General features: G+C 38.2%; 1 protein-coding gene across 1 annotated transcript; it reads left to right on the top strand.

The window, feature by feature from the left end:
• Positions 1-16,384: 16,384 nt before the first annotated feature.
• LOC105477592 (uncharacterized) lies at positions 16,385-30,457 on the top strand. The gene is made up of 4 exons (XM_071089010.1): positions 16,385-16,450; positions 17,035-17,247; positions 22,226-22,732; positions 27,618-30,457. The coding sequence occupies exons 1-4, from the start codon at positions 16,385-16,387 to the stop codon at positions 27,690-27,692; spliced, it is 861 nt and encodes a 286-aa protein (XP_070945111.1). The 3' UTR covers positions 27,693-30,457.
• Positions 30,458-72,089: the final 41,632 nt, after the last annotated feature.

The following is a 72,089-nucleotide window of genomic DNA, read 5'->3' as shown; positions in this document are numbered from 1 at the left end:
AAAAAAAATACGTACTGAAAAACTGTGTTCCCTGATGCACATCCAAATTTAGAGACCTCAAAGTGGTGAAAAACAAGACAGCATACACAACGATATTATTCAAAGGCTTTTCCGGGCACTCTAGTGCACATGCAAGCTCAGCAAAGCACAAGAATACAGCGCCCTTTGGGAGCCTGTGCCCTCCTCAAATACCAACTGCAATGACATAGGAAGCTGAGCAGGGTCAAAATAAGGGATGCTGCTGTTGAGCCAGGCCCTCATTCAATTCCACAATCCAGGTCAGAAACAAAACAGACTTCGCATTCTGACACATGGCCATCATTTCCAAACCGATAACTTAGTCATCACAGGGTGTTTCTACCTAGGAAAATTAGGAATGAGAAAGGGCAAGAGAAAGGGTGGACGGTAGGGAGCAAAAGGAGCTGCCATTGTTGAACACCGTGCCTGGGCTATGCACCAGACAAAGGCTGTTTTACTGAGTGCTCACAACAAATCCACGAGGTAGATATAATTAGCTCCATTTTAGAGAAAAGGAAACATTTGCCTAGATTTATCTCCTTTGTCTCATCAAGATGGGACATTTGTATCGGTAATCACAAACAGTAATTACTGATCTGTAAACATGTTTTATTATTTTATGTTTCCCTGTTAGTTTGTTCATGCTACTAGAATCTCCTTTCTATATCTATACTCAACTAAATTATACTTGGCTTTCAGACTCAGCTTAAGCACTGCTTTCCCCCAACATGCCTTCCCTAACACTCTCCCCCATTCTCAGTTCACACCTGCCTTGGTTTTAAGTTCCACAGGACTCTACCCTGCTACACAATTCCATGGTAACACCACTTTAACTGCTAACTTGCTTGCCAGTCTCCCCCAATAGACTAAAATCTCCGTGGAAGTTCAGAGATTATTTTTAGTGACGTCTCTTCTCAGAGCCTAATACTATGTCTGCCACAAAGTAAGGACTCAATAACATCTGCTGAATGAATGAATGCATGAAGAAACTGCATTGCCCAATGTCTAATTAGCATGTAAGTTGTAGAAGCAGGATCTGAACCTAGTCACTCTTTCCATTATACCATAACGTGAGTATGAAGAAAATAAATTATTGGCCAGGTGTGGTGGCTCACGCCTGTTAATTCCAGCACTTTGGGAGGCTGAGATGGGCGGATCACAAGGTCAGGAGATCAAGACCATCCTGGCTAACACAGTGAAACCTCGTCTCTACTAAAAACATTACAAAAAATTAGTCGGGTGTGGTGGCACGCTCCTGTAGTCCCAGCTACTCGGGAGGCTGAGACAGGAGAATCGCTTGAATCCAGGAGGTGGAGGTTGCAGTGAGCCGAGATCGCACCATGGCACTCCAGCCTGAGCAACAGAGACAGACTCCATCTCACTAAATAAATACATAAGTAAATAAATAAATAATTTACTATTTTAGCTTTAGGATATTAAAAGACAGCCCATCAATGACTTGATTGTTCCAAATTGCTTTGGGAATCCTTTAGGAAGTACCATAAACTATCCTATAAGAGACAAAAGAACAAAAGAACATTTAGAAAGTAATTTTTAGGATGGACGTTATTAAAATGTCTGAAATTCAAGGAAAATTAATATTCTGTTGTGCAGAGGAGCTGAATTTTTATCAGAATTAAACTCCTAATGAAATGGGAAGTGGCAGTACAGTGCTCAAAAATAAAATCTTCAAAGTCAAGTAAGTTTATCCTTGTTGTGCAGTTTCTTTAACTTCATAGCAGGCCAAAGTATTTCTGTTACTGCATTTTTAACAAACTCTCAGGAAGGTAGAGATCATATCAAATTGCCTCTGAGATTTCCCTAGAGTAGTTCACAATCCTGGAGTATCCAGGAATCTACACATACCCGCATCTGACTGGGAAGCAAGATGAGCTCACAACGAATGCTAAGTTGTAATTCCTACATCTCTGGAGATTTTTCAGATGGTGTGAGATGTGAAGGGTCCTGGAGGTCTGCCAGAGTGAATCTCCATCCTGCAGGGGCTGAGGCACCCAGCTGCTACCAGTACTACCACCATGGTGAGTTCTGTGTCCCAAACACAAGTTTGGGAACTGGCTCTAGGCAACAAGAAACTATTGCAAGGCTACAAACAAAACAGTGATTAGATTGGTATTTGAAATAGTCTCGCTAGAGTATTACTGTTGTTATCATTTCTTATTATTATCACCTCTACAATAACGCATTCTCATGCACATCTCCATATGCTTCCAGAATGGAAGGCAGAAAGTGCAGCTACAGTTGGTATACATAAAATGAAGCATAAACTTGAGTTGGCAAGCAGAAATGTATTAGAAGGTTGAAGTTACATCTACTACGTGTGTCATAAAGAGAAAATGATTGACAGCTGTTGCTTTAGAGTACTATATTCTGTTGAACTGACAAAATAAAAACAAAGTATCTGTTATATGTCCACTGTATGCGAAGCAATGTGCCAGATAATGATGGATCTATCTATATAGAAACATTAAGAAAAATCTTACTAGCTTCTCAGGCAAGAACTCTGGGGGAAATATTTTAGATGTGTCACTGCCGTCTAAGTCAGGTAGGTCTTCAGCTTTTCTGCTTCCATTTTATAAACAAAGTTAACCAACTCATAAATAATTAAAACACAAAGACTCATCTTTTATTGTTGTGTAGAATATACATTTCCTAGTGACTGAAATATTAATATCTACTCTCTATGGTATTGGATGTTAAGTATCAAGGTATTTGAATAATTCAATTATTAATCAGAAGGTTGTTTGGAAAGCACATATCCAGAAAAAATTGAATTGGCTAATTTTAAAGAACACTGTATGAAACTGAAACATGCCTACTGTTTCAGATTTTCGATAGAAAATCGCCTATAGACCAAATATACTCATGCCTTTAATACACAGGATCTCTTTTCCATGACTACAGACATCAACCGCTTACATTCAAGCATCCTTTGTTAAATGTTACCATAAATACCATTACATCATGAAAGGTAAGTTGCAGTACAAATTTGTAAAATATAGTTTTCATTTACATTGTCATTTTGCCTTCTTGAGGATATACTTTATTTGACTTTACTGGACTTACATATTACTCAACTCTGTAACAGCAACACATTTAGAAAGTAATTTTTAGGATGGACAATAGTCACAGATACATTCATTCATTTAATAAGCATTTATTGAGCATCTGTACAGGCAGGCTATTGTTCTAGGTACCAGGAACCCAAGCAAAGATGTTTTGGAAACACACAGCTTACAGATAACTATGGTCAGTGTGGTCAGTGCTATGACAGAAAGAAAAGCCTCAGGAGTGCGCCTAATCAAACATGAACAGTTGTGAAGCTTTCCTCATCTTGAAGAAACAGTATGAAGTAACCAGTTGAAAAATCATGCTAAGCTTATCCACAGTGGGCTAATTTTAAAACACATTTCCACTCAATGGACAGCTGTTTTCTGGCTTGACCACTGATGGGTAGCTCCCATGCAGGATTCAGTAAAGCCCTTATTCACTTACAGGCCTACAATCTAATTAATGCAATAAACATACATCTTAAATGATGCTTTGGTGGCAAAAACTTCAGATCAAGACCTAGATCTGTTACTTAACAGTTGTGTCATTTTGGACAAGTCAGCATCTCAAAGCCTCAAATTCATCATCTGTATAATGGATAATGATAGTATATACTTCATATAAAATGCTATAAAAATAATGCACTTTTCAAAAATGTTAGCTATTGCAAAAACATCATTATCATGATTAGTCTTACAATAAATGCACACATATTCAAAAGAGCAAGCAATCATTTAAAATCCTTTTTTAAAAAAAGAGTTAGCAGAGATGCTGATATTTAAGCTAAAACTTGAAGACAGCATCCAAATGTTTATACATGATGGAACAAACAGCAGTGAGAAAATCCAAGAAAATGATAATTTATTCAGAGGGGTAATGAGAAGACAATGTTGGATTGGGCAGGGTTTCTACATGAAATGAGAGAAGTGGGGCCTGAGTGGTAAGCTGCTGCCAGATCCCAAGAGGCCTATGTGCCAGGCAAATGAGCTTGGGCTTTGTCCTGTACATGATGGGGAGCCACTGAAAATTTTTGTTCAGTAATATAAAATGATAAAAGCAGCATTTTATAAGAAAAATCAGAAGGGTGGAGACCAGTTAGAATGTGACTGCTGGAGTCTTGCTGCCTAGCAATGAGGATATACAATGAAGCCATGAGAGAATAGAAAAAAAACGGAGACAGGAAACACTATGAAGGACAAACAAACAGGACATATTTGCTGAATCCCAGTATTGGTCATGATCTTAATCTCAAAAATGTTGCCAAGTCATATTTTCCTGATGAATATTTAAGTCTGAATTCAAGTTATGAAATTCCAGAGATTCACTGACTCTTCCAGGCATTTTAATGGCTAAGAAAGGTGCTTTGCTCACATGAGCATTAAATCAGTGTTGGTGTTCAGAATAATGGGGATCAGTATGTATATCGATGTTCATAGCAGCATTATTCACAACCAAATGCCTACCAATGGATGAGTGGTTCAACAAAACATTATATAGATATATATATAATATCGCTATTATTTATATAGATATACATAATATAGATATTATTTATATAGATATATATAATATAGATATTATATAGAGAGAATATTATTACAACACAACAGATTATTATTCAGTCTTAAAAGGGAATGGAATTCTGACACCTCATACGACTTGGATGGACCTTGAAAATACTATGCTAAGGAAATAAGCCAGACACAAAAGGGCAAATACTGTATGATTCCACCTATATGAAGTACCTAGAATAGCCAAATTCACAGAGACAGAAAGTAGAATAGTGGTTAGCAGGCAATGGGGATATGAAGGAATAGGAAGTGTTTGTTTAATGGGTACAGAGTTTCAGTTTAGGATGATAAAAGTGTTCTAGAGATGGATGATGGTGGTGATTGTACAACAATGTGAATGTACTTAATACCACTAAACTATACACTTAAGACTGATTAAAGCAGTAAATTTTATGTCATGTATGTCTTATCACAATTAAAAAAATGTGAATCTGATACCCTGATGCTCACTCAAAACAAGAGAAACGTAAGGCTGCCAACCATTTAGCCTAGTGGCTCAGCCAAGTAAGACTCCCTAGGTCAGATACCATTAGTTGTTTTCTCCAACTGGAGAAGTAAAAAAATGCCAATAATCCATCTACATCAAAATGATAATGATGACACGGTGGCTCATGGCTCTCTGCTTTTCCTCTGCTCTGTTCTGACACTAAAGGAAAAAGAGAAAGGAAGTCACTCTATCAAAGTAATTCCTCGCCTTAGTACTTGGTACTTAACACTTGTTGACAAACTCCTTGGGAAAGAAAAAGTAACTTGCCTACTTCTGCCCCTATATTCAGAGCTGTGACAGGTGCTCCCTAGATACATTCACTGAAATTTGAGGGACTAGAACTCAATATGCTTCTATCAATTAAAATGTTCCAAGTGGTGGCTATGCTAGTTGGAATGTGAATGCAGAAGTGTAAGACATGGTCTCTGACTTTTAAGATCATATAATCTACTTGAGGGGATGAGAACTTATAATGATATAATAATGAACAGAATATAATTAGGTGCTAAATTGTGTAGTACAGATTATAAGTACTCTAGGAGGTCATAAAAATGTCTAACATCATGTAGAAATGAATAATGGGTTGGGAAATCTTCACTTACTATGTACTTGTAGAAGCAGAGAAAGCTATAAAATGGACTAAAGGCTTTTAAAAGTATCCATTATATTTTAATTTTATGTGTAATACACCTTGTCTACCAAACAGTCCCTTTCTTAATGTTTTTTCTGGATTTTCTTTTTACTCAGCCTTGCTTACAAGTAATTAGAAAATGCCTCAGAGGACAATAAGTAAATGTGCCAACAACCATTCAAAAGAACGTGTAAATTACTGTAAAATAGAGATACTCAATGAAAATTAGTAACTTCAGTCTTCATAAAAATAAACCTGTTATTCAAAGCTTGATTGGTTCAGACAAAGCCAAGAAGAAGTAAGTAAACTGACTCCCCTCCTTCCCAAGTGGAGGCTAATGAGATCCAGGGAAAATTTTATTCATTTAGCATCAGGATTCAGACCATTGGCTTGAAAATGGGAATTTCACAGCACTCTACATGGCATAGATCTAAACAGACATGAGTTTTGTTTCTATAAAGACTCCAACTGTGAGTGTGTGTACCTTTTTGTTCCGGCCAATCCTAAACATTAAAAGCCATATGGCTATATAGCTTAAGCAGTGAACAGAAGAAATTAGGCATTAAATTATATTTCCTAGACTGCTACCCGCTATAATCTCTCTCATCACTTCTTTCATCCTTTCACCCTAAGGAACTATCAAACATTCAGCTCTGTTAAATTTCAGTAAATAGAGAGCAACTTGGTATTTCTCAATCAATTACTAGCTTCACATAATACTGGCAAGACACAAGGGTGTTTTAGGTAATATATTGTGGCATAACAAACTACCTCAATACTAAGTGACTTAAAACAACAATTTTGTTTCACTCATCATTTTGTAGATGAGTTTAGGATGCATCAGCTTGGTGGTTCACCACTGATCCACTTGGTGCCAGCTGTTAGCCTGAGCCAGAGGACCAATGTTCAAGATGGCTTCCTTACTTCAATGTCTTGCACCTCCCATGGTGTTTCTCCTCCCTCTCCCTCTCCCTGTCCCTCTCCCTCTCCCCGTCCCTCTCCCTCTCCCTGTCCCTCTCCCTCTCCTTCTCCCTCTCTCCCTCTCCCTCTCCTTCTCCCTCGGCAGGTCCAGAACTAGTGTGAATTGAGTTAAGAGAGGTGCCTTGGGTGCAGAATTTAAGGGACACTTCTTCTCAATGTCATACAAATGCACCTCAGAGCGCCTCCTTAAATTTTGTACAAGGCACCTCTCTTGCCTCACCCTGGCCCTGGTCCTGCCTCCAGGGCCTCTCTACATAGCTCCATGGCTCAGGCTTCTCACAGCTTGGTGCTCTCAGGGTAGGAAAGGGGCCGGAAAAGTCTATGCATATATTAATAATTGGCAAGGTGTCATTTTTACCCTATTCTATTGGTCAAAATAGTCACCGGGTCTGCCCAAATGCATCGGTAGAGAAACAGATACCACCTATTGATGAGGCTGTGAGAAGGTCTCATTACAAAGAGCAAGTGGTATGAGAGACATTGCTGTGGCCATCTTTGGAAAAATATATTCTTCTATATCTTCTCTTATAAACTTTCCTTCACTTTATCCATGGAACACTGCTGTGATATCCTCATTAATATTCTCATCTCTAAACTTAATTTTCAGCTCAGCATGCTATAGCATACTTCCACCAGAACTTCCTGTAATAACTATTTTATTAGCACCCTTACTTAAAGTTTCTAGTGGCCCCCTGACTTATAAATAAACCCAACTCTTCCACCTTCATTTAAAGTGTTCCATAATTTGGTCCATCTGACCTGTTATGGATTGAATTGTCTCCCCTAAAAGATATGTTCAAGTCCTAACTCCTGGCTATGGTTTGAAAGTGTCTCCTCCAAAATTCAAGTGTGCTGCCCATGTGATAGTATTAAGAGGTATCGCCTCTAAAAGGTGATTAGGCATGAGAGCTCCTGCCTCATGAATGAGATTAGTTGCTCTTATAAAATGGCTTGATGGAGTTCATCTTTTTTTGCCATTTTGTCTTCTGCTGTGTGAAGACACAGCATTCATCCTCTCTAGAGGATGCAGCTTTCCAGGCGCCATCTTGGATGCAGAGACTGGACCATCACTGGACAATGAACCTGCTGGTGCCTTGATCTTGGACTTCACAGCCTCTAGAACTGTAAGAAATAAAGTTCTGCTCTTTATACATTACTGAGTCTGTGATATTTTGTTATGGAAGCACAAACAGACTAAATTACCCAGCACCAGTAAATGTGAGCTTCTTTGGAAATAAGGTTTTTGCAGATGTAATCAAGTGAAAGTGAGGTCATACTAGATTAAGTCAGGCCCTAATCTCATGACTGGTGTCTTAATCGCAAAAAAAAAAAAAAAAAAAAAAAAGGAGAGAGAGACTTGAACACAGAGATACAGAGGAGGCACAGAAAAGAAGGTTATGTGAAGACAACGGCAGAGATTGGAGGGATACATATAAAAGCCAAAGAATGCTAAGGATTGTCAAGAGCCACCAAAGATAGAAAGAGACAAAGGAAGATTCTTCTCCAGAGCCTTGATAGGTAGCATGGCCAGGTCAAAACCTTGATTTCAAACTTCTGGCCTCCTGACTATGCAAGAGCAAATTTCTATTGTTTTCAGCTACAAAGTCTGTGGTAATTTGCCATAGCAGTCCTAGGAAACTAACATACCATCTATCCGGGTCTACCTCTCCCACTGCTTCTAAACATTCACCCTTTATCCAGACAGAGGTCTCTTCTCTGTCTCCATCTTCCAATTCCTTACTATACCTGTTTGTCCTTTCCTTCTTCTATAAGTAGCAACGCATAGCAGTGTGCACAGCTATAAATGGTCACTGAGTTAGAACTGGCTTCTTCTACTGTTCTGCTAGCAAGGCACTTGTCCCAAGTGCTGAGTCAGAGTACACTTGGTACAAAGAGGCATTTCATGCATTTGTTAATTAAAATAAAAAGTGAACAAGTATTAAGGTTTTTAAGTAAGTGCTTAGAGTTATAAGTAGAATTAATTATCACACTGTTTATTGAAAAAATAGTTGTTTAAGTGAGACAGCAATTTATAGAAAACAGATCTGCAAAGCTATAGAAATCCTTACTTAGCTACCTACCTGTTGTAAACTGTATAAATTACAGTGGCTTAAGTTATAAATTATATAATTATAAATTATACATAATAATTATAAATTATTAATATATTATAGATATATTAATTATAAATATATAATATATGATTGTATATTATATAAATAATATATCTATAATATATTAATATATTATTATAAATATATAATATATAATAATTATAAATTATATATATATAAATTAACTGGACCAAAAATGACTTCCAAATAGTAATTCAATAATCTAGAGCTCTAGCAAGGTTGCCCTCATTATTATCATTTTGATGGTTGGAACAGTATATGAAAAGCTCCTTAAGGAATTAGAGAGATCATCTATATTCTTCCAAAAATACCTTCTATGGTAACATGTGCAAAATAAATACAATTTTTAAAAAATAATAGGGATGAAACAGTTTATAGTACATATTGATCAGACAGTTATGAGTATTAATCATGCCACAGATTTGAAAGACGGTATCTGATATGTGAAAGTAATTGCTCTGTGATGGCTGATCTACAGCTGGAGCCTGGATACCCTGGTATGTGTGTGCGCCACGTCTTAGCAGACAACCTGGAAGGCATTCAGAGGAGTGAGCAAAATGGTGAAGAGGCTTGAGGAACAGCAGAGGAATGCAGTGATGTTTCAGTTGAAGAACAGATGTCTCAGAAGAAACTCAATTTCATTCATGTATAAGAAAGATTTTTCTAAAAAATAATTACGCTTACTTATTTGTACTCTTAATAGAAAAGCTAAGCCAATAAATGAAAGATAGAGAAAGATAAATTTTGAATTGTCATAAGAGAGATTCCTAAAAATAAAGTTAGTAATTGTGAATTGTCCCTGGAAATGTTCACGTGAAGACCTGTAACTTCTCAACAAGAATATCTCATTTATCTTTGTAGTCCTCAAGCATAGTACAGTTCCAACATATAATAATTGATCAATATATATCTGATAAATAAAGTGAAATTCAAGTAACTGATGGTAGTTTGGATTAAATGTTTCCTTCCAAACCTAGGATTCCAATATTTTAGGATTCCAAAATAAGCTCAACTATGAGTCACTAATTTTTCCTTTCAATGTGTCATATAGTCATAATTTCCTTTATACTGGATGTGTACTCCTCAGGAAATTAAAGAAGGATCCCAAACATCTTATTAGGAACATTTTAGGTAGTACCATGCACTAATTAAGTGCAAAATATGAAACACTTAAGAATCTTCAAAGGCATATATTTACACATATACTATTAATCTAAAATTTCCCTCATTCAAGGCAAAAATGGGCCACAATTTACCAAATCTTTATCACAGACATTATGCTTAGTGCTTTAATATTCATTCTAAAGTATTTATTGAACACTGACTGTGTGCCACACACAGCTAATATTTATAACCCATTTAGCAAGGTAGGTATTAATATCTCCATATGAAAGCCAAAGGAGTTATGTCTTGTCCAAGTTCAGGCCACCACAAGTCCATATACAGCCTTTGTACAAATTTTAAAAACAACAGCCGGGCACGATGGCTCACACCTGTAATCCCAGCACTTTGGGAGGCCGAGGCAGGTGGATCACAAGGTCAGGGGATCGAGACCATCCTGGCCAACATGGTAAAACCCTGTCTCTATTAAAAATACAAAAATTAGCCAGGCATGGTGGCATGTGCCTGTAATCCCAGCTACTCAGGAGGCTGAAGCAGGAGAATTGCTTGAACCCAGGAGTTGGAGGTTGCAGTGAGCCAAGATCGTGCCACTGCACTCCAGCCTGGCAACAGAGTGAGACTCCATGTCAAAAACAAAACAAAACAAAACAAAAAAACACTGTACTTCTTTATCAAATTTTATTCCATCTGTAATAAAATTGGCCATAATATACTGATTTTATTAAAACAAGACACTTTACTGCTCATAAAATTATCTTAATAAATATTCAAATTTATAATGTCTATTATATAAGTAGTGTACACTTTAGATGTGTTTCCTTGTGCAATGCACAATCCACTCAGCAGTAAATGACAATCCTGTATGAGCTATAAGGACAGAACCAGAAATTTCACTCCAAAGTACCATCATTTACTCCCACCCGAAATGGGAATGATTAGTAATTTCACATAAATTCTGGCTGCATATGACTGCTGTCTCCTTTCAGCACTGTTTCATTCTCAAAGTACTCATAAAATATATTTATGTGGACATAAACCCACTGAATACATGGAAAGCAATTAATGCTGGATGGCTAGGAGGGGTGTCTCAGAGGACCCCTCATCAGTCTCTCCAGGCAAGAACTGCTTCTCCAAAGCCTGATTTTACCTACCAGGAAATTGAAAAATATTCTTAAGAATAGTATAAAATAGTTGTTCTCATAAATATCACCCAAATAACTCAATCTAAACCTTAAGGTATAATTATTACAAAAATGACTTGAATCAGATTTCACTGTGATGTTAAAGTGCTTCGGCTCAATATTCAGTCAAACTATGGAAGATATTAAGGTAACAGGGGTTTTGCCTTTTCCTAGAGATGATATGCCAGAGTGTGAAATGGCCTTAACACCCACTGAGAATAAAATTGCCCTTAGAGCAATGCATGTGTACATGATGCTTTGCTCATCCAAGCCATCCTTTTTGGGTTTCTATTGTGTTGTAGGTTTTGTTAGGTGCTGAGGACACAGTAACAATCAGACCGAACCAGACCACGCTCTGCTCTCATTCCAGCTGACAAAATTAATGCCAAAAAGAAAAATGCAGTAAGTGCTACAACAGAGATCTAGACAAGGTGTAGCAGGATCACTTGGTGGGACCCTGCTTTGTCCCACATGCAGAATTTCTTGGAATTTAGGTAAATAGAGCTCATGATAATGTAAGTAAGCTTTGCAGTTAACTTAAAAAACAATCCCAGGACTGGCACAGTGGCTCATGCCTATAATCCCAGTACTTTGAGAGGCTGAGGCGGGCGGATCACCTGAGGTCAGGACTTCAAGACCAGCCTGACCAAATCCGTCAGTCTGACGGAGAAACCCCATCTCTACTAAAAATACAAAATTAGCAGGGCATGGTGGCACATGCCTGTATTCCCAGCTACTTGGGAGGCTGAGGCAGGAGAATTGCTTGAACCCAGGAGGCGGAGGTTGCAGTGAGCCAAGATCGCGCTGTTGCACTCCAGCCTGGGCGACAAGAGCAAAATTCCATCTCAAAAAAAACTCCCTACTATCATACCATCATATTTGGCTCCTAGTAAATATATAATAGATGTGAAATGAATAAATAAATGAACTTTCCAGCTTACAAATTAGACTTGGGCTATAAGAAAACATCCACATCAATTATAAAAGAAGTGTTCATGAATACAAAATATTTTTAAATACCCAAAAGCCTAAGGCAATTTGAATTGAGGAGAGATGCAATTTAAATACAAACCTCATACTGACCAACTTAAAAGACACATAAATTATTTGTAATGTCTATCTGAGCTATTTAATCATATATTTTCAGCATCTCAGTAACACATTTTTTTTTTCAGTCACGTGGACCTTTTTTTTCCTTCTAAATCTCAACCATATTATCTATCTGGCTTTGCAAGGAAGATCAATAAGGAGAAGCTCTAACAATTTCCACTGGTTTTCCGTAATCCAAACTGAGACGATCCAGGCTTAAACAAGATGTAGGGGGTCTGCGGATACAGGAAGTCTGATTCCTTGCTGTATCTATAGAGGAGGTCTACACTTACGAATTCCAACTTTTTAGGTGGATAATTTGAGATGAAGGTTTGTTCTTTGAACATTTTTAATCATTCTATCCTGCCTCCCAAGGCTTCCAAGAGACATTTTACTGAAATAGAAGTAAAATGCTAAATACTTTACTCATCTTTTCTTCTAATTCTGTGTTTTGACCTTTTTTAAATTTTCATCTCACATTCTATTATAAATAACCTGAGGACAGGAACATCGTCTGTGCAGTTCTCTCTAATCAGCATCTATTCCAGCACCCTTCGCAATGAAACACTCACAAAATATTTCCTAGTGATTGAATGGGACAGTAAACTACTGTCTAACTGAAATGAAACTCAAAAGTTGGGACCTTTTTTAAACATACTTTATGCAATGTCTGATGTGAAGGAAAAATCACAAAATATGAGAATTAAAAGAGGCCTTGAAACTATTTTGTTATTATCAATAATTTATTTTTTTAACCCTGTGAACTTCCTCCATCCGAATTTCTACCACTACCACATAACAGAAAATAGTTCCAAACTTTCTATGAGGAGTCCCTGGCACTGTAGAAGGGGAAGAAAAGAGAATATAAATACAACTTTATAGTATACATCACAATACACTTGCAGAGAAGATCCACTTCTCAATAACTTAATGAAATTTTGGAATCACTTAGGGCTACAACTTTGTTAGATATTAGTATTCAATACAATTTAAGTAAAACAATTAAATAAGAGCAGGCAATTTGGGTCGCAAACAGTTAAGAAGGCAAAACCAGGTTTCAATTAACTGTAAATTTTGTACAGTGAAACACTGGTAAGTTAGTTCTTGATTCTAAAAAAAAAATAAGTTTAAATTTATTTTTGAAAAACAGGCCTCATGTTCATCTGCTCTCCAGGATTGATAAAAGATGCAAGTTCCCACCCTATCTTTGGTAGGTGCGTGTACACAGATCTGATAAGGAACTACACAAAGGGAAATGTTAAAAGTTGATCATTCTTAGCAACATAAGAAAACCATTAAAGATAAATATTTCCACAGATACTTACAAGGTGAAATTTTTGTGTTCTAGCTTTTATCATTAACAAACTTTCTCATCGCCCCTAAGAATCTGAATACAAATATTTCTAATTCTTCCTATAGGTCTACATAAATTTCCTCCAACTTAACTTTTCTCCTTTCCTGAAATCAAATGTACATCTGTTTTACACAGGAGCAGCATAATGCTAGGCAATTAATAAGTGTGTTGGTGTTCATGCAACAGAGATTTATTGCAACTATATGCAAACATTGTACTATGTCCTGGAGTACTACAGATTGAGCAAAATTATATAAACAGAATAGCCAGTATTCTTGATTTGAAATTTAAATATCAATACAAATAAAATGAAATAGTAAAGAGGTGAAGGGAGAAATGGGAGGGGATGTGGATGGGATGGGATGGGGAGGGGAGGGAAAGGGAGGGGAGGGAATGGGGTAAACTGATAGAATAAAAGACAAAGGGGAGATTATTATCTTACTCTTGGCCCCACCTCACTCTTACATGATTATCATGCTGTGGTTCTACATTTTTCTAAATTACTATAAAAGTCTTAAAGACACAGCCTGCTCTATGTTTCTTCACATCTTTAGCACTGCCCAAATGGAGAATATAACTCTGAGAAAATAAATACTAATAAGTGATATGGCTTGGCTGTGCCCCCACCCAAATCTCACCTTGAATTCCCACGTGTGGTGGAAGGGACACAGTGGGAAGCAACTGAATCAGGGGAGCAAGTCTTCCCCGTGATGTTCTCATGAGAGTAAATTTCATGAGATCTGACGGTTTTAAAAAGAGGAATTCCCCTGCACAAGCTCTCTCTCTTTGCCTGCTGCCATCCATGTAAGACATGACTTGCTCCTCCTTGCCTTCTGCCATGATTGTGAGGCTTCACCAGCCACATGGAACTAAGTCCAGTTAAACCCCTTTCTTTTGTAAATTGCCCAGTCTCAGGTATGTCTTTATCGGCAGCATGAAAAACGGACTAAGACAGTCAATCGGTACCAGTAGAGTGGGGTGTTGCTGAAAAGACACCTGAAAATGTGGAAGCAACTTTGGAACTGGATTACAAGTAGAGGTTAGAACAGTTTGGAGGGCTCATAGGAAGACAGGAAAATGTGGGACAGTTTGGAACTTCTAAAAACTTGTTGAATGGCTTTGACTAAAAGCCTGAAAGCAACATAGACAATAAGGTCCAGGTTGAGGTGGTCTCAGATGGAGATGAGGAACTTGTTGGGAACTGGAGCAAAGGTGATTCTTGTTACGTTTTAGCAAAGAGACTAGCAGCATTTTGCTCCTGCCCTAGAGATTTGCGGAACTTTGAACTTGAGAGAGATGATTTAGGGTATCTGGCAGAAGAAATTTCTAAGCAGCAAAGCATTTAAGATGTGACTTCAGTGCTGTTAAAGGCATTCAGTTTAAAAGGGAAGCAGAGCATAAAAAGTTTGGAAAATTTGCAGCTTGACAATGTGATAGAAGAGAAAAACCCATTTTTTGAGGAGAAATTCAAACCAGCTACAGAAATTTGCATAAATAACGAGGAGCTGAATGTTAATCCCCAAGACAATGGGAAAGGTGTCTCCAGGGCATGTCAGAGGTCTTCACAGCAGTCCCTCCCATCACAGGCCAGAAGGCCTAGGAGATAATGGTTACCTGGGCTGGGCCCAGGGTCCCCATGCCATGTGCAGCCTAGGGACTTGGTGCCTTGCGTCCCAGGCACTCCGATGGTGACTAATAGGGGCCAAGGTACAACTCAGACTGTTTCTTCAGAGGGTACAAGCCCCAAGCCCGGGCAGCTTCCATGTGGTGTTGAGCCTGTGGGTGCCTACAAGTCAAGAATTGAGGTTTGGGAACCTCCACCTAGATTTCAGAAGATGTATGGAAATGTCTGGACACCCAGGCAATAGTTTGCTGCAGGGGTGGGGCCCTCACGGAGAACCTCTGCTAAGGCAGTGTGGAAGTGAAATGTGGGGTCAGAGGCCCCATACAGTGTCCCTACTGAGGCATCGCCTAGTGGAGCTGTGAAAAGAGGACCATCATCCTCCAGACCCCAGAATAGTGCATCCACTAACAGCTTGCGGCGTGCGCCTGGAAAAACCGTAGACACTCAACGCCAGCCCATGAAAACAGTCAAGAAGAGGCTATACCCTGCAAAGCCACAGGGGCGGAGCTGCCTAAGACCTTGGGAACCTACCTCTTGCATGAGCATAACCTGGATGTGAGACATGGAGTGAAAAGAAATCATTTTGGAGCTTTAAGATTTGACTGTCCCGCTGGATTTCAGACTTGCACAGGGCCTGTAGGAACTTTGTTTTGGCCAATCTCTCCCATTTGGAATGGCTACCCAACGACTGTACCTACGTTGCATCCAGGAAGTAACTAACTTGCTTTTGATTTTACAGGCTTATAGGTGGAAGGGACTTGCCTTGTATCAGATGTGGACTTTTGAGTGAATGCTGACATGAGTTAAGACTTTGAGGGACTGTTGAAGAGGCACGATTGATTTTGAAATGTGAGGACATGAGATTTGGGAGGACAGGGGAGGAATGATATGGTTTGGCTGTGTCCTCACCCAAATCTCATCTTTAATTCTCACGTATTGTGGGAGGGACCCAGTGGGAGGTAACTGAATCACAGGGGCAAGTCTTTCCTGTGCTGTTCTCGTGATAGTGAAAAAGTTTCACAAGATGTGATGGTTTTAAAAAGAGGAATTCCGCTGCACAAGCTCTCTCTCTTTGCCTGCCGCCGTCCATGTAAGACGACTTGCTCTTCCTTGCCTTCTGCCATGATTGTAAAGCTTCCCCCGCCACGTGGAAGTGTAAGTCCAATTAAACCTATTTCTTTTGTGAAGGTATGTCTTCATTAGCAGCATGAAAACGGACTAATACAATATGTCATACAAGAGAAATAGAAAATGGTAGCACTAAAAGCAATGCTATGAACATAGCCCCAAGCATTAAGGAATCAGGTTATTAATTGTTACCTGAAATAAACCACGTAAATATTGTCTTAAAGTTTTATTTCTTAAAATCCATCATTGTGCCTTTGAAGTAGGAACTTCGGAAGTTTTAGAAGTGACACTCCTATAGTATTTATAGCAAAAACTACATCTTTCAAGAGCAGTTTGGACTGGATTTCTACGTTTATCATAACATGGATACATTTAATTTTCTAAATACTGAATGTTTCTTCTCCAATCGTGTTCCTCATGGAGAAAGAGTCTCAGCAAAAAAACAAATGCTGAAGCAAGGCCCCAAGCTTCTAACTACTTTTACTAAGTGACAGGGGACACTGGCGCCTTATTAATCCCAAGGGGAAGGTCTGCCATGCAGGAACTAGCAGCCCTCAGAGTCTAAAACCTGGAACATATAACATCCAACTCGCATGCTCACACATACGCATTTGCACGTGGGCTGACTTACATCCAGGACACAGCCCCTGAGCTCTTCACAAATTGCAGAGAAGGCCAGGAAATCAGCTCCAAAGATGATGTGCCTCTGCCCTGCTTCAGAGGCCCCAACTCACATCCTAACCGCTATGAGAGGTTTCCATGATCAAATCCAGGAGCAGAAAGCAGAAGTGAGGCTCACAAATGGTTCATCCGGGCTTTTCCGTGGAGCCCGTTTCTGCCCGACCCCCCTGAGGAATGTAAACGATCTGTTCAGGACTGAACTGCTTTACCCTCGAGGATGTAAATTATTCATTACCCCCTCCTTCTTGCGCATTTTTCCTTTCATTTTCTCCATCTACTCGCTGCTTTCTCTTTACCAATTTATCTCTAAGCTACCTCAATTGCCTTCTTCTCTGCTCCCCTCAGAAACTTAAAAACGAAACCAGATTCACAAGCCAAATAACTGGATTAGATTTCTCTTCAACATATTAGAGAGTCGAGAAAGCTGCTTTGTAATATGTTTGATATTCAGCCTTTTAGAAAGCAATTCCTTAAATTACTCTGTTTAAATCTTTGAACTACTTAACTTTCTTTGATAGCACGTTAATATTGCACTAAAACCTGTGCAATGTTATGAAGACTTTAATTTCTGTAGTCAGTGCTTCCACATGAACAGCAGGGGGCAGTAGGATACCAAGAATTGAAGAAATTGTCCCGGGCTCTGGGAAACACTGTTGAATTACTGCAGTGGGTCTGTGTACTCGTGATGATCTCAGCTCTCAGATGAAGTCTTTTGTTTTGTGTCCTATTTTACAATGCACCGTTCAGTTTTCTATATGAGTTGTGGCTTAGTCACAGTATTTCACTGTGACAGTTTAGCTTAAGAAAAAGAAAGGTGAAGGAAAAAAAAAGGAGGAAAAGAAAAAGAGAAGATGTAAATGCTTCCAAATAAAACACATCATGAAAAGGAAAAAGTAATCCTGTGTATACATATAAAGTTTGTCCCTTCTCTGTTCCCATCCTATACACAGTTTTTCCAGATTACAGACTGAATTCATCCCTATTCCTCCCCAAAACACACAAACACACGCACACATCTGCCATATAGTTTTCTGTCAAAACAGATTTCTTACAAAAAGAAAAACAACACAAAAAATACAAAAAACTCTTAAAATACTTGACTTTTTTTAAAAAATTCAAAAAATCTCTCATTTTCTGTCCTTTATCAAGCTTCTGAGTATAGAATTTTAGTTTTTCATGCTTTTTGAACATTAGTCAAAATACCTTTCATTAATGTGAATGTTGCAATAAGATTCTTCCCCTGTAAATGCACAGCTTCAGATAAATAGCCAAAAGCTATAGTTGTTATCTATATCTGATATGTTTGGAGGTGGAATATGAAGTACAAACTGAAATATGAGAGACTTGAAGAATATTCAAGGATTGTTGCAATCGTACAGGTTGGGAAAGGTTCTTAGTAATCCAACCCTCAAAGTTAGCAAATATGAAACTTCTTTTATGCATAATTTGAGTTGTACCCAAAATATCATACCCGCAAGCCTAGTTTCCTCTCCTACCTCGACTGGAATTCCCAGGGTTATTTATGTGTTCTCATAGAGTCATTAATTTATTACTGTGGTATAGCAGATGTATTATTTCAACATCTGGTACCAAAATTCCTCTTGAAGGAGGGATTCTTTGCTCCCTACTGACAGGGCCCTATCTGATCCTCTGGCCTTATCTCCTACTATTTTCCTGCTTACCAGCTTTGATCACACCAGCTCCCTTGCTGTTCCTTAGAGCATACTAGGTACTCTATGCCTCGGGGCCTTGGGCCAAGCTGTCCTCTGTCAGGAACAATCTTACCTCATTTATCCAAATGATTCATTCCTTTGCCTATTTCAAGTGTTTGTGCAAAAATCACTTCCTCCATGAGGCCTTCCCTGACCACCTATTTAAAATAGAATATTCTCCCCAGCATTTTTTATGCACCCTTTCTCCTTTATTTTCCTTAATAGCACTTATCACCATCAAATACGCTACATATTACACAGGTAAATATAATACAGGAGATAACTGAGACCAAACATATCAGCCAACAGAGGGCTCAACTTCAGTGTTAAAACAAAAAGAAAAATAGGTTGATTTCAAAGGAAAACCCAACTCTATGCTGTATATAAAAGACAAAGACCCACCTAAAACAAAACAATTCAGAAATGCTAACAATGAAAGGAAGGATGGGTAAAGGTCTACTAAGAAAATGCAAATTAAAAAAAGAAAGAATTGAGATTTTGAAATTCAATAAAATAAAATTCAGACCAAAAACCATTATTGAGACAAAGAACATCTTATAATCCTAAAGGCTACAATTCACAGTGAAAATAAAAGATTTATGAAAAGGTATGCAGTGAGTAACACAGCAGCTACTTTCATACGTAGGAATTATAAGAGATTCAAAGAGAAATCGAAATACACTAATAATAGCAGACTATAGTACATTTTCCTTAGACAAAAAAATACAAAAACACTTATGAAAATTGACTCTAATTTACAATACAGACATGTATGCCTCAATAAATCACATAAATATAATATAAATATTCACCATAATATGATAAAACTAGAAAGTTATAATCAAAACATAAGAAAGCCCCATCTTGAAATTTAAAATTTTTCTATTAAACATAGCTTGCCACAAAGGGAAGTATCAATTAATAATGAGAATTTCTAGAAAAAAATGAAAACATGACATTAGAATTGACAAGATGCAGCTAAAGAGTGTTCAGAACAAAACTGATAATTTAAATAAATAATGAAATGTATGAATTAGATATTTCACTCAAAAAGAAAACGTTAGATATATTTAAGGTTCTTTTGGATTTTGGATTTAATTTTCTTTTTAACTGAGCAACCGAGTTTTTTATTTTATTTATTTATTTTTTTGGAGTCTCCCTCTGTCACCGAGGCTGCAGCACTGTGGCGCAACTGGCCAGTCTGCTCTTGAACTCCTGACCTTGAGTGATCCACCCGCCTCAGCCTCCCAAAGTGCTGGGATTACAGGGGTGAGCCACTGCACCCAGAAAGCAACCTAGACTTTAAAATATGAGATAAATAAGCCTAACTGTATTTAACTACATCTAACATTTTTACTAACAGTTGTAATACTGGTAGATTTTGGAAACTATTATATATATTATGGAGAAAAGTAAATTATTCTGTTAATATCATTTAGGAGCCATGATTTTCAGCATCGGGGAAGAGATGCAATATAGAATCAAGTAAGTAAAAACCCTATAATCTTCTATTAGAATTGGAATATCGACACAAAGTTATTATTTATTTTCATCTTTCTTTGAAAAACTACATCTCTCCTAGATCTTGTGTTGAAGAGTCTGGGAAGGGATAAGCCATTTAACCATGAACATCTTTAAGTGCAGGTTGTAGCATCCAAATACCTTTTTCACTAGAAGCAATCAGGACACCTTTGACAAATGACTGATTCTACGTCTGAGGCAGTAAATGTACAATATGACACTGGAACTCTTACAGTGTCAGAAAGCAATCAAGACATTTGAGCTTGTGTCAAATAAAGGAGCCAAAAATGACCAAAGATGGGCAATTTGAAATTCAAAATGGATAATCACTGCAATTATATAAAAGTGTAAACAGAGATGCAGATACAATCAACATGAAACTCCTGGAAGCAACAGGAGATTCAATATGGTTGCAAGATACAAAATTAGACACAGAAATCAGTACCTTAATTTATGTAAGAACCTAGCCGTTATAAGGAAAAGTAGAAGAGATAATTCCAACAAAAAAAGAGAAATACTCAAGGAAAAGTAGAAGAGATAATTCCAACAAAAAAAGAGAAATACTCTAAGAATAAATTTAACAAGTGAAAAACCTTTATGAAGCTTTCTTGAAAGACACAAAGCTGAAACTTGAGCAAGAGAAAAAATAAACCTTGCTTTTCAAAAGGAAGAAAATGTCAAAAGGAAAATGCAACATCATAAATGGAAAAGATATGCAGAAGTTTTTTTTTTTAGAAAGTATTTTTATGGAGCTATATTCTATAGTTTACATGAAAAAATAACCAAGCATATTAAAAAAAAACTTCAGAAAACAGCAATAACGCAGTCTAGCCCTACCAGATACTGAAATTTAGTCTCTAATAAAAACAGTATAATATTAGCCCATAAGCAGACAATAAGATCAACGTGGAAAAAAAAGAAAATATATCTTAGATCCAAATATAATGTGGAAATTTATGGATGTGATAAAAATATTTCAAATCGCTGGTCAGAGGGTGCTTTTTAAATTAAATGTTATGACAGTTAAAAAGTCATTTGAAAATAGATAAAATTCACGTAGGTAGAATTCCTGCATATATGTTCGTGTGTACATACATATTACTCGTGAATCGTATAATGAGGAACCAATCTGACATCTCCAAATTGAAGGATTTTCTGGAAGACCACTGGGCTAGACTTTTCAGAAATGTCAATACCAGGAGAAACAAACAAAAAAAGGCTAGGGAACTGTTTTATATTGAAGGAAGCGAAAGAGACTTGACAACTGCAATATGTGATTCTTACTGATGCACTATGTGATTCTTGTTAAATCTCGGATTTACATTTTACAAACTATAGGGTAAAGAAGGACATTTTGGGACAACTGAGGAAATTCAAATATGAAATATATCCGATTATTGTAATCTAACAATTACATTTCCTAAGTATGATGATGCGCATTGTGATCCTGTCGTCCTCAATTGAGGCAATTTTGCACCTCTCCTTTTTCCCCCAACCCTCACCACCACCCCTCCCCTCTCCACCCCCCAACCACACCTTTTGGGTTTGGCAGTGTCTGGAGGCATCGTTGGTTGTCACAGTTGGGGGAGGGGTTTGCCACTGGCACCTAAGGGGTAGAGGCCAGGGATGCTGCTAGTGATTGTTTAGCTCAGGACACCCCCATCCCACCCCGTCACCCCCACCTTACGGGCACAGACAGCAAAAACTCATCCTGCCCAAAATGTCAATAGCGCGGGGTTGAGAATGTAGAACAATCCCTTTTTCTGAGGGGATACATACTGAGATATTAGGCTGAATCACATGACATTGTCTCTTGCGTAGGTCAAGTATCGGCAATATTTAAGGACGAAGGGTTATGACGTTCACAACAAACTCTCAAAATAATGAACGAGCCCTTCCGCCCCAGCTGCCCGCGACCTAGGGGACCCGAGAAGGGCGCACTAGCCCGGGTCGCGGAGGCCAACACCGAGCCTGCGCGGTGGGAGGCGCTGGGAGCTCACTGCGCACGCGCCGGTCGGCCGGCCGCACCCACGCGGCTCAGCTCGCAAAGTTGCAGACAGCCGGGCAAACCGCTCAATGCGCTGCTTCTGCCCGCCGCAGAGAAAGGGAAAGAAAACTCCGCAGGGGCTCTGTTGGCTTCTCGACGAGTGACAAAGATGCTTTCCCAGATAGAAGACCGGAGCCCTGCTCCTTTGCGATCCGCCGAGGGCTGCAGAGAGCATCCTCATCCATTTGGTCACCCCTGTCCAGGAAGAGCCTGGCCATCCCTTTCCAGACTGGATCTTTCAGAGGTGAATTTTCTTCGGTGGATTCCGATTTGCTCCGTCTGACCAGCCTAGGCAATCCAGCATCGCGTGGTACCAGTGTCCCTGGGCACACTTGCTTCACGCCGGCCCCGGCTCCGCCTCGCCAGCAAGCGCATTCCCAGGTAAACATTTTAAATACCTTAGAATTCTGCCTAGAGTCTCTAATCGAGAAGTTTACCCACTTTTTCTGTAAAGAGCCAGAAAGCAAATACTCTAGAATTTGGGCCTGGAACTGGCTCTGTAGCGTATTCGTCTTTGTTTTGACAATGTAAAAACCACTCTGAGCTGCTGGCCTTACAAAAATAGAATCATGAGGACTGTGATGATTAAAGCCTAATCACTAATGCACCCAGCACAGAGGCTAGAGCGCCAGTGAGTCCTCCACCGCTTCCTAGGCCCGACCATAGTTTTGCAGTTAGGATCCAGGTTTTATGAGGACTGGGACCCACCCAGGTTTAGTTCAGTCTCTTGAATCCCTCCCTGCACCTGCACCTCAGCTCCTCCCCCTAGGCCGGTGGCCATTGATGAGTTCCTGGCAGTCTCCTAGGCCACCAGGAAACACTCTGACCAACTGCCACGCCCTCCTTTGCTCCAAAATGACAAGCTCTTTTCATCTGGGAGCAAAAGCTGAAGTCCCCACATTTGAACTAAATGAGTTTAGTGTAAAAGTAATGCAAGATTATCTCAGACAATTGTATTTTAATAGTATTTTTTTCTGGTGATAAATGTAATATATGTCTACCATGGTCATTTGGAAAATTCTGAGACATATATAGGAGAAAATAAATTCTCCATAACCCTAACCCACAAAAAATAACTGTTGAAATGCTCGTGTATTTTTAAATTCTTTTTTAATGCATATTATAGGACAACTTACTGAACAATTGGATTTTTAGAAATACTTTTAATAAAACTTGTGTTGTAGTACAGCATACAGGAAAGTGTACAAATAACAAATACATTTCAGTAAACTTTCAAAGATTAACACAAACATGTCCAGGCAACCACAACCCAGCTCAAGAAATTAACTAATAGTAGCATTCTTCATCCCCCTGTTAGTTTTGTCTATTCTAACATTTCACATGAAATGAATTACTTGGTAAATATTTTATAGTACTTGGTTTATTTCACTTTATATTATGTTTGAATTCATCCATGTCATTGCATGTAACAAGTCTTTTTTAAAATTTTATTCTAGGCTGTATGAAATTCAGTTATATGAGTATACACAATTTATTCTTTTTGCTGTTATTTTTTCTTAATTACAGATGTATTGAGATATAATTCACATGCCATACAGTTCATCCACTTAAAGTGTGCAATTCAATGTGTACAATTCAATGCTTTCAGCGTATTCACAGATATATGCAACCATCACCACAGTTTTAGAAAATTTCCATCACCTGGAAACTTCATACCCTTTAGCAATTACTCCCACAACCCCAATTCCCTATCCTTTCTAGCCCCAAGCAACCACTAATTTTTCTGCTCTATAGATTTGCCTATTCTGGACATCTCACAAAAATTGCATCGTATGATATGCGGTCTTTTGTGACTTGTCCCTTATGCTGATACTGGACATTCAAGTTCTTTCCAGGTTTGGAGCTATTACAGATAATACTTCCATGAACATTATTCTGTGAATCGGTTCACATAGATACACATTTCTATTGGGATACATATCAAAGGTTTGCTCATAACCAGCTATAATTACAATGCCAAGCAGTTTTTTAAATTTACAGACCTGCCAGCATTATATGATGAGAGTTCTCATTGTTCCATGTCCTCTCCAACATTTGGGGTTTATATAGTATTAATTTACATTTCTCGGATGACTAAAGATAAAGAGCATCTTTCATGTAATTATTGGCCACTCAGATATCCTCTTTAGTAAAGTGGCTTTTAGGCATTCACCCATTTTTCTATTGGCTAATCTTCTTCTACTTGATGTGTATATTCTAGATAAGTGCTGCAAACAAACACCTTTTCCTAATTAAAGGCTTGCATTTTAACTCTCTTATTTTTAGATTTTGATAAAGATAAATCTTTAATTTTTATTGAGGTCTAATTTATCACTTTTTGTTCATGGTTAGTGCTTTTGCTAACCTGTAAGAAATCATTGCCTACCCCAAGGTGACAAGGGCATTCTCTTACGTTACCATCTGGAACCTTAAGTTTTTTCTTGGAACACTTAGATGTGCTAACTACCTAAAATTAATTTTGGCATATGGTGTCAAGTGAGGACTATTTTTTTTTTCATGTAGCTATCCAACTGACCTAAGTTTTTCTTGGAAAAGAAAGTCCTTTCCCCACTGCTCTGCAACATCACCTTTGTCATAAATCAATAGAAACAGACCTCCAGATGTTGGAATCAGTCGAAAAGGAATTTCAAATATATTTATGGCTATTTTAAATTATTAAAGATTCTTACTAAGGGTAGATATGATAAATGAAGACAGGGAATTTCAAGATAAATACGACTAATAGAAGAAGAACAAAATGGAACCCCTAGAACTGAAAAATATAATAACTGAAATTATTTGATGGGATTATCAGTAGATTGGACACACACTAAGGAGAATCAGGAAACTTAAAGATAGGTCAATAGAGGGCCAGGCACAGTGGCTCATGCCTGTAATCCCAGCACTTTAGGAAGCCGAGGTGGACAAATCATTTGAGGTCAGAGGTCAGAAGTTTGAGACCAGCCTGGTCAACATGGTGAAACCCCGTCTCTACTAAAAATACAAAAATTAGTTGAATGTGGTGGTGCACACCTGTAATCCCATCTACTCGGGAGACTGAGGCAGGAAAATCGCTTGAACTGGGGAGATGGAGGCTGCAGTGAGCTGATATTGCGCCATTGCACTCCAGCCTGGGTGACAGAGTGAGACTCCATCTCAAAAAAAAAAAAAAAAAAGTCAATAGAAATCATCCAAATTTAAAGGGCACTGAGAATAAAAAAGTTTATAATAAACAGAACATGGTGACTCATGAAATAATATAAAGACATCTAACTTACATGAAATTGGACTTTCAGAAGTCAAGGAGAGAAACTATCAGGCAGAAAAATACTTGAAAAAGTATTAGCAAAGGTTCCCCAAATTTGATCAAATATATGTATCCAGAATGTTTACTTGTTTAATGAGAAGTTGATCCCAGTAACCTATTTTGTCATTAATGGAGTTTAGAGGTTAGCATAAAAGGTTATAAAGTGTTACATCTCCATGAATGAGCAGCAGGGCATTTTAAAGTCACATCGAATGTGGAAAAAATACTTTGCCAGGTGGAAGGGTCCTAAGCATGGCTATTCTTTTAACATAAATGTTGCCTGCCCACTAACATTACCACCACCGCAATCATAGTAATGCCGAAATTCCTCACAGTTTTTCAAAATATCCTGTTGGTGCACAGTACGGACCTGCATCCACTGAGAACCCTTCTCTCCTGTGATCTGCCTCCCTGTCCCATACCTTTCTAACCTCATCTTCTAATGCTCTGTGTATCAAACCTCCCTGGCCTCCTTCCAGATCAGGGCTTTGGGGATTGCTTTTCCCTCTTCCAGAATGCTCCTGCCCCCAAATATTTATATAACTGACTCTTCTGCAGGTCTTTGTTCTAATGTCATTTTTCTCAGTGAGACCTACCAATGAAATGAACCAAAACAAAAAACTTACACATTCTCTCAGCATCTGGATTGGTTTGCGGGGCTGCCATGGCAAAGCACCACAGACCCAGTGGCTTAACCCTCCGAAAATTATTTTCTTAGCTCTGGAGACTAGACGTCCAAGAACAAGATGGCAGCAGGTTTGATTTCTCCTGTGGCCTCTCTCCTTGACTGGCCATTGGCTACCTTCTCTCTGTGTCCTCTCATGGTTTGTTCTCTGTGAGTGAGTGCCCTGGTGTCTCTCTGAATGCCCAAATTTTCTTTTACAAAGACAGCATTTAGATTAGATTAGGACCCATCCAAAGGGCCTCATTTTAACTTAACTGCCTCCTTAAAAACCTTATCTACGAATATAGTTACCTTAGGAGGTACTAAGGGTTAGGCCTTCAACATATGAATTTTGGGGGTATATAATTCAGGCCATATACCATCTCTTGTTTATTTTCATCTGCATACCCCCCGCCTTTTTTTTTTTAGATGGAGCATCGCTCTGTCACCCAGACTGGAGTGCAGTGATGCAATCTCAGCTCACTGCAACCTCCACCCTCCCGGGTTCAAGAAATTCTCCTGCCTCAGCCTCCTGAGTAGCTGGGATTACAGGCGTGCACCATCATGCCTGGCTGTAGCCTTTATTTTAAATTCAATGTATTGTAATGATTTACTTGGTTTATTGTCTTAACTTTCTGTTCCACTGGAATACAAGTTTAATTAAGAGAGGGTTTTAATCAATTTTGTTCTCTGAAGTGTCTTCAGAACCAAATGAGTAAAAAATTATCATTGTTAACGTTTTCACTTAGTGCTAGCATATGGACAACCTCAATTTATTTCTAATAACTCTCGGTATCTTTCAGAGGATTCCTTCATTCCTTCATGAATGAAGAAAGCCCTGATAGTGTTCCAGTAATTTATGTTTTTTATCTTAACAAAAAGAGTTATAGCACTAAAAGATCCAGCTTTTTTGTTTTACTTTTTTAAAAAATTTTTTATATTGTTAATAAAGACAGGGTCTCACCATGTTGCTCAGGCTGGTCTCGAACTCCTAGACTCAAGTGATCCACCCTCCGCAGCCTCCCAAAGTGCTGAGATTACAGGGGTGAGCCACCACACCCAGCCAAGATCCAGTTTTTTAACCAAGGAAAATAAGCAATTTAATATGCTTGTTTCCAAAGCAACAAATCTTTGCATGATTAAGTAGACTGAGGGCTCTTCCATATTAGACGAAAATATCCAGCCAAATTGCTGATGACTCCCTCAGACAGAAAAAAAAAATGCTTAGAGTCATCCTCACAAAGATATTTGCCTGTTTAATTGTAACCTAATTACGACAACTTTTTTTTCTTTAGGTGGTCAGGCTCAGGATGGACCATGAGCTTTCAAAAAGGAAAAAGGTGGAAATCCTCAACTATGCTGCCATCTGAATAAGTGTTTCTTTGTAGCATGCACAGAGTCAAGGAAAATTACATCCCTGCATTATGTAATGTACCAACAACGCACTTACCCACTGTTTTAATCTAGGTTATTCTTGAAAGCAGAGCCTGAGACAAAGGTAGACACATTCTATTTATGAGTCTAACACCCAGGAGCAGGAATGAGAGGCAGGGGAGTGAACATGGGAAAAGGGAAAGTGAGTCCAAGCAAAACCAGATACTGCTGTTATCAAGTGGTCCACCCCTATTAATGGCTACGTAATGCAGAACTTTCTTAGGATTCTTCTTAAACTTTATCTCAGAACTGTCTGCCTTAGGGAGAATGGAGAAGTATTTCTCCATCAGCAGTCACCTCCTGTTTGTTGAGGGCTGCTCCTTTGGGGCATTAACTCACAGCCCCCACCACCCCATCCCTCTGGGCTGCAAAGAGCTGAGAGCCCACATGGTACCTCAGCATCGCACATTGCTACATCAGAGAGGTCTTAAGACACGAAACTAGAGTCTTGGTGCATGCTCGAAGTGAGACAGTGTCAGCACAGAGCAGTGTAATATCTTCCATAACTGTTCAGCAGAGCCATGACTGGACTCAGAGGTTGAAAAGATATGGGGCCGAACACAAGAAGCATCTTGTAAGCCTACATAACATAGTGTTAGACTCATCGAAATCTGTTTCGTTCCTTCTTTATAATCAAAACTTCAGTGTCCAGAATAAGGTTGGCAGAAGGGTTAAATAGGAAGGTTAAATGCATGAGAAGGTGTATATTTATAAGTTTTAACCTTGAGTCATGTTCAAGGAGAAAGTGACATTGGAACTCGGAAAATTCAAAAATGATTCTACTTGAAAAATTTGACCATTGCATAGAGATATTAGCTATTGTCTAATCTTTTGTAATCTCAGAAACAATCGTGAATTGTTTGTTGAAAAATGAAAAAATAAAATTAACCATTTCTTATGTCTCCGTGAGCTTTATAGATCAATGTCACTAACTTTTCCTAAGATAATTGTTTCCTACTGTCAAATAGCTCTAGTGATGTACATCTTACAATCAATGAAGGGAAAACTGATAGAAACATAGGTAGAAAAATACTGGGATAATTTTCATCGTATAAAGTGTTAGCATTAACATTGGTTAGAATAGAGGAGAAACTGCATGACTCGACTGGACATTCCTGTATGTTGTATGAGGCCCTGTCTTAACAGAAATAGTGATGTCATCATCATCCTCTCTTATTTGGTCTTGAATTACCACGAATAGGATAAAACCTTTGAATTATGTAACTCAATATCTGTTAAGTTTCTACTATGTGCGATGTATTGGTACTATAAATATGAATAAGACATAAAATATTACATTCAAAAACATCAGAATACATGTTCTTTTAAGGTGTACCCCAAAACATTTACCACATGTTCTGGGGTGCATGTTACGCTGTATCACAAATCAAGTCTTAAGACATTTCAAAAGATTGAAATCATATAGAGTATGAATTAAACCAGAAATCAAGTACATAAAGGTAACAAAAAATTTCCTAAATGCATTCATTTAAGGAACATACATCTCATGACCCAGGAGTCACAAAATAAATCACAGCAAAATTGCGAAAATATTTTGAAATGAATTTTAATGAAAATACAGCGTATTAAAGCTCTAAGTACTTACGTTAGAAATTTTACAGAAAGGTTGGCTATCAGTGTTTCCAGAAGCCGGGGGAAAAGTTTAGACAACTTGATCGCTGAGGAAGGGAAACAAAGTGAGACCTCTGATCACCCTGCCTTTCCAAGGCGAGCACTCTGGATCCCGTCGTAGGAGACCAGAGTCTTGCTGAGTTGAGGAGAGGAAGATTGGAGTTGAGACTGAGATAGTTTGAATTTTTAGGACAAAGTATCAACAAGGAAGAAGGTAGACAAAAAAATCCAGAAATCTACGTAGAGGCTCCACTGTGTACCTAGCGGAACACGACGCCTAACGAGTCTCAAAATTAGCGTGTGATTGGGAAATATCTAATTTCCGTCCAGCCACAGTGGAGAGTCCTGACTGAAAACCAGGCATTCACTAAAGATCCCAGAAAGGTTACATATTACATGAGTAGGGCTAAAGTATCCTGACTAAAAACTGTACTACATTTGCTCCCCACCCGCACAAAAAGCTTAAAAACAAGCCTCAATAGTATAAAGCTGAACTGTAAATAACTAAACTACCTGCCAGAACAAAGTCCAAATTTATTAGTTCCAGTCCTCCAAAGTAACACATGGAAAGACAGGATTCAATTTACAAGACATTTATTTGGGGGGGGAGAAAATGGCTAAGGGTTTAAAGAGAGAGGAAGTCAGAGAGACAGAGTCCTCAGAATACATAAAATTTCTGGCCTCCATGGAGGTGTGATGGTTAATTTTATGGGTGTCAACTTCACTGGGCCACAGGATGCCTCATATCTGATCGAACATTATTTCTGGTTGTGTTCATGAAGCATTTTCTGGAAGAAATTCACATTTGAATTGATGGACTGAATAAAGCAGATTGCAGTCCCCAGTGTGGATGGGCTTGATCCAGTCTTCTAAGGACCCAAATAAAATAGGTGGAGGAAGGTTGAATTTTCTGCCTGACTGTGGCACTGGGACACCCATCTTCTCCTGCCCTTGACCTGGGACTGACACCTCAATGCTCCTGGTTCTCAGACCTTTGGACAGCAGATTGGGGGCCTTCTCAGCCTCCATTATTGTGTGAGCCAATTCCTTATAATAAATAAGGATTTATATTTAATTCCTTATAATTAAATAAGGATAAATCCATATAGATTGATTATAAATCCTTATAGATTGACTGATAGATCCATAGGACTTATTGATTCTGTTTCTCTGGAGAACCCTGACTAATACAGAAGGAGAGAGGGAAGAAAGGATGGTTGGGCAGCAAAAAGCTTAGACTGTAGCACAGTTCTGATAAAGTTTGCAGTCAGATGAAGAACACTCAAACCAAAGTTGCCCATTGGAGGAGCCTCCCACCTCACAGGAATAGGCCTGCATTATTAGTATACCTTCCTCATTCATTCATTGTTGTTCTTATGGAAACAACTCATGGGAAATGTAGCCTTGGCATGATGTATCAATGGATACGGAGAGGAGTAGCGGGGACGCCCCCCAGTCAATTATGTTCCACAGCAAAAGATCTCAGTGGTGCATTTCCACGCTGGCTCAGTCCACCCCTTGGGCTGCACAGCTCTATTCAGGCCTAGCTGCCAGGAAGAGTATTAGGTGTCATTGTCAACTCAGGCTGTGTGCCCAGTAAACCTGGAAGTGTCTGGATATTCTTGCTTGCCAGCATATAGTCATAAATCTATTTGGGGAAGAACTTGCCATTTCATCAAAGTATATACCTGTATAGCAGGGTTCTTCCTCCTAGTGACCTGTGACCTAGTAACCCAGCCACTTACAGGTTCTTCCATCTGTGGGTTCCTTACATGAAAAGTGCTTCAGGTCTGGGAACTGAGAAAGGGATGTGTCATTGGAGTGCGGTTCCATTCGTGCCTTATTTGGTTATAGGCGTTAAGCAGCATTCTTGTTATGTGCCCATCTATTTTGCCTGTAGGGGTGTTACTTTCAATTAATTATCTCCTAAACACCCTGTGAATCAAACCCCCTTAACTACCCCTCCGATTTCACCAGTTGTTATAGTAATTATGGCCTCTTGACTTTTGGTAATTAAGCACTAGTCCTCCAGGGCCCTCTATCATTTGAGGGCCCATCACCCCTGAATCATTAACAATCCCAGCTCTCTGACCACCTCATTTACCATCAGCCCTGGTCTAAAGAGTAAAGCCACTACTGTACTTAGTGATACTGGTAACCTCTCACAGGCTCATTCTTGGCGGCCTTAGTGAATTGTCACTATTTTATGACATGTTCATCACAGTATATCCATCACGTATTCATTCATCTGACCCCTATGAAGGTGTGATGGTTCATTTCATCACAGTACATACATGCCATTGTATAGCAGGTCCTTAACTAATATAGCAACACCAAAGTTTTCAGGCAGAACTGATAGACCCTGTTGAAGGGCAGGCAAGCCCAGAGCAAACCATCTATATGCAGTTCTTTTAACAGCCTGCAAGGCACTGTAAGATTAGGGAGACATTTATCAAATTACGTTCTGTGGAAAACTAGTTCCATAGGATATGAACTGATGTCAGGAGAAAAATTAAATTAGAAAGTTCCTTCAGTGCCAGATTCTCAAAGCCATTCGTATGTGAATGTTTAGTGCAGCTCTCCAAAAGAGATGATTTGCTGTGTTCCATGTGGCAGTAGTATGATGTGCAACCCAGATCCCCCTTCAAAGAACGGCTTGCACCCCACTTGCTGGGTGTCATGTTAGCAGGCAGCCTGCAGCTGACAGCCCTCTTCAGGAATTGGCATAGCTGTAGAGAACCACTTCACCTAAGGTCACACTTTGTTGTGGAGTGGCCCATAGCCAAGGATTGATCAGTGTGGAGATACACAGTTGTTCTCTTGCCCATCTCAGGACATCTCTGAGGGCCATTTTAACTCCAGAGCTCCCTGTGGGGTTGGCCAAGGCTGTCGTTGGACCTGCATTATAACTCATCTTCTCCCTCCACCCAGTTCCACTTCTCTCTCTCTCTCTCTCTCTCTCTCTTTTAACAAACGTTTGGCAAAAGGCACTTCTTAATATCCTACAATTAAAGTATATCTCAGAATCTGCATCCTGGAGAATGCTGTCTGAGACACCCCACTTTCTAATTTTCTTTGCCCATCAAAGCTCACCCCCAACTTTTTTTTTATTTTATTTATTTATTTATTTATTTATTTATTTATTTATTTTTTGATGGGGTCTTCTTCTGTTGCCTGGAATGGAGTGCAGTGGCGTGATCTCGGCCCACTGCAGCCTCTGCTTCCCAGGCTCAAGCAATTATCCTGCCTCAGCCTCCCAAGTAGCTGGGATTACAGGTACCTGCCACCACACCCATCTAACTTTTTGTATTTTTGGTACAGATGGGGTTTCACCATGTTAGTGAGGCTAGTCTCAAATTCCTGACCTCAAGTGATCCGCCCACCTTGGCCTCCCAAAGTGCTGGGATTACAGGTGTGAGCCACCGTGCCTGGCCTAAAGCCCTTTTTCATAGAGTACCTAACAAGTGTAGGGCTTAAGAAATACATTCTGGATGCTGGTAAGTGCAAGTGTGAGAACTAAGTACCTGTGTGGAAAGTAAGGGGAGGGGTACCCAAGACTTAAATCTCAGCTTATGAATTCCTTTGAGATTTGAAACTAGCTTAATTTTGATATGTAACCCTAATGCTTAAAGTACTACAGGATCTACTATCTATGGAGGTGCTATGGAGAGGATCTAAATATTATATGACCTGTGCAAATAAATTTTCTTTTTCTGTAACAGGGTTTAAAACTTTAAGATAATCCGTGGTTGTCAGGTAAAATGCACTCATGTCTATCTGACAGATACAAATATTTTGCATTCTAGCTGCTTTTAGATATTTAACAGGAGAGGAAAAGAGGAAATACGATTAAAGCCTTTGAAAGTCCATTTCCAAGAAATAAAAACTGCAGTAGGAATTCTACAAAACTGAAAAATCTTCAGAACTGGAAGAACTATCCAGAAAAGCCCAGTGGATTATAATAACTTATTAAAATATGTGTTTGGCAACCCACTGACTAATACCACTTTAAGATATGAATGCATTACCAAAAAAATGGAGTAGTTTTTACAAGTCTTTGAAATAATCATATTTGTATTTTGACACTAATTTGAAATAAGGAGCTGGCTTGAAATACTAAACCTAAGTGATCAGAGACAATGAGCTATCAGACTACATGATCAGCATAGAACAATTTCCAAATAAGAGGAAATGCATGCAGCCTCTACAAATTTGGCTTGGGGAGGAGTTTACTTCGCTTGCTTGAATAAGCCACTGTCTATGGCTCACAAGGGTCCCGTTCTTAATGAGGTGGTGCGTAGCAGCAACACACTGTGAATCCAAATAGCAGATGGCAACACTGTTGAGTAGGCTGGCAGTCTGATGTCTAGCCACCAACTGGCAGCAATCATTATTAAACTGATTCATGTGCCCAGGGAAAATCTTCATAACAGTCTTAGCAAATGTGAGCAGCAAGAAGCAAATGATTTGCTATTCCTATCTGCTATGAGTACTACCTATATTTCTTAAAATATTATTCCCCAGTGCAACCTACTCAAAGAAATGGCATGATATGTGCACTGGAGGCCCTATTCCTTTCTTATAGATGCATGTATACCTTTAAACACGATAGCTGTGATTTCTCTATTTGGTGAATAGCTTTTCCTTGATGGAATAGCTTCATAGCATCCACCCTATGGATTTGTCGCACATATTCAATGATAGGCAAGCACTCATAGATTCTGTAAATAAATAGCTGAACATATTCTATCTCACATAATGAAGCAATGGCCTACATTGCTCATGGTCCATCTACATGAGACAGGTAACTCATCCGAGTGTGAAAAGTTTGTTATACTCACACTTGGTTAGGAAAGCAGTCTAAGAAAGGCTCTAGCTTCAGAAAACTTATGTAAGGTTATTTCTACAAGAAAATCTTAAAGGTATCCATTTAAAAGTTCTGTCTTTATGCTGGGTGCAGTGGCTCATGCCTGTAATCTCAGCACTTTGGGAGGCTGAGGCAGGCAGATCACAAGGTTAGCAGTTTGAGACTAGCCCAGCCAACATGGTGAAACCCCATCTCTACTAAAAATACAAAAAATTAGCCGGACGTGGTGGCACGCACCTGTAATCTCTGCTACACAGGAGGCCTAGGCAGGAGAATAGCTTGAACCCAGGAGGCGGAGGTTGCAGTGGGCAGAGATGACACCATTGTACTCCAGCCTGGGCAACAGAGCAAGACACTGTCTCAAAATAAATAAATAAATAAATAAATAAATAAATAAATAAATATTCTGTCTTTACAAACCAAAATGCTAAACAAATAGCATTTTTTTCAAATGTTGAAAGTATGTGGTGTTTGTAACCAATAAAGCCAATTTCCACAACTTTATATATTAATAAAGAAGCCTTGAGGTAATTTTTTTTTGAAAAACAAAACCCTGCTTATTCACTTACACAATACTTACAGTTAAATTAAAAAACAAAATCCTAGCCATTCTCTAAATCTTCATTACATTTTTAAAAATTAAGATACTAGAATTCTTTTACATGCTCATAATAACATGGGGAAAGCACTACAGTTAAATGTCACATTACAATCACACATTTTATTTAATATTCCATTTATGGTAATTTTTTAATAGAAGCAAAATTTCAAATCTTTTTTAAGAAGTAATAAAATCACTCTGAATGGATTCTTTTTGGTTTTTTTCAATTTGACAAATCAATCCAGGCTGATATATCATTTATAACTTCTACAGTGAGTGCCCCTGCCCTTGTGTCAAATATGAGAGTGATTATCATCCAAAGTTGGATACCCCAGCCCTGGCAGTGAAGCTCGAAAGCAAGCTTGCACGCTGTCTCTCAAGTCTCTCAGCATTCTCCCCAAACAAGAAATCAAATGCCAGAGCTTATACACTTAATACTTGAGACCAAAAAAAAAAAAAAAAACTCCAAAGGAGAGATTTACTCAAATGTGCTTATCTCCCAGTTACTTTGTAAGAAATAAATCCGTATCAGAAGAAAAGATGTCCATGTCTTGTTCTGCTTGAGAAATAAGTGCCATGTACTAAAAGAAGCCTAAAATGGTGGCACGAGTTTCTTAAAATGGCTGAAATCTCTCAAAATACTGAACATCTCATCAGACCATCAAGAGTTACGTTTTTATCACACATTATAAAATTCTAGGTATCCCAGTCTGGGCAATATGGAAAACCTCGTCTCTACAAAAAATGAAAAAAATTCAGGTGTAGTGGCGCGTGCCTATAGTCCCAGCTACTTGGTAGGCTGAGGCAGAGGTTACAGTGAGTCTTGATTTTGCCACTGCACTTCAGCCTGGATGATACAGCGAGACTCTGTCTCAAAAAAAAAAATTCTAGATATTTGAAAAATAAGATAGGGTGATGAATGTTTATCACCGGATATTAGGGTGTACTCAATGGTAAGTATAAAGGCAAACCAGCAATGGATAGGCTAGTTCAAAAGATGTATTATATTTCCAGATATTATGATAACAGTGATAAAGACTTGATGGTGAATAGGTACTTGGATAGCAGTACTGCAGAGGGTCAATTTGAGTAAGTCACCTGCACTACCCAAAGATGAATATTCTTTTTGAGAACAAAAGAATTCTAGTGATCATGGGGTAAGGATGCTGGAAATTCATTCCTGAAAATTTATATGTACCAAGTAGTTGTTTTCTGTTCTCCCATTCTTCACTAAAACTGTCCTTATCAAGAACACCACTGATGTCCATCTTGTACAAATCAGTTTCATTCTCAGACTCTCACTTACCCTAATTCTCAGAGGCATTTAATGCAATTGATCACTACCATCATCTGGAAACACTTTCTTGGCTTGGTTACTAGAACAACAGTACATGCCTGGTTTTCCTTCTTCCTTACTGGAAGTTCATTGTCCATCTCCTATTTAGCTCCTTATCAAAATCCTGACCTTTGACATTTGAGTGTTCTTAAATACACTGTGTAGATTCTGATATCTGAATGAACTACATACTCTGCTATGTACACTCTAATGAGGACAGGGACTATGTGTGTCTGGTTCACTGCACAATGTCTAATACATGGTGGACATTCAAATATTTGTTGGAGGAATGAACGAATACTAGAACAACATATGCAGTTTGAATAGATGAGTGTAAGTATAATGAGGATGATCTGGATATTAAATAGTCCCTAACATTATTTCATTGAGGTAGGTTTTAAATATTAGAATCCTGACCTTTTTAGAGCATGAAATTGAGATGTAGACAGGTCAAGTAACTTGCCCAAGAACACACAACTACAAAGTGTCAGAGCTGGGACGTCTCCTGCTGTGCTAGTCCAAGGTCATGCTCTTGACTCAGTGCTATACTTATTGATAAATACAAGAGAAAAATGAGGAATAGGAACCCGAGTCCAGCTTACGTTTCTCCTGGTCCTCTGCTACAACTGAGGCTGATGTTTTCTGATGGTAGCAGGACTACAAATACTAGTTGTTTTTTGTTTTTGTTATGTTTTGTTTTACATTCAGAAAGAACAGGATTGTGTTCTCATCTGTAAAATAGAAATGAAAATGCTACCAATCTACCTTCTTTTGATGGTAATTTAAGGCTAAAATAAGATAATCAATATGCCACATTTAAGTCACAATACCAAAATCATGGGGGATCTTCATGTATTAATTATTACTACTGGGAGGTACTAAAAGAAGATCTGAAGTGGAGAGAAAAAATTTCCTTACTGATTAGAGAAGCAGGAAGAAGGCAGTCAAGAAGGAGCTAGAACATTCCTTACTGACCTAACTCAGGAAAATCAAAAAGGCAATATTCCGTGGTTCCCCTGTAACAGATAACGAGCACCCACTACACAATTAAAGAATTAAAAGTTCATTGACTTAGCCATACTACATCTTCTTTTAAAACAAAAATCATGAAGACAAAAATCTGCTGATGCTGTGAAATAAAACTGGTGATTCTGCAGTCAATTTGTTTTGTACCTGTGTGGTTTTACCTTCCACTGACCCACCGAGACATTACAATTAGTGTATCCTAGGGATGATTGGAGATAAAGTAGGCAGAGGAAATTAGGTTAATGAGGAAGCATAGAGAAAGGCAATCCTGGGACCTCCTGTTCTTCAGAATATACAGGTCTTTAAACTGTAATCAGGTAGCACAGTTAGGAATATTCTCAAAATTCACTTTCACCACTGGATTCCAGCTTGTAATATTCAATTGCTATAGAAAATGATGATCAGAATGGACTTAAATTCTGAAACTTCACTTAGAAATTTTATTCAGGGTATCTTCTTCCTTTGTTGGCAATATAGCCGTCACATCTCCATTAGGGAGAGATACCCAGGTTTCTCGGTCACACTTCTCCACTGTGAGTGTCACACAAGACATTTCACTCAGTTAACAAAAATATTTCCTAAATGAAAGGATGCAGATGGCTGACTGGGTTGAGCTTTGGAGTCACTCAGATCAATATTTAAATCTCAGTTCAGGTACTTAGCAAATAAAAGACAGCCCCAGCCTCAATATGCTCATTATTTAGATGGATAGAGTCCTCACAAGGTAGTTTTAAAGATCCCATGATCATTTACTTAAAGTAATTAGATTGCTGGCACAGTCAGTTTTCAATAAAGCATGGCCGCTATTATCAAAGTTGCTAATCATTGAAATGGCAATATCAAAATTGGCTGTAATTTCATTTTCACTGGTTTTTGATTGTTTGTAAAAAGAGAGATCTATATTTGTGTTTAGAGATAACCTATTCTAGAGATTTAGGAACCTATCCAACAACCACTTTGTCTTTTGCGCTGCTATAGCAGAATGACTGAGACTGGGTAATTTATAATGCACAGAAATGTATTGGCTCACAATCCTGGAGGATGGGAAGTCCAAGGTCAAGATGCCAGCTTTTGGCAAGGACCTTCTTGCTGCATCCACAAGTGTGGAAGAAGAGGGTGCAAGAAGGGGCTGAACTTGCCCTTTTATGATGGTACTGATCCCACCCATGATCCGAGAACCCTCGTGACCTAACCCTTACAGGTCAACGGTACTTACATTTTAACATGAGTTTTCAAACCATAAAACACCTCCAAGGTGGTTTTTAACTTTAATTATTAATTAATGGGTCCAAGGAACAATTGCTAAGCATTTACTATGTGCTAAGATGAATGAATGATTCATGCTTTTCTTCATTTCAAAATCTCCCCATTGCTTTAGTCTCTGGAGATCAGCCCTCATGGTGCATATAATTGAGTGATGGGTAGCAAGGCCATATAAAGTTGAAGAGACATGAATAAGAAATGTGACGTGGTTCATGATGACTGAAGGGAAGAATAGCTGCTAATAAATTTGCAGTCAGATCATGGAAGGCTTTAAACGATGAGGTAAAATATTTGGACTTCATTCAACCCTTTTGGAGAGAAATGTCAAAAACATTAACCCCATATTGAAGTTAAAAACAAAGCTAGAAGTCTTGTTGTAGATAACAAACTGACTCAAGGAACACACATATTGTTAAGACTGGAAGAATGACATTTTAAGTTCTTTCTAGTAGTGTTTGAAATATATTAGAAGGAAGGAAATCTGGAACTAGGGACATAAAAGGTAGGAAGCTATTTCAATAGCTCAAGAGTGAGGTAATAAGAGGCTAAACCAAGGCAGAAAAAAGACACATGAGATATGCTGGGTGGTGCTCCACAACTCTTCATAACTTTGGGCTAACTCCTTTAAAGCCAGGGGATTTGGTGAAATAAAAAAAATGGAAATCCACATCTGTCTCAACATTTGTACTTTCAGAGGTATAAATGTTTCCGTTTTAAAATTATACATGAAACAAATAAGTTAATCTGGCATACTGTCATGGTAGCCAAAAATGTGTGTGAGCAGTTTTGTAAACTGTGCCTTCTTTTCCATTCTAGCATTATTCTGTCTGTCTTTCTCCATGTTGCCCTTGTCTTTCTCAAGGATTTTCAGTTAACTCCTACCTTAAAATTTAGATCAGCTGGCAAGTATGAAATCCCTGTCATAGCTGCAACCAGCAAGACATATTCTTCTGACTTTGAATCTGGCCCATTTTTGTGTGATGACACTTTCCTAAAGAGAATAATATTATATCTGTGAGAAAAAGTCCTATGTGTGACTTTTCATTATAAAAATATCCACTGAGTACATAACATTACTCAAGAAAACAAGAAAGTGTACAGAACAAGGAAACAACTAAAAGGGCAGCAAGACAAGACAAATGTTTCCTAGTCAAAACATGAGAATACATTTTGTTATCTGCAAAATGTAGAAAGGTTATCCCGAGAGATATCTAAGGTTAAAAAATACTATGAGAGATACACTCACACACAATTATAGATAAATATACTAATAGAGACATATAAATACCAAATTCATCATATTCACACTTCCCCAGTGGCTGCTCACATGTTTCCCAACCAACTCCACTCTATTATTCATTGGGTTATGAAAATCAGAGACCTGGGAAGAACACTTAACTTGTCTCTTCCCTTAATCTCCCATACCTAATTACTAAAAATCTTCTAGTTATATTCTACTAACTAAATTTCCCTTGCCCTTACCTAATTCCTTTGCCCTTACCTAATTTGTATAGGATAAAGTACAAACTCTTTAGTATGGCATAAAGGTCCATTAGATACAGCCACATTACAACCTTATCTCCTATCCTTCCCCCGTTATATACACATGTACTTGCTGTTCCCTCTGCTTGGAATGATTCCAAGAAGGAGCAAGGATCATTTCCTCTGAGAACCCTACAATGCTCCCTGCAGCCCAAGCCTACTTTCTTAAAGCACTTACTACTTATCCTCAATATTTTGTATAACTTACCTGCCTCTACCATTAGACTTAATGAAATTCTTGAAGTTAGAGATGCTGCTGCATCTATCACAATGAGAATCATCTGAAGCACACACAAACACACACCATTTATTATCACTATTAACATCACTTTGCGATTCAACTACCGTCATTAGCATCTCTACTATTTCAAGAGACTTCTGCCCAGGAAGATTACCTTACAAGTGATAATACAGTATTGTTCATCCCTGGACCTTCTCTGAAATCCATCAATTCTTCACTAGAAAATATTAACCAGCAGTTTACACCCTGAGATTCTTTACATAATGAATGTAGACGAAATAAATGCATTTAAATGTATTACAATTATAGTAATGTAATAGGGAATGGAGAAGACTTACTAATGAATAAAATGTACAAATTAAAGTACATTTTACTCTCTTTCTCTATAGTGTCTGACAATTATTCCCACTACTCAAAGCAAAGAGAATACCAAGACAATGAGAAGGAGAAAATCTTCACAATTTTCTGAGCTCTGTAAAGAAATGCTTTTCATGTAAATCTTTGATCAAAACAAAGGCATGGTCAAAAATATCCTTAAACAGTCAATTCCTACACAGTGCTTGAGTCTATGCAACTATTAGGGACGTGGAAATTGATTGATGGTGATTTTTAATATACCAAAAATTTTTAGAACAAAAAATAATCACACATATGCCGATCTGCTTAAAATACAACACATGTTAGTATTTACTGGGCTTTCATTCATCTCACCTCCTTTTCTTCTTTTCCTCAATTCATTTTACATAATCTCTCACCCTTTGCTTACTTCTAATAATCTTTCTCTCTGCCCTGCTGCAAGCGTGAACTACCATCAGAAAAATTGCCTATGCTAATATCCAGAATCTACAAGGACTTAAACAAATTTACAAGAAAAAATCAAACAACCCCATCAAAAAGTGGGCTAAGGAAATGAACAGACACTTCTCAAAAGAAGACATTTATACAGCCAACAGACACATGAAAAAATGCTCATCATCACCAGCCATCAGAGAAATGCAAATCAAAACCACAATGAGATATCATCTCACACCAGTTAGAATGGTGATCATTAAGAGGTCAGGAAACAACAGGTGCTGGAGAGGATGTGGAGAAATAGGAACACTTTTACACTGTTGGTGGGATTGTAAACTAATTCAACCATTGTGGAAGACAGTGTGGCGACTCCTCAAGGATCTAGAACTAGAAATACCATTTGACCCAGCCATCCCATTACTAGGTATATACCCAAAGGATTATAAATCATGCTGCTATAAAGACACATGGACATGTATGTTTATTGCGGCACTATTCACCATAGCAAAGACTTGGAACCAACCCAAATGTCCATCAATGATAGACTGGATTAAGAGAATGTGGCACATATACACCATGGAATACCATGCAGCCATAAAAAAGGATAAGCTCATGTCCTTTGTAGGGACATGGATGTAGCTGGAAACCATCATTCTGAGCAAACTATTGCAAGGACAGAAAACCAAACACCGCATATTCTCACTCATAGGTGGGACTTGAACAATAAGAACACTTGGACACAGGGTGGGGAACATCACACACTGGGGCCTGTTGTGGGGTGGCGGGAAGTGGGGAGGGATAGCATTAGGAGATATACCTAATGTAAAGGACGATTTAATGGGTGCAGCACACCAACATGGCGCATGTATACATATGTAACAAACCTGCACCTTTTGCACATGTACCCTAGAACTTAAAGTATAATAATAATAATTTTAAAAAGAAAGAAAGAAAAATAGCCTATGAATTCAGCTTTCCCATTGGTTAGTCTCTATAACCTTTTTGCTTTAACTGAAACTTGGCAGTGCCCTGAGAACACAACTTACCCTTGATCTTTCTCTCATACTCTATCTTGATTGATTCCAGCGCTAGAGAGAAAAAATGCACAAGATGAGCTTGGAATATCTTGTCATACACATAATAAAGAAGATAGTGAAGACACCCAAGGACATATTAGAAGGAGCCAGGAGCTAACTTAGAGAGGCTTTCAGTGGTCAAAGATAGGAATATTTTAGCATCATTAAGAATAACACCACGATGGCCAGGCATGGTGGCTCATTCCTATAATCCCAGCATTTTAGGAGGCTGAGACAAGAGGATTACTGGAGCCTAGGAATTTGAGACTAGCCTGGGCAACATGGTGAAACCTCATCTTTATAAAAAATAAAAAAACTAGCTGGGCATGGTGGTGCACACCTATAGTCCCAGCTACTCAGGAGGCTGAGGCAGGAGGACCGCTTGAGTCCAGGAGGTTGAGTCCACAGTGAGAAGTGACTGTGACACTGCACTCTGGCCTGGGTGACGGAGCAAGACCCTGTTTCAAAAATAAATAAATAAAAAGAATCATACCTACAACGGATTAAAGCACAACAAATATGTTTAAGTATGTGAGTTCCTAACTATACTAAAAATTACTGGGGGGTGGTAGGGAATCATCTTATTATTTTGAAAACATGATTTTGAAACAATCGTGTATTTACATGAACTGTAACACTGTTCTATTAAATAGGAGATGAAGGAAAATTTCTGTTTGTAAAAATGTTCTAAGGGATTTCCAATCTCAGCCATGCATGATAAAGTAGCTGGTATTGAACTAACCCTTCTGCCAAAAGCAACTATAAAAGCTGGTTGACATATACAAATCAACTGTTTGAAGGCATTGGCAAACAAACAGTACAAGCCGGACTTTCTCAGTCCCCGAAAGAAGGAAAGCACATATGGTGAGGTCTATAATCATGCTATGACTTTTTTTCTGAGAGCATTTTTCAAATCATGACGAAGGGGAATACAGCTCAAACCGAAAGTAACAGTCTTACGGGACTGAGGGGAGAGAGGTCTGAGTTCAGAGCGGCCAATATGGCTTGGAATTGAGTCTCAAACTTTCAAATAATAAATAAATTGAGAGAAGGATACAAAACTCTTCATTCAAATTCCTCAAGTCATGTTAGCAATGCTAGGACAAATAGTGACAGGTGGGCAAATGGAGTTAAATTGTTGAGCATTCTTATATTTGACAGTAACTGGTGAAATTACTAATTTAAGACTGCAATAAGATATGGATGAATATATTACAATTATATGGAAAGCACTAAAAGAATTTTCTGAAATGTGTAACTAAAAAACTGATAGAGGGAATGTGGAAGAATAAATGACACTGATTAATCCAAAATAATTCAAGAAAGGAAAAGTAAAATATCAAGGACAGATAGGACATATAGAAAACAAATAGCAAGTTGGTAGACTTAAATCCAACTATATTAGTAGTTATATGAGATATAAATGGACCAAAGGCTTCAATTAAAAGACAGACTGTCATACTAAATTACAAAACAAAACAAAACAAAACAAAACAAAAAAACGAACAGTCACCAGCCTGGGCAACATAGCAAAACTTCGTCTCTACAAAAAATATATTAAAATTAGCTGGACATGGCGGCATGCACCTGTAGTCCCAGCTTCTTGGTGGGGCTGAGGTGTGAGGATCATTTGCACCCAGGAGGTCAAGGCTGCAGTGAGCTGTGTTAACACCACTGTACTCCAACCCGGGTGACAAAGTGAGACCCTGTCTAAAAAAAAAAAAAAAAAAAAAAATCCACTATATGCTGTTTACAAGAGACATGCTTTAAATACAAGGGCACAGAAAATTTGAAAGTAAAAACATATACCATGGAATAGTATGGAAAATATATATACCATGCAGAAACTAAACAGGAGGAAGCTAGCAAAATTTTATTAATACCAAGTAAAGCAGACTTTAAGATAAGTGTATTAGTCCAATCTCAGCCTGCTATAAAGAACTGCCCAAGACTGGGTAAGTGTAAAGGAAAGAGGTTTAATTGACTCCCAGTTCTGCATGGCTGGGAAGGCCTCAGGAAACTTACAATCATGGCAGAAGGGGAAGTAAACATGTCCTTTTTCACATAGTGGCTGGAGAGAGAAGCAGGGAAAATCCCCTTATAAAACTATCAGATCTCATAAGAACTCACTTGTTATCATGAGTACAGCATGGGAGAACCGCCCCCATGATCTAATCACCTCCCACAAATTCCCTCCCCCAACACATGGGGATTATAATTCAGATTACATTTCAAGATGAGATTTTGGGTGGGTGCACAGTCAAATCATATCAATAAGTGTTACTGGAAATAGTCAAAATGATAAATAGGAAAATAAAACATTCCTAAATTTGTATCACCTAATACAGTATATAAAGACAAGTGACAAATCCACAATCATACTTGGAAATGTTACAATCACTGACAGAACAAGCAGACAGAAAATTCAAAAAATCAGTAAGAATATAGAAAATTTGAACAATATAATCAATCGTCTTAACCTAATTGACATATAGACAACACTATAGCCAACAACTGCAAAGTGCACATTTTTTCCAAGTGCACTTAGACATTTACCAAAATAAACCAAAGCAAATCTAAACAAATTGCAAAGAATTGAGTATGTTCTCATAGAGTATGTTCTCTGACCAGAGTGGGATTAGACTAAAGGATGGGGACATAAAGATACTAGAAAAATTCCTAAATGTTTGGAAATTAGCAATATACTTTTAAATAATCTATTAAAAAGAGGGGGGGAAATGCAATGGAAGTCACAAAAACAGTGCCAGTTCTTACAAATCACTTTTACAAGTTGATATGCTTTTGAATTATCCATTTCATAAAACAGATTTTGGAAAGCTTCAGAGGAAGCTTACGGTCTTACTCCATTTCTCTAACCTTTATTTTTTCCAATTATAATTCCAGCAATTACTAGACTTATGTTTTTAAAGAACTGTGAAGGGTCTATCTGATATTTTTTCTACTTGCTACCTAAGAAGTTAGCCTATCACAATTTTAAGGATGCTAGAAGAAGGCTCAATACTCCTGGGTCAGAGCTAAAGGAATTTATTTCTTACAGCACAGCAAGCAGCATGAGCTTCAAGTTTTTCATTGGTTTCCATGTCTTCCAAATCTCGTGGAAGTGATATGGTGCATCTCAGATGGATGCAGCTCACTAGGGTGACCACCTCCCCCGTTTACCTAAGACCAAAGGGTTTCCTAATATTCAAGATTTACTGTACTGTAAGCAAGAAAGTCTCAGGCAAACTCTGACAAGTTGGTCAACCTGTACACACAAGACTTATATAAAAGCTGAGATTCCCTGAGCTTAGGAGATAGCAAACTTTTAAAGGGACTGCCAGTAACTTGCCCATCCTTTGCCCTGGAAAGAGACATTATCTTTATTATCGTAAATAGCAAGCAAATCTGTCCTTTGCCTTGGAGGGAGACATTATCTTTATCTTCCAAAACTGTTTCCATGCAAACACACTTGAAAAGACATTTCAGAATAAAAGCTGTCAATGTATCTGCTCTGAAGATGTACAGAAATGCAAAAGATCTGTGGAAAATTGTTTCCCAACAATGTTTTTATAAAATTACAGTACAATTATAGCACACTCATCTCTGTACTAATCTGTATGCTTACTTAGAAGATGAAAATCCTATACTCTTCTAAATTGTCACCAAGTTTCCTTTCTTAATAATCCAATACAAAATGTTTGCTCATTATTTTTAATAGGAAGTTTGTGAAAGGCACCTAAGTATGCTGAAAGAGGTCATCTATCTCTCAAGAATAAGTTGCTATTTTGTCTCAGCAGCAAAGATTTAACAAAGAAAAAGATATTTTCTACTGTCACAATCATCCAAGGACGTGCTTACTAAATCCTTCCCTTGGCATCTAGCAAAAGAGGTCAGGGTCTGTGAATAAGGCAAGGGAATTTAGGAGTAGGAGGAGTAAAACAGAAAACAAAACCAAAATAAACAAACCAAAAAACCCCATGTTCCTTTTGGTAAATGAAGCATATACTAGGAGATCAAACTAATCTGGACTTTATGGAAATGTGTGCAGTCAATTTCCTTGGAATTCATCAGCCTGTAGGTCCTAGTCACTCATGTTGACTGTAATAATACAAATTTCAGTGTTCTTTTTCCCCACCCAGGAGAATTTCTAGGAATTCCTAAGGGAGGTTTCACAAGCACTCATCAAGTCTGTTCTTATCATTCCATCTTTTACCACTGGGCAAACACTGCATAGCGTGAAGTCTCTGGGATGCTGAGGCCTTCCACCACAGCTAAGGCCTGGGTCCCACAAAATACAAAGCCTCATCTCATCGTGTTACTGCATTAACTTTCTATTCCTGCGTAGAAAACTACCACAAACATAGTGACTTGAAGTAACACAAATTATCTCACACTTCTGTAGCTCAGAATTCTGGCATAGCTCAACTGAGTTCTCTGCTTAGGGTCTCTCAAGGCTGACATGAGATATTCACTTGGCTGGACTTTTTAATATGGAGGCCCTAGGAAGGAAATCTGCTTCCAAACTCATTCAAGTTGTTGGCCAAATATGGACATAGGTCTACGTTTCTCTGCTGGCTATAGCCAGGAGCCACTCTCAGCTCTTTAAGACCACCTGCATTCTGTGGCACAACCTGCTCTCCCGAGTCTTCAAGCCAGCAACAGCGCATCAACTCCCCGTCATGTTTTGAATCTCTGACTTCCTCTTCTGATCCTACAGAAAACGCTCTGCCTTAAAAGGAGTCATCAGATTAGATCAGGCCCACCTGGATTGTCACCATACTTTAAGGTCAATTAATTTACTTGGGACTTTAATTACATCTGCAAAATCCCTTCAAAGAAGTACTTGGATTTGTATTTGAATGAATAAGCAGAGGTCAGAAATCTTGGGCACTGGTCCGTCTTTAGAATCCTGCCTCCCAGTTACTGTGTGAAGAGTCTCTTTCATCTCTGCTTCCCACTATTTTAGAGAGGTCCGGTAAAGCATTGTTTGTGCACTTATATGTAAGAATTTTTCGAAGATCAGGTCTTTGGAGATTTACATATAGACCCATTGCTCTCCACAGTATTTCAACCAAAACATAATGGGGTCTTTGCTACAAGTCAAATGAAAGTGCAAAGGTTGATGCTACATACAGAATTGCACAACCACAAAGATAACTAACGCTTTATCACAGATTAGGACAAATACTTTCTCGGAAATATCAGTCCTTCAGGAAAATTCTTTTGGGGAGATGGCCTTACCAGCACACCAGGCATGCCCAGACCTGTCTGAATTCCAGTTAAGTCTACAGCCTGTTCTCTTACTCCATTTACATACTATTGATAAGGAATCTCCAAGCTTCCTGTCTCAGAGAACATTGAGCACTCTGAGCTGCTTCTCTCCGAGAACACAGAGAGCATGTTTCTTGCTCAGCAGCTAAATGTCTGACTTGTCATTTGAGACAAATGGGGATTTATGCTTCCCTCGTTTATGTGCTTCCTCAAATGACAAGCCTCAGACTTTTTGTGCTTGGAAAGAGCAAGGGTAAAGTACCAATTAACCAAACACATTGCCAGAAAGGACAGGTAGTCACAAATGACTACCGTGTCATTTCTGTAAGAAGGTCTGCAGGACCAGAGTTAAGTAAAAAAATTAGGCCTTGTTTTCTAAATATAGCATGGAGAATAGCAGAATCAAAACAGGAATGGCATTTGCATTATGGGAAGCAATGATTTAGTCCCTTCCTTTTACTTTTTTCATCCAGTTTGCTTTAAACACACAGCTCAACTGTGAACTGACTGAACTGTGAAGAAGGCAGACAGAAATGTAAGTGGGAAAAAAGGCCACCAACCAATCTTTAGTATTTTTTTACTTTGATTGGCCACTGGTGTCGGATAAAATCACCCTTGCTGGAAAGTAACTTCAAAAAGCAGGACATAGCACTAGTACTCAGGCTACATAATATGTGTCATATATTTTTTTCAAAGTCTAAGATCCACATAATGCTGTTCATTGTTTGGCAAAAACAAAAATGTTAGATTTTGTGTCTTGACTTCTGAAACAATGTGGAAAACAGCCAAACAGATTGGTCAGTGTATTGCACCTTTTTAGGGAGTTCTTCTATTAAAGCCACCCATTCAATAGACAGTTAATAAAATCAGCCAACAAAGGCAATGAAGAATTTAATTTCAGAATTTTATTTTCCTTTTATGAGTCTCAAGATAATTTATGTAGAACAGAATGATGGGCATGAGGAGAGATACCTTCCAGGTTTATATTCTACTCACCCTCAAAACTAAGGGCTCTGAGCAACAACCAGGTTATATGTTTATGCTTAACAGAGGAAAAATGATAGAATCTCCTAGAAGAGATACAATAATCCTATAATAATTGTCTATTTCTAACTGTGGTTTCAAATCAGAACAAAAATGAAAAATAAAGTAAGTGGATACATGGGGAAAAGGAGAGGCTATTTCCTGTCTATGAAGAATTAAGGTAATGAATTTTTACAAGAAGAAAGTTGACATTGAATCTAAATTATTGGAAGACAAGTATATATAAATCATTTCCATATTTGTACTTAGCCAGCCATGGCTTCCAAAAAAATATGTGCAAGTATTAAAATACAGGTAAAACAAGAAGTAATAACCCAAATCACTTAAATCTTAGCTTCTGTTAACCATGGATAAAGATGTAAATAGTGCTTAATTGCTGAAAACTACAAAAAGAGCTTTGAGATGTAACGGTAAGTGTCGGGACTAGAAGTCACATAGACTTATGTTTGGTGCCTAATTCTGCCCTTTTTGTGACTGTGTGGCTATAGGCATTTTTCTTAACTTTTCTGAGCCTCAGTTTCCTTGCCTATAAGGTATAAAGAAAACCTTTCTTGTTTTTCTACTGCATGTGTCTTCCATGGCCCCCTTTCTTCATTCCTCCTATTCTGAGATAACGTGGCAGAGACTGACTACGTATTCCTCAAACCTGTTTCTTATTTCTGGGCCAGCAGCTGAATGATAGTGTCCAATAGTCGTGCATCCAGGTGGCCCATATGACAGGCCTCTCTGACAGAACAGAAGCAGAAGTTATGTGTCTCATCCAGTCTGGGGCAGTTTCTTTTCCCCTCACAGGGTAATCTTGGAGGCCACATTTTGAAGATGGCAGAAATACTACACAGAAAGCCTAGATCCTTGGGTCACTATTTGGAAGAGAGCTGCTTGACCAGGAACATGTGTAATTGACTCTGCCTATGTGGAAAATAAATTTACACTATTATAAGCTGCTGAGATTTGGGGGTTGTTTGTTACAGCCGTATTATTTACCCTGCCACTGAAATTGGTACTTCGAAGTGGAGCATTGCTATAATAAAAACGTGAAATATGTGTCACTAGCTTGGCACTTGGGCAGTGAAGAGCAAGAACACAGCGATAATAGGCAGAATGCCTGGAGAGTCATACCATACAGTGACATAGTATCTGTTAAAATTGTCATCTGCCATCAAATGGAAGGCGTACTACATACCTACTTAGCAAGTAGGTTTACGGGGAGAGGCTGGGAAACGGAGAACGAATAGTGTGCGTTGGTTGTTGCTGACCGCTGGCAGCAAAGTATTACAAGAAAAAAGCACAGGAAAGGACTGGCCAGTTTGGGGAAAGATGTTAAAGGGAATGAGGAGTACAGAAAGTCAAGGGCTTGCTGGGTGGAAAAGTCAACTATTTCTTAACTTGAAATCATAGAAGATGATATTTAAAAACAGAGATGAAGTCTAGAGGGAAGCCTAGTACCCTCTTGGATAGAATGACAGTCTTTCAGCAAAAGCATATTAAGACTGTGGTGTTCCCACTCGAGCCTGGCAGCTTCAGGGTTGCCATCATTAAGTTGAGTATGTGAGACAGGGATCTGAAGAAGCAAAGTAAAGCACCCTTGAGAATTATATCTAGGAAGGTACTTTGGGTTTGGTAAACACATGAAAATGAGTCAGTAGAAAGCTACTAAATTTCTTTGAAAAATACATTGCCCAGTACCAGAAGTCTGAAATTAAAATGTCAGACTTTTAAGACTTACAAAAAGCTTGAGTCTTTAACTTCCATGAACAAATAAAGTTAGGAAAGCTGTATAACTCCCAAAGAGGGCTTACTCTTAATACACAGTTCAGAGAAAGCCATGGAAAATTATAAACTTGGAAGAAATTGCTAGAGATCAAAGCCAGGGGCCACAGAAAGCAACAGACTAAAAAAAAAAAAAAAAAAAAAAAAAAAAAAAAAAATCCTCAAGGACAGTAGCAATTGGCACTAATCAAAGGACTTCTCCTACCCCAGAGTGGGAAATCCTCACAATGTTGACTAAGTGGAATTTCAGAATTGCCATAGCCTGATGATTTTCCTGTGTCTTTCATTCTGCTGATTTTTTAATGAGAATATTTACAGGCTGTCTTGTGCCTGTTTTACTAACTGTGTGTTGGGGATGGAGGGGAGCAAACGGATCACTGTCTTTTAGATCATGGGCTACGCAAGCACAAGGAGCCACATCTAGGACTAAAGGAGATAATTTCACATCACTTGAACATCTTGGACTTAGAGCTAGAAGCAGGGACTGAATGGATGAGATCTTGTGTTTTCCACTTAAGAAAGGGGCTTATATATTCTATGTGTGAGAGGAAGCGTGAAATTGGTATTTGATGATCAAAAGGACAAACTATGACAGAAGCTTATAAGATACTCATCAAATGTTTTTTTTTTTTTTTTCCCTGGGGATACTGGTAAGCTACATTTCCAGCCCTCTTGTGTGTAAGATGGGGACATATGTCAAGTTCACACCAATGTAATGTGAGCAAAAGCGATGTGTCCCTTTCTGCCTGAGGCAGTTGAGAGCACAGGTGTCTTCTTCACACTATCCATCACTCTGAAGTGACAATAAAGGCCCTTGGTGAGGATATCAGAGTCATCTATGAAGGAGAGAAGGCCTGAGTCTCTGAGACAGCACTTGGAGGAGAGCTATCCAGGAAGACTGCCCAAAATCTGCATTAGACTCATGTGAATGAAATAACTTGTATTCTGCTAAGCCACAGAAATTAGCAAATTGTCCATTACTCTGTTAGTAGCCTCTCTAAAGAATAGCTCTGTGTCTCAAATAATCTGGCCCTCCTTTCCCATTAGAGTTGATGGCCTCAGTATGGTTACCTGACCAAATTCTCTTACCTAGGAATTTGGAGGTGTAACATGTACTAAATCAGTTTGCTAGGAAAAGCCAAGCTTTAAATTTATGTGGCACCTGGGGGCCCAAATGGTAAGTTAGTGTCAAAAGCGAGATTAAGTTGTAGAGAAACAGAAAATCCATGAAAAAATAGACAAAAAAAAGAAACCAAAAACAAGGTAAGTTTGCAGGGATAAGCAAGAGACAGATTAAATTAGCAGAGGAGAGCCATGAATATGCCGCGCCTTGTGTCGGCCATGGATATGCGCTCCTTGAATCTCCCATTAAAAAAGAATTCAATCTCCCCTTACACAAGAATTTGCCAACCGTTGGCATCTCCAAGATATGCCTCAGCCTTCAGCTGAGGTTGTGTGCTTTCTGAGCAACTTTAGCCAATTACTGGGCACACTGTGGGTGTGAGGGCCTGGCCTTTAATGCCTCATGTGAGACTCCTCAAATGGCAATCTTTGCTCACAATCTTTGCCCATTGTTGGACTGGCTGAGACTTTGTCACGTCTGCATCATGGTTCGAGGTTCCCCCTGCCCTATCTGAGTTCTTCATTCTCTCCTTTCATGTCAGAGCAATAGCATGATATGAAGGTTTTTCCTGCCAACTCTTGCTTCCTCTGTTTTATCTTTCATAGGCATTTCTCCTCCAACAAACCTCTTGCACTTTCAAGTCCATTTCAATGTTGGCTCTTCCATGCCAGAGGCTAAAGTCATTTTAAGATTTTTAGAGGTTCTAGGTATGAAAAAGATTGTGGTGTCTCTAACTGTAATTGTAAATATAAATAATATTTAATCATAAAATATATATGAAGCATTTCAACAAAATTCTGATTTTTTTCATAATGACTCCCCCAGTGATTCTTTGTTTGTTTCCAGACAGGGTCTCACTCTGTCACCCAAGCTGGAGTGCAGTGGCACAATAGTCACAGCTCACTGCAGCCTCAACCTCCTCAGCTCAAGCAATCCTTCCACCTCAGCGCCCCCAAGTAGCTGGGACTATAGGTACATGACACCATACCTGGCTAATTTTTTTGTAATGTTTTGTAGAGATGGAGGCCTCTGTATGTTGCCCAGGATGATCTCGAACTCCTAGGCTCAAGTGATCTTTCTGCCTCAGACTCCCAAAGTGCTGGGATTACAGGCATGAGCCACCACACCCAGCCCCAATGTGTTTCTGCTTATTATTTTGAATTTGAAATTTCAAATCCCCCCCAAAAAACTACCTCTATTTTTAATACATACTTATTACACCTTTTGGGTAATTCAGAACTGCCTAAGCCTCACTTTGAGTTCAATCTTCACCCTAGTGAAGTTAAACTCTGAAATAGATTTGGGCTGGGAGAAGGGATTGAGCTTGCATTAGGTATTGCTGTGCAATAAATAATTAAACCATAAACTTGGCAGCTTAGGACAAACACATATTTATTATCTCACAGTTTGTATGGATTAGGAATCTGTGTATGTCTAAGGAATGTGCGCATGTCTAGCTGGGTCCTCTGTCTCAGGGTCTCTCCTCGGCTGTGTTCACAAAGCTGGGGTCTCATCTGAAGGCTGGATGGCGAAGGATCCACTTCCAAGCTCACTTAGTTGTTAGCAGTCAACAGGCTTTTGAACTGAAGGTCTCAGTTCCTCACTGGCTATTGACCAGAGGTTACCATCAATTCCTTGCTAAAGGGACCTCTTCAACCTGGCACCTTGCTTCATTCAAGCATTATGTGGAGAAATAAACAGGGAGAGTCAACTAGCAAGATGGAAGTCACAGTCTTTTGTAACTTGATCAGGGAAATGGTATGCCCTCAATGTTGCCAAGGAAGAGATCTCACGAGGCAATAAATATCAGGAGGTGAGTCTCATTGGGGCCATCTTAGAGGCTGCAAAATTTTTTAAAAACTTATTATATTGATTGGTTGAACATTTAAAATGCTAAAAGTTGAACAATTATTCTTGGTACACATTAATGCACTTTAATCAGTTTCTTTGCTTTTAACATCATGCATGGTATTTTTCTGAAGAATGTGTTTTTTAATGTCATATTTAAATCTTTTTTAATAAAATTACCTCCAATGTTCTTAAAGTTACATTTTGTGATGAATAAAATTGAAATAATTCTATTCTTCATTGGAAAAAAATGAAAAAGGAACAAATTTTAAACCAAATGAGACAGTGGCATAAACCAGGACCTCTCTAGGCAGACAGACTGAAAGATATAGATAGATAGATAGAGAGAGAGATACAGAGATAGATTAGATAGATAGATAGATAGATAGATAGATAGATAGATAGATGATAGATAGATAGATGCTATTGATTTCCCATGCAGATGTCAACCCTCCTCGTAACTGGAGGATATCATATTTCTCATGGTGAAACACTAGCAGTAAAAAGTAAGGGACATCAATTGTGAGAAAACAAATCACAATTGCACATCAAATGTCTGCTGACATTGGATCTGTGCTGTCTTCCAGTTGTGTCATCCTATTTTACTTCTTAAGAAATGAGGAAATTCCTATTTTGGGGCATTTTGCAGCCAGCTCTCCCTTGAGGAAAACAAAGCTGCTAAGTAAGATTCCACCCAAAAGAGGGGAAAAGCATATATCAGAGAGACACATTTATATCCCCACACAAAATAATAGCATGAGCTGTGTTTTAGAGGAGATAGGGCGCTAAACCAAATTCACTTCTGTTAAATCAAAGCTTCCCCAAGAGCAAGTACATGGCCACATTGGGGAACCAGATCCAAGTTAGAGAAAGAGGAAATTTGATGACAATGACTGTTTCTTTTACCCTTCAGGGAAAAAAATCCAAGTAGAAAGCAGCTCTTCTCCAGTTCAGGTTGAAGAGTCCTTTCCTCCTGTCACATGTTTAGTTGTCCCCTGAGGTTAGTGGTGCAAGCTCACACTCGCCGGAAGATCCACACCAACACAGCCTAAAATGGTTACTTAGTTTCATTAAATCAGGTCACAGTGAAAAGGATAAGCTTTCATTATCCACGGAAGTGATCTTTGAATCCAGTATTTCTATTTTCTCAATATGATCTCGTAGCAGGAATTATTTCTCTCAAGAACCACAAGAGGGAGTATTCTTACCTCTTTGTCACTGTCCATCTCTGATACTGGATAGATAGTACCCTTTTGCTTTTTCTTTTTTTTAATGATAAGACATATTACTAAACAGCTTCATTTTTATTCATCTAAAATCTGAGTGATTATCTGTGTGTCTTTCCTATGCATTATATCCAGGACATTTTCGTAACCAGTCATGAGAAAAGAGAAAGCAGACAGTATTTCATACTAGTTCTTTCTCTCACGTTTATTATCTGGGGATTGTGAAGGAGGATTTCTTTGTCAAGTTGTGTTCAGCAAGTGCAAGATAGCAATGGATGATTCTCCCTAACTAGGAGGAAAGGAATCATTTATCTGGAAATAATTATACCACTGCTTTGAGCTAACCTTCTGCCTAGTCTTTAAAAGGCTAAAAGCAAACCTCAAACATGATTCTGTCGATGTTCATCACATGCCTATAAGATAAAGAGGTGATAACTAATACTTTCTTCAATGACCAAAGTGCAGTACAAATCAGGAAAGTATCGATCTTATATAAGATACCACATTGACTGTGTCAGCCAAAGTAATATAATCTGCTAAAGTAAGCAGCCCAAAATACCCACAAATTCACACACACACACAGAAACACACACACACACACCCCATACACAAGGCTTATTTCTCACTCCGGTCACTGTCTGATGGGAGTTGGGTGACTAGCCTGGGCTGCTTTCTTCCGAGTGATGACTCAGTGATTCAGGTTCCTTCTATTGTGTGACTCCATCATCTTCACACTGAATTTTCTCTTGACTGTCAAGTAAGAAGCGGCATAATTTCAGGGGCTAGGCATGGAAGTGGTATACTTTGTTTCTGTCACCTAGCCTGGCTAGAACCCAGTCACGTGATCAACTTAGATGAAGAGTGAGGCTTCCCGTATGCCAGGAAAGAGAATGCACAATTACTGAGCTTCTAGACCAGGAGTTTGTCTTGTTTTTGGTTTGGTTTTTGTTTTGAGACAAGGTCTCACTCTGTCACCCAGCTGGAGTGCAGTGGCACAATTTTGGCTCACTGCAGACTCCACCTCCTGAGCTCAAGTGATCCTCCCATCTCAGCCTCCTGAGTAGCTAGGACCACAGGTGGCGTGCCATTGCCACTGGTTAATTTTTGTATTTTTGTAGGGATGGAGTTTCACCGTGTTGCCCAGACTGATCTTGAACTCCTGGATTCAAGCAATCCACCTGTCTTGGCCTCCCAAAGTTGTAGGACTATAGGCATGAGCCACCACAGCTAGTCTAGGCCTAGAGTTTTTGACATGGTTTTCATGGGATACCAAAAGTTCTGTTAGCTTAGATGGAAAAGAAATTCCATTCTAACCTCAAACTGAAATTTAGCATTTCCTTCCATTATAAATGTAGGTATGATAGACACTGGTAGTGCCCAAAGCCATATCTACTCAGTCCATCTGATTTCAGTGCAGCCGACATAAACAATTCCATGCATACTGTCGGAGACTCTCTGCAGGTATGACATCTCCCTGGTTTTTGTTTTGTTTTGTTTTGTTTGCTTTCGAGATTTATCTGAAGTCTTGGAAGGTCACTCAGTAGATGCAAGGGGCAGCTCAGAAGTGCAGAAGGGTTAATAACCATGGGGGCAACACTCGAACCATGCTAAACAGTAGTGTTTATGTAAACAGACCAGTCTCGAGTTCTTTAGCAAGATAATTCCGAGGCACATTCTATAAACTTCGAAGTTTGCAAGTAGCATTGAGTTCCGGTTATTCTCAGCAGCAACCAACACAGTAAGATTTATTGGCTTTTCTCTCTTTCTTGTCTTATTCTCCTCACTGTCTCACTTCTGTTTCCTGGGACTATCTCCCAAATAAACTACCTGTACCAAGTCGTCATCTCAGGCTCTGCTTTCATGGCAATCCAATTTAAGCATTGGTGTGGGAAGAGGCTCTAGAAAAATGCCCCTCATTATAGACTTTGAAACTGAATTACTAAACAGTCAGATAGCAACTGTCACATGTGGCAAGTGTTGGGAAAGGAGTGAACTCCTAGATTGCTGTGGCCTCACAATGACTAAGATGCTTATCTATGGCATATTGGGATGTGGTACAGGCAAAAGGCGTATGCCGCATCTATATCACTTGAATGGTATGGGGTAAATGTAATTAAAAGAATGGGATATGTAGGTATGACTGAGAGCCTAGAATGCCCAGCTTATCCTAAACTCTAGGTCATCAAAAGTGGTCTCTGCCCCTTGCTAGAAAAGCAGCCTTCTATTGCCAGGAGACCATGCAGTGATGTTAAAGTAGATGCTTGTAAGATAATGCTCAAGACTTGCCCTCACTTCCCTTCATTGACTCCCAGCCAGTAACTAAAGACCTCAGCATAGTCCAAGCAAGGAAGAATAGTTCTTGCTACAAGAGTAAATAGCTTACCAAAAGATTTGCAAGTCTTGGCTCGTGTGTACTGACAAAAGCTGGGAGTGGATCTTGAGAATAATAGACCCGAGGATATGGGGCATCATATAAGCCTCACAGTGGGGGCAAATGATTAAAATGGTTGCACTCTTTCAAAAGTTAATGTACTAGCAAGGACACCTGGAGCTAGTTCTAAGATGATGCTGCAGTGATTCCCTTGAGCTTGGACATGACACTGTCTTGTAATAAATGAGTTAGAGATGACAGACTGTGTTCAGGGAATTGATAAAGGGCACAAAACGGTCATGGAAATGGGCATCTTTCAATTGATTACTTATGTGAGCTATGAGAACCTACTGCCTATGCTCCGTGGAAAGGGAAGGCACATCCTTCTTTAGGGAAGCAAGGAATGCACCAGTGAGGGGGACACGAGCATCACTGAGACACTCTTGGGTGACTCTACTTTGTAGCTCAGGATTGACTTGGGGAGATGCTATCGTGGGACTAGAATCCTTAGTGTCAGTGGAGATGGTAGGATTGCGTAATACTAGAGAACAACTTGTAGTATTTAACTATCAGAGGCAACATTGATATAATTACCATAACAGAAAGCCAGAGCAGAGCAGCCATTTGTTTGCTTTAATTTGTATCTATCTGTGGTCATGGTCATTAGACCATAGTGTCCTCAGAGCAAAGTAAAAAAAACAGTGAAAAGAACAACATATGCTTTAGCAGTCTGCCAAAAGGCTCAAGGCATTAAAAAAAAAAAAAAAAGAAGAAGAAGAAGAAGAAATAGCTTTAATCAATCCTATCTCTGATAATCTACCTACCTGCTCACCAAATATCCATTTTGCTCTTTCTGCTGCACAGAGTATGCAGTCACAGTTCAAAAGAGGCAATTCAAAACTGTATCCACTCAATATATCAAGTTCATTCCAAATTCTTAAAAAATTACAAAACAATAAAATAAGTAGATGTATATTTTGCTCATACAGTAAGTGATAAAACTTCTTCCATAGCAAGAGAAAAGAGAGCTTAACAGAAACAGCTTCTATTTCACAAAAGTCTAGATACCTTTTGCTATGTAACAAACTTCTTCAAACCTTAGCGGTATAAAATAATAGCAATTTTTATATTTCCCAGAAATCGGAAATTTGACAAGGCTTGGCAGAGATCATGTGTCTTTGTTCCACTCAGCATCTGCTGGATTAGCTGTGGATGTCAGCTAAAACACCTATATGTGCTGTCTACGTGTGCCCTCACAACATGGTGGCTGATTTCCAAGGAGGAGTTTCTCAAGAAAGAAAGTCACATAGAAGCTGTTGACTTTTTTAGCATGACTGTGGTAGTAGTGACACAGCATTACTTTTCAATACATTCTATTTGTTAGATGCAAATGACAAATATAACACTGAACAATATTAAAGAGGAGGGGAGTTAAAGCAAACCTTTTGATGAAAAGAGTGTTAGGCTGGATACGGTGGCTTATGCCTGTAATCCCAGCACTTTGGGAGGCCAAGGCAGGGGGATAGTTTGAGTCCAGGAGTTTGAGACCAGCCTGGGCAATGGGTGAAACCCTGTCTCTATAAAAAATAATACAAAAAAGTCAGCTGGGTGTGATGGTACATGCCTATGGTTCCAGCTACTTGGGAGGCTGAGATAGGAGGATCACCTGAGTTTGGGAGGTGGGGGTTGCAGTGAACCAAGATCATGCCACTGCACTCCAGCCTAGGCAAGAGAGTGAGACACTGTCTTAAAAAAAAAAAAAAAAAAGTGATAAAAAGTTTGTGGACATGTTCACAAACCACAACATGCATGCATAGTTTCCCCTTACTTATTGATCTAATTGGCTAGCCACACGTATTAGTCAACTCCAAACAGAATAAACACAAAGAATTCCAAGCCAAGACACATTATAATCAAACATCTGTAAACTAAGAAATAAAGAAAAAAGATTTTTTTAAGCAGTGAGAAAGAAAGACCTTAACTAGAAAATGGGAACAATAATTCAGATGACAGTGGATTTCCAAACTGAAATCATGGAGGCCACAAAGAAGTGACTCAACATTTTCAAGTGCAAAAGTTTCCTTCAGGAATAAAGAAAAAATAAATATGTTCTCACATGAAGGAAAACCAAGAGGATTTGTTGCCAGAAAACTTACTCCAAAAGAATTGTTAAGGGAAGTTTTTCAGATCAAAGTAAAATGAAAAGTAAAAGGAGGACTTTGAATATCAGGAACAAAGAGAAAGCAACAGAAATGGTAGATACTTGGGTAAAGACAACTTCTCTTGAGCTCTTTAAAATACATTTGATAGATAAAACTAAATTGTCATATTATCTGATGATTTATGTAATGTACATCAATGAAATATGTGGGAAAACTACAACATACATTGAGGAATATTAAGGGAACTATATGGTGGTAAGCTTTCTACATTCTAACTGAAGTGGTAAAATATAGATTCTAAAGAGACCATGAAAAGTTAAACATGTATACCTCTTGATTGACCACTACATAAACTGTTAAAAAAAAAAAAAAAAAAAAAAAAGAGAGTCAAGCACACAATAGATAAATTAAATGGAATACGACAAAAGTTTATGTAATCCAGAGGAATGACATAGAGGAGAAACAGAACAGTAGAATATGGAAAAGGAAAAATAGAAAAAATAAAAATTGTATACCTAAATCCAAATTAAAGGTAAGTTAAAATTAAGTTAAAGGTAAAATGGACAAAGTATATCATGTAAACACTAATCAAAGGAAAGCTAAAGTGATAAGAAGGGTTATTCCATTAATATAATATGGATCAATTTACCAAGAAGCCAAAACACTTCAAAATGAATATGGACATAACAACAGAGCATCAAAATATGTGAAGCAAAACCCGACAGAAAAGAAAGAGAAACAAACTCATAATTATATTTGACAACCTCAGTTTCTCTCAGTATTTAATAGAACAAGCAGACAAAAATCAAAAAGAATGTAGAACTGAATAACAGTATCAACTAAGTGGATTAAATTCATATTTATGGAAAACTTCATCAAATAAAGCAAAGTACATTTTTTTCAAGAGCACATGGAATAATCACCAATATAGACTATATCCTGGGTTACAAAACAAAACTTAAATTTTTAAAAATTGATATCATGCAAAACATATTCTCTAAGCATAATAGAATTTAACTAGATATCAGTGACATAAAGACGACAGAAAATTTTCTCTTTTTTTTATTTTTATTTTTTGAGACGGAGTCTCGCTCTGTCGCCCAGGCTGGAGTGCAGTGGCCGGATCTCAGCTCACTGCAAGCTCCGCCTCCCGGGTTCAAGCCATTCTCCTGCCTCAGCCTCCCGAGTAGCTGGAACTACAGGCGCCCGCCACCTCGCCCGGCTAGTTTTTTGTATTTTTCAGTAGAGACGGGGTTTCACTGTGTTAGCCAGGATGGTCTTGATCTCCTGACGTCGTGATCCGCCCCCCTTGGCCTCCCAAAGTGCTGGGATGACAGGCTTGAGCCACCGCGCCCGGCCAGAAAACTTTCTAAACACTTGGAAATTAACACGCTATGAACAACATAAAGGTCAAAGAGAAAATCTCAAGGAAAGTTAAAAAATATATTATACCCAACCAGGCGCAGTGGCTCACACCTATAATCCCAGCACTTTGGGAGGCTGAGGCAGCAGGATCACTTGAGGTCAGGTGTTTGAGACCAGCCTGGCCATCATGGCGAAACCCCGTCTCTACCAAAAAATACAAAAAAATTAGTGGAGGTAGTGGGGGGCGCCTGTAATCCCAGCTACTTGGGAAGCTGAGGCTGGAGAATTGCTTGAACCTGGGAGGCGGAGGTTGCAGTGAGCCGAGATCACACCATTGTACTCCAGCCTGGGCAACCGAGAGAAACTCTGTCTCAAATAAATAAATAGAGGGGAAAAATTAGTTTTTATTAACCTTTAGAAAGGTTAATAAAATTAATAAAGCTCTAGCAAAACTGAAAAAGAAGAACAGAGAGAAGACATAAATTACGAATAACAGGAGTGAAATAGGGGATATAATTACAGACCCTACAAATATTAAAAGGAAAATAAGGGGATGCTATGGACAATTCATTATATATAAATTTGATAATTTATATGAAATGGACCAATATCTCAAAATCCATAAACCAACAACACACATCCAAGATGAAATCAATATTCTTGAGCAACCTTTTAACTATTAAAGAAATTGAATTTTTTAATGAAAAAAATAGTTTAAACAAGAAATCTCTTGGCTTACATTATTTCACTTGTGTATTTAAAGAAATAGCATCAATTCTATAGTCTTCCTGAATATAAAAGCTTAGGTAACACTTCCCAAATCTGTTTATGAGGCCAGCATTCCTCTGATATCAATACCAGACAAAAAGATCCATAAAGTAAAATAAATCTACAGCGCAGAATCATTCACTCCTGAACACTGACATGAAAGTTCTCTACAAAATATCAGCAAATAGTATATAGCAATATATAAAACAAATAATGACCATTGGACACCATGACCAACTATATATCTACCATGTTAACTGTCTAAAGAAGAGAAACCATATTATCATATTAAAGATGCAGAAAAACCATTTGATAAAATTCACCATCACTTAATTCTTTAAAAAAAAAAAAAATCTCTCAGCCAAGTAGGAATAGAAGAAAACTTCCTTAACATACTAAAGAGCATCTACCAAAACACAACAAAAACAATAAAAACCTCTACCTAACATCATACTTGACTAAAGACTGAATGCCTTCCCCCTTAGATCAGGAGCAACAAAAACATGTCCACTTTCATCACTCCTATTCAACATCATAAAGATTGGATAAGCAGAAATAAAACTGGCCCTGTTTGCAAGAGATGAAATTGTCAATGAAGAAACACCAACGTAATCCACAAAAAAACCATGATGAACTAATAGGTGGGCTTAGCAAAGTCTCAGGATACATAATTAACACACAAAAATTGATCTTTGGTAGAAATCTAACAAAATATTTGTAAAACCTATACTGAACACTACACAATACTGAGGAAAGAAGTCAGTGCAGTCCCAAATAAGTGGAGACATACTGTGTTTATGGGTTAGAAGATTCAGCATAATAAAAGTGTCAATTCCAATGTAATTCCAATCAATCCCAACAGGACTGTGTAAACATATACAAGCTGATTCTAAAATTTATATGGAAAGGCAATGAAACTAGACTAACCAAAACAATTTTGAAACAGCAGAATGAACTTGAAAGTAATTTAAGAATTACTACAAGGCTATAATAATCAAGGCAGTGTGCTATTGGTGAAGACATAAACACAAAGATGAATGGAAAAAAATAAAGCACAGAGACAGACCCACACAAATACACAAATAGGCCAATTGATTTTTTACAGAGATGTGATGGCAATTTAATGGAGAAATTATCATCTTACAAGGAGCAACTGAACAACTATATGCAAAAATTGAATCTCAAAACTCAATACCTCTGGAGTGGACTTGGCTCAATTAAGACTTGTTGAGAAGCTTTCAGAAGGGCTATGTTACAAAGTCACTAGATACTAAGGGATCAAGAGACCTGATTAGCCACACTGGAACATGATTCAATATGAATCCTGGATACAAATACAAAACATAAAACTATAAAGCTTTTGGAAGAAAACATAGAAAACCTTCATGGCATGAGGTTAGACAGAGATTTTAGATATAACATCAAAGGGACAATTCACAAAAGAAAAAAATTGATAAATTGGACTTTGTCAAATGTTAATACTTTTGTGAAAGGATGCTTATTGAAAAGACTGCTGGATACAGTGGCTCACACCTATAATTCCAGCACTTTGGGAGGCCAAGGTGGAAGGATCGCTTCAGCCGAGGAGTTTGAGACCAGCCTAGGCAACATGGAGAAACCTCATCTCTATGAAAAATACAAGAATTAGCCAGGTATAGCAGCACATGCCTATAGTTCCAGCTACTCAGCAGGCTGAGATGGGAGGACAACTTGAGCCCAGGAGGTGGAGGCTACAGTGAGCCATGATCACACCACTGCATGCCAGCCTGGGTGACAGAGCAAGAAAGACCCTGTCTCAAAAAATAAAAGTAAAAAGATTGAAAATAGCATCAATTCTACAGTCTATCAATTCTATCAATTCTATACTATCAATTCTGTAGTCATTAACTGAGAGAACTCATTTGCAAATCATATATCTGACAAAGATACATATCTCCTATATATGGAATATATAAAGAATATTTAAAAACACTCTAAAAATTCACCAACAAGTAAACAAATAACCAAATTTTAAAATGGGTGAACTATTTGTAAAGGCACTTCACCAAAAATACCCCACAACGTTTTCAAATAACCACATGAAAATATCCTCACCATTATTATTAAAAGCATGATGTACCACTTCACATCTATCTGAAAAGCTAAAATTAAAAAAAAAAAACCTGACACTACCAAGTGTTGGTGAGGATGGAGAGCAACTGGAACTCTGATACATTCCTGAAATGAAAAATGGTAGAGCTACTCTGAAAAACATTTTGACAGTTTCTTTTTAAGTTAAATATATCTTGCCATGACCCAAAATCCCACTCCTCAATATTTACCTTAGAGAAATGAAAACAGATGTTCATATAACATATGTTCACACACACACATATGTTCACACATGCCCAAACTGCCAAAAACTGGAACTAACCCAAATGTTCATCAATGAGTGAATAGAAAAACTATTTACTGTGGAGTACTATTCAGCAATAAAAGCAACAAACTATTAACACACATACAAACTTGGGTGAATTTCAAATGCATTATGCTGAGTGAAGAAACCAGTCTCAAAAATTGATGATTCCAATTATATGACATTCTAAAAGGGAAAAATTATAGCTACAGAAAATAGGTTAGTGTTTGTTATGGGTTAGGGCTGGGGAAAGGGTGTGGCTACAGAGAGATAGCATAAGAGATTTTTGGGGGATGATGAAACTGTTCTGCACTTCAATTGTAATAGTGGTTACATGGATCTATACATGTGCTAAAACTCAGAACTCTACACCAAAAATCAAAAATGAATTTGACCATATGTAAAATTTAAATAAAATTTAAATTTATTTAAAAAATAAAATGTCAAAAATTTTTAATAATTTAAACTCTAAGGAAAAAATAGTTATCATTTTCAGATCTCTAACTACATGCCAGGACCTTTCTAGCCAAAGACTTTATATTCATTAACTTATTAATCCTTACCATAGTCCTGTGACTTAAGTATCCTTATTCCACAGATGAGGATATCTAAACATAGAGGGATCAAATAATTTGTCCATGATCACACAACCAATAGGTGGCTCAGTCAGGATTCAAACTTATCTTTACCCATCTAGAGCCATAGCCCTTACCAATCATTACTTTGAGCATTGAGACAGAAAATCAATCGCTGGTAGAAGGATATGTATTACTTTATCTCTTTTCCAAACTTTTTGAAGAAAACTAATAGTAGGATATTTGTTTTTGATGTTTAAGATGCGTACAAACTAACACTATTGGCATCAAAAGTGAAAGGAAAAGAGTTTTAGAAGTCTGCCAAATCTCAAGATATATGAGAACTATAAAACTTTCCTTATCTACGAGGCAAATAGCTAAGAAACTCAAATAACTGACTTTTTTAAAACTGCAATTTACTTTCATGTGAAAGATATAAATGACAAGTAAACAAGCTGATATCAAGAGTTTCTGAAGCAATTTCAAAAATATACCATAGGGTCAGCATATTTTCCACCTAATTTCTTAGACAGTCTATTTAGAAGTGTAGAATTCAAATCAATAAGTATTTGACCACCTACTATTTATGTTCATTATGATAACTGTATTACTTCGAGATCCTGAGGTGTTTTCTGAATCATTAAAGCAAGTTTAACATTTTTCAGTATGACCTTATAATTATTTATTTTGTCATTTTCCCTCTAAAAACCCATTAATATTTAGCCAGACTACTAAATTAACTATTAAATTTCATTCCCTCAATCATTTCAGTTACTAGAAGTTCATGGTGTTCAACTGTTTTAAAATAAAAATTAAAATCAAAAGCAAAAACTAATCCTTGTCTTTGTTAACTATACTTCCTGGTTACTGACTTTGAGCTGTGTCATCAAGACACATCACAGGCTTTCAATTCCTTTTCCTTCATGTAACTCTAGGGTTAGAGTTGATATTAAATTATTAAAAAGCAATTTAAATTGATGTGAGGGAGCATGCACTCTCAGCCTCTTTTCTTTGCACCCATTACAAAATGTTCCTGTTTTGAGGATGCTGGGAGATTCTGCTCAGTTTAATTCAACTGCTTCGATTCTGTAGTATTCTGCCAAGCTTTGTATTAGATCTTGGGAGTAAAAAATTAAGTCAAGCATGAGCCTTACTCTCAAGTTACTCCACATCAAACAGGAAACACAAGTATTTAGAATAATGGCTCTAAAAATAGACATCTCTAGAGTCTAGAAAGACACAAAAGAAGTAACTTTGCCTGGGTGGGTAAACAAAGGCAGCACAGAGCCCTATAAAATCACCGAATAGATCTCAGCCCAGCTGTAACTACATCACATCCCCCCGCTCCTGCAGGACCCATAAGGCGAGCAACCGTACAGAAAACCCATGAGGTGTTTGAGGAAGTTTTATGAAATCATGCATTAATCCAGAGTTCAGCACATGTTTTCTGTAAAAATCCAGATAGTAATTATTTTAAACTGAATTCCACTCGGTCTTTGAGTGAAAGCACCCATATGTAATATGCAAATGAATGAGCATGGCTATGTCCTAACAAACATTTACAAAAACGGGTGATTACACTGGGTTTCGGGGCACGATTTGCCAACTCATGCATCAATTAAATCAATACAACTAAATGTCTGAGTTTCAAATATAAATTACTTGGTCTTTTACTGATGAAACCACAAAGGAGTTATACCTATGAAAAATGACCCCTCACCAATAAAATTAATAAAGACCCAAATTCTTTTTTTGCACATATCTAAAATACATGAGCCTTCTTATACAAACAAAATCTCCACTCTTAAGAACTTTTTTCCTGCTTAACAAATTGTTACCTTTACTACCTAAACTTTTGGGGAATATTAGGAAACCCTGGAATTTAAGAGGAAGAGCTTCATTAATTGTGTTCCTCTTCTTACTCTCAGACCTCTGCTTTCAAGGGTCCAAGAATTTGAACAGATGGAAATGTGTGTGAACTGTGTGTGGACATTTTATGTTCCAGTGCGGCTAATCAGGTCTCTTGATCCCTTAGCAACAAACTGCTTTGTAACATAGCCCTGCAGAGAGCTTTTCAACGAGTCTTAATTGAGCCAAGTCCACTCCAGAGGTATATGCATAGAGCTTGACCCTTGATTTTGAGTGAGACAAGAGCTACCTATTGACGCATGATTCAAACTCCTTTCATCACGGTGTCTGAAGAATAATAAAAATTGGAGCTGAGACTCACGTAACGAGATGATAATGGATGGGGGTGTTGTGAAAAGTATGAATGCTATGACCAGATTAACCTAATTTGTAGCTAAATCTGGGATGTTACTTTCTTAAAAAGTGCATCCAGCATCATGTAGAAGCACTAAAATTTAGGTAAGTCGGCAGGTAAGAAAAAAAGCAGTACATGCTTTTTTCAACTGCTGTTATAAAAACATAGCAAATACTATTGAATCCAAAGTATATACTGCTTTAAAAAATTATTCTAATGCATTAGCAAAGGTAATGCTTTTATTTTATTATGAGCTGCCCACGTGTACTTCTTAGGTTGTGAATCATTTGAGCAATTTTTCAGTTAAAGAACATTTTATTCCAAAATGAAAATAATACCAAATGCCCCTCAGTAGTGTGGGGTTAGCATAAACATGGAACGACAGGCAGTTTAATATAAAACCAGAATAATGACATAATCTTACAGTACACTGAAGCTGCTATATGATTTCTTATGCATAGCATTTTGGTTTTCATGAGCATAATTTCAGGGACCATATTTTGATGAGTCACAGTCTTGTTTACTGTGCTAACATTTTGTTCTCTCTTGTAACTATGATGGGAGTCTGAAGAGATTTTCAACTCATTCACTGAAGCTGCTACTTATTGTCTGCCGCTGATACTCTTTGGAGAAAGGATTATAGATAGCTCTGGGTTTCAGAATCTCAAAGATATTTCCTAACCACAGTGCAAGGACCTAAAAGCCTTTAATCGAGTTTCTAATCACAAGCAAGATGGTCCTACATTAAGGGCCCTTTGAGAGTAGCATTCGTGTCATTGTATCTTTGTCCCATATCAAATAGGATTCTTATTTTAGCACCAAAGGCAATTCTTTCCTTGTAGACTGAAGAGAAGCCCTAGCCAGTCTGTTAAGGAATAGAACACAGTAGCTTCCACTTTATTCTCTCTCCCACGTGACTCTGGAACCTATTTTATTTTGACGAACAGCTACATATTGAATGCCATTTTACAAGTGTTAGTTCATTTCATCCTCAGAACAACCTTGTGGCGTAGTTACTATTGTTATCTCCATGTACAGAGGAGACAATGAGACACTGAGCGGAGCACAGGGATTGCTCCAGGCCACACAGCCAGCAGGAGGCAAAGCCCAGATTCAAATGCAGATTACTCAGCTCCACAGTCCACACCCTCACAGGAGGCTGCACTCCTTGCCCAAGCCTCTGACAGGGGCAAAGAGAAAGAAGGCAACCAGCTGGCTACTTTCTTCCCTTCTTGGATGCCTCCAACAGGGCAGGAAGGACGATGCAAATGACTGAGAGTCATCCCATTTTGGACATACTTAAAACACCCCATGGAATTTTTATTCTGACTTTCTTCTGCCTCTGTGGCATTTATGTTTAAATAAAAGAGAATTCAACTCGTATGTCTGATATCTTCATGACTAATTTGCCAGGGATAGTCGCCACGTACACTTCGTTGTATCGTTGACCTGTTCAGTTGAGCATTTGCTCAGGGATTTCCATTTTTAACCTAGTGCTATTAGCGAAAGTTGTGTTAAACATGCTAAGATGGGTCTGGTGGACTTTGACTTTCCAAGCTTCAGTCTGATCTAATTGAGATTTTGTGCAGTGAGCAGAGTTCCGACTTTAACACATGGTTAAATCTGATTGACTCCCAACCCTTTCTAAACACAAAATAACTAACAGCAACTTCCCAAGAACATTGCTACAGGCTGAATGTTTATGTCCCTCCAACATTCAGATGCTGAAATCCTTACCCCAATGTGAGGGTATTTGGAGGTGGGACCTTTGGGAGATTCGGTCTTCATAAATGGGATTAGTGCCCTTATAAAAGAGATCACAGAGAGCTTCCTCTCTCCTTCTACCATGTAAGGCTGCAACAAGAAGACACCATGAACCAGGAAGTATGTCCTCACTGGACACAGATTCTGCCAGCTCCTTGATCTTGACTTACTAGCCTCCAGAACTGCAAGAAATACATGTCTTTTGTTTATAAGTTGCCCAGAGTTTGATATGTTGTTATTGTAGTCTGAACGAACTACGACAGACATCATACAGGACTCAGTAACAAAAGGAAATGCACACAAACACTGTCTTGGTGTTTGCTGCCCTGTCATCTTACTGGTGGCCCATCCAGCGGAGCATGGTCGATGCAGTGATTCTTACTACAGGCCTTGCCACAGCTAACAGGATACCTGAAACCGTCAGTTCGCCAGTTGGTGGAGTCTTTGAGAAATAGGGAAAATTATAGGGTTAATTAAGATGAGATGTGCAGGGGAAATAAAGACAGAGATGTCCTAACCTATAGGTAATTCTTTTTTTTTTTTTTTTTTTTTTGAGATGGAGTCTCGCTCTGTCACCTAGGCTGGAGTGTAATGGCCCGATCTCAGCTCACTGCAACCTCCACCTCCCGGGTTCAAGCGATTCTCCTGCCTCAGCCTCCCGAGCAGCCGAGATTACAGGCATACGATACCATGCCCGGTTAATTTTTGCATTTTTAGTAGAGACAGGGTTTCACCATGTTGGCCAGACTGGTCTTAAACTCCTGACCTCAAGTTATCTGCCTGCCTCAGCCTCCCAAAGTGCTGGGATTACAGGCATGAGCCACTGCATCCAGCCCCTATAGGTGACTGAGTATAGTACCCAAATAAGTACCAAGAAAATAATTTCCCGCTTATATAATTTTTATATACAGATAGTTCATATAAGTACTTTTAAAATATTGCTTTCAAATACAAAAGGAGCGAGACTCCATCGCCAAAAAACCGGTAAGCTGACAGGGCAGCAAACACCAAGACAGTGTTTGTGTGCATTTCCTTTCGTTACTTTTTTATTAAAGCAATGGAATTTTTAAAATTATGATTATATCTTGTTATTTCATTTTTAAATAGTTTTTGAATAGAATTTATATAAGTTTACAAATAAAAGACAATCAATTTGGCAATCAGTAATTATGTAACTATAATTATAAGCATGCCATTTTATTCTCAAATTTGTATATGGTCACCCTATCTGGGAAGGAAATCCATTACGCTGTAAGACAGCCCTTCTCATCCATGGTTAGAAGCTACAATTGCTAAAAAGTTCTTCCTCACACTTATTCAAAATTTCCTTTCTAATAAACTTTTTTAAATTTAATTCTGCCTTCTGTACCTACATAAATTCAATTCCAGAACGTCTTCCCCAGTAGAAATATTTTAAAATATTATCTTCTGTTTCTTTTTTTTTTTTTTTTTTTTTTTTTTTGAGACGGAGTCTCGCTCTGTCGCCGGGGCTGGAGCGCCGTGGCCGGATCTCAGCTCACTGCAAGCTCCGCCTCCCGGGTTTACGCCATTCTCCTGCCTCAGCCTCCTGTGTAGCTGGGACTACAGGCGCCCACCACCTCGCCCGGCTAGTTTTTTGTATTTTTTTAGTAGAGACGGGGTTTCACCATGTTCGCCAGGATGGTCTCGATCTCCTGACCTCGTGATCCGCCCGTCTCGGCCTCCCAAAGTGCTGGGATTACAGGCTTGAGCCACCGCGCCCGGCCTATCTTCTGTTTCTTGTCTACCCAAGCAGATTTGTAATATTTATAATCCCTGTATATCTACTTTTTCCTACCTTTTTTTGGTAAAAGCTTTTAGAATGTTTAGTCATATAACAAATAAATATTTGTGCCTGCTTTGAGTAGGCAGGAAGAGGTACTTCTTTTATAAAATCACTTATTTTTTTTTCCGTGGTGATGGTAGTATTCTCACTTTTTCACCCTAGTGATTATTTCTTGCAAAAATAGTGAATACTTAAAAATTTTTAATGGAAGGAACAGAAATATTCCTTCAGGGAAAAGAAATAATAGCAAGATACTAAGATGAAGATTTCAATATACCAGTTACAGAAAATTGGCATAGGCTTTTTAAAAATGCACAGGATTTCAGGGTAGCTCCACCTCATATAGTTTTGTGAGGGTTAAATAAAACAATATGAATAAAACAGAACAGATTGGAAATACTATGTATACATTAACTATTTTAGAATAATTTGTCCTTTTAGATCTTCTGTCTGACCAAAAATAAGAAGGAAAAAAGATTAAAAAGTTGACTATTACAAATATAGGGGGAAATTGAGAGAAATTTAAAATTTTTAAGAGACTACAACGTATATTCTATAATAAATTTGAAAACCCAGATAAAACACATAAACACTAAGAAAACAAAAATTATCAAACTAATTCAAGAGAAAGTAAGAAATCTGAACTGATCCTTAGGTCCAAATAGGCAGAAAGTTGAAGCATAGTGTACCACCCACCATGGTGATTACTCCCGCATGGACTGCCTCACTGAGTTACTGGATCTCTAGAGCCATTCAGCACATAGATGTGGAGTCACTGAATGAATTAAATTGGTAATAAAAAAAAGAAAGATTTTTCACCCAGAAGGGCAAGAGTACTAGATGATTCTAGAGAAAGGCTCCATCAAACACTTCTGAAACAAGGAGTTCTTATTTGCTCTTTAAACCAATTCCAAGCTCTATTTGAGCTATCCTAATGAAACTTGAAATAGCACCTATAAATATAGATGCCAAAATCCTAAATAAAATGTAATAAAATTATTCCAGAAGTGTAATAAACAAACATGAAAGCAAGTTGTTTTATATCGGTAACACAAGAGCAGTTCAATATTAAGACATTTTATTAAAGCTGAAAAATCACATGATTATATCAAGAGATACAGAAAAGACACTTAATAAAATTCAACCACATGGAGAATGATACACTCCATAATTTATTTAATCAGTTGAAATCTTTAGTCTGTCATTCATTCCACCTTCTATAAAAATACTATTTGGTCATTTATCACAAGTTTGCAGCAGTCCTCCAGATATAATCTTTGATTGGCTCTTCCTGATTTAAACCTTGTACTTGGAAACTTGCTTCTGTTTGTTTCCTTTTCTTCCCCTGTCACTTTCTGCTTGAGTCTAGTAAGCCAAAGTCAATAGAAAGAGGATACACAAGTCAGCCCTAAGAACTGACAAGTCCAGAAGTTCTGGTCAGATCAATTTCCTTTGGACAAAGTTTGCCCTGTGTCACCTTGCCACACCTTATTAGGATCTTCCTCAGTCTTGTCTTTGTATCCTTGAGAACTGCTTTATTTGGTTTTGCCGCTCAGAAGGGGAGGGTTCACTGGATCCCAACTGGTGATAAATAATCTTTGGTCAGTTTCTAGAGATCAGAGGTTTGCACAAGCATCATTCTTAGTAACCCCTGCAATTTGAATAGGATCTTCTCATTGTTTGCCTACCAGATAGAATGCCTCCTCTGTTCCTATTTTATTTCATGTGCATTTATCTCTAACTGGCATAATTCCACCAGGGACACGATATTTAGTGACCATTTGGGGAAAATTTTGACATGAATAAGATTATTCATTTGAGAGGTACATTCAAAGAGAAAAGGAGGAAACCCTCATGAGGAGATTTTCTGTCTTGTCAATCTAAAAGAGAGATAACTTCCATAAAGGAGAAACCCTTCTCTTTGCTTTTGTACTTCAGGGAATTAAAAAGTATCATTTTAAATTATAAATTTGATAGAATTGTCAAGGGCCTGAGTTACTGTTTAAACTGGCTTAGTGCCTCTCACATGCTCTCTCTCTCCTCTCACCTAATCCTGTGTATGTGCATATATATGTGTGTGAAAAATGAGTTTTCCTACATCTGTGACTACTCCCTCTCTTATGGCCTGAATGTTTGTGTCTCCTTAAAATTCCTGTGTTGAAATCCTAACCCTCTATGTGATGACATTAGGAGGTGGGACCTTCAGGA

The sequence above is a fragment of the Macaca nemestrina genome, chromosome 2, assembly GCF_043159975.1.
Source record: "Macaca nemestrina isolate mMacNem1 chromosome 2, mMacNem.hap1, whole genome shotgun sequence".
NCBI lineage: Eukaryota > Metazoa > Chordata > Mammalia > Primates > Cercopithecidae > Macaca > Macaca nemestrina.
This window is presented reverse-complemented; position numbering and strand designations above follow the sequence as displayed.

Excerpts from the sequence above, each read along its gene's own strand:
- LOC105477592 (XM_071089010.1), top strand. The coding sequence starts at position 16,385 with ATGATTGTAAAGCTTCCCCCGCCACGTGGAAGTGTAAGTCCAATTAAA. Across the intron at positions 17,248-22,225 it reads GCCCGACCCCCCTGAGGAAT|GGGACCCGAGAAGGGCGCAC; the intron begins GTAAACGATCTG and ends CCCGCGACCTAG. Across the intron at positions 22,733-27,617 it reads GCCAGCAAGCGCATTCCCAG|GTGGTCAGGCTCAGGATGGA; the intron begins GTAAACATTTTA and ends TTTTTTCTTTAG.